Source organism: Pyrus communis, chromosome 3 (genome assembly GCF_041283825.1).
Source record: "Pyrus communis isolate YQ-2024b chromosome 3, ASM4128382v1, whole genome shotgun sequence".
Lineage (NCBI taxonomy): Eukaryota > Viridiplantae > Streptophyta > Magnoliopsida > Rosales > Rosaceae > Pyrus > Pyrus communis.
This window is the reverse complement of record NC_142567.1, coordinates 23673334-23743321: the sequence shown is the minus strand read 5'-3', so window position 1 is coordinate 23743321 and position 69988 is coordinate 23673334. Positions and strand designations below refer to the sequence as shown.

Below are 69988 nucleotides of genomic sequence, written 5' to 3'. Positions count from 1 at the left end.
AGGTCAACGAAATGAGTTAGTGAGGATCATCGGGTTCAATTTGAATGGTTCGGTTGTTGATCCTTGGCTCGGAACAATGATATCCGGAGAGGGCCGCAACTCCCCAAAGTCGTACCAACAAAATAACTCCACATGCTTGTGGGATCTTTCGTTTTCATATTTATTTTAAACCCCCACGTCCCAAACTTCCATTTACATCGCCTCCATAATTACTGCATCCATCGCAATCTATAACTACAAGTTGAGACTCCTTTTGCATGAACTTAAACTATTGGCCTTCGACGTTTAGGGTTTGGTTGAGGCGGAAGCCCTTTTCACTTGCACAGTTACTTTTTCCTCCAAACACAACGTTCAATAAATTAAGAAAAACACTTAGTTCCGTATGTATAAAATAGTTTATCCTTTTTGCTGACAATCAGTGCAAAGTAACGTTTTTTTTAATGTCAGAAGTCAAACAATATTTATTATTTCACAGATTGGTTACAAACAAGAATAACATAAAGAAAGGTATCCAAGTGATCTATTACTATTAGTATTCTCACAACCACCATAAAAATTATAGCTTGCAAAAAAACCACCAACAATGTTTCTTCATTTCAAGCTTAAAACAACATGAAGGAAAAGAAACCAAAACCTTGTGCTACTACAAAAACCATGCTTTGCCAAAGAGTCCTTAGTTGCCCAAACATGTTCCAACTTTTACCGGCCACGATTCACGAACTCCTCCTCGCTGTTGTCCTCCTCCTCACCACCACCATCGTTGCTCTACCCGCCACACGTCCTCGTTGCCATGGCGGCCTAGAGCAGCAGTGGACGTACACCTAGATGGACGCCATGGATGGCCTTCCAAGGGGGAATGAGTGAGGGAGGTTTTGTGAGCGTTAAAGGGAGGTTTGGTTTTGTGGTAAGAGTATCTTCCAAGCATATGCTTTCAGCATTAACTTGTTCATGGCCCATTCCTTTCCACCTTTAGTTACTTTTATGGGAGCATGGATGCAACTAAGGTGTAGGATCTTGCAATTTGCACTTGTCCCATTTTTCTATTGTATTTTGCCTTGTCACTTTGTTTTCCCTCCGATGACAGTGTGCAACAAAATGTGATGGCATATTAACAAGAACAGTCACCAAATAAGACAAATTATATCATAGTTTAACATTAATTTTTTTATTGATATTATAAAATATTGTGTAAAAAAAAAAGAAATGAAAGAGAGTTTATGGAGAGTCTCTCATTTTGAAAGAATCTTCTTAGTATTCTCTTTTTTTTTATTTTTTTTATTTTTTATGAGTACATCGGTATTTTTACATTAAGGGAGAAGAAGTGCGGCTAAGCTACATAATGAGCAACCTAATTTAGTATCGAATTTGCCAACCTAATTTAGATTCGAACATAAAACTTCTTACTTTCAAGTGAAGAAGAATATTACAGCATTATAGTATTGAGTGACTAGTATTCTTTTTTTATTTACCAGAGAAAATTACTGCAGTCAGGGATTGATCTTAAATTGGTGTGGGTGCTTTGCCCACCAACCCACCAACCCACCGTGATTAAACTGATGTACTTTTTCCCCCTCGTACACTCATAACTACCAAAATTTGTTAAGGAAAAGAAATAAAGAACGAGGTAACATGCCCAAAATCTCGTCGAAAAGATACAACGAAGGTCGTAACAACCTATATAAAATGATAGTTAGGCACGCCTAACCAATCTCATGACAAAAAAGAAAAGAAAAAAGAAGTAAGAGTTGGAGGTGAATCCCACCAAGAAAAACTAGAGCTCACCATACTTTGCGGAAGCGTCTGCTGCTTGAGTATCGTCACGGAAAATATGAGCTTAAAAGTCCTAGGTCTAATTGGATTATTAATCTTCGTGAGTGACAGAGTAATTGGAATATAGTTTTTGTGAAGAAAAAAAATTTAGGATTTAAGCTCATGTGATGAAGTCTATTAGGATTTAGGCTTCCGTTATATTCGTTAGTTATTAGCATGTGAGCCACATATATGAGGCTAAAACGGAACTATCCATTAATTGTTAGCACCGACTAACTTAAAAAACTTTATCTTTTTAGTCTCAGTGAGCCTCATGTGCTAACAATTAACGAAGAGTTCAATTTTGGGCTTAAATCCTAACATACTTTACGACATGAGCTTAAATTTTAATATATATATTTTTTTACCACATGAGCTATCTTCTTACTATTTTATCACACAATGACTAATAATCCAATTAACCCAAAGTCGTAACTACTAATGATACTCATTGGATTAAACTAAACTAATCATAGATTTGATTAATTTTGTTAGGTTCTTGTCTACGGCCAGGCAGATAAATATTAGGTATGGCTTATCTTTCTTTTTGTTATTAAGTTTGATGCAGATTTACCAGGGAAGATTCGAACTTGAATGCAAAAAATAAACACACTGTTTTGACCAACTGGATCAGCCTAAAAATCCAATTTTTATCTTCTAATTTTTTGTCCTGGTATCTGAAGATTGCTGACAAAAACTAGTGCTGCTTTTGCCCTTAGGAAAATATTAACATTCATGTAATGGACCTACTAGTAATGGAAGACAATTAAAGATGAAAAACATGAATCCTGAAGATTTCTAAAGGCCCACAACATTCCTAGGAGAAATTTTATGGAAAATTTTTAGCTGAACCCCTATAATCTCACCTACACTCGACTTACCTTTTATACTTATTTTATTTTTTATTGAACAATTAATATCTCTTTAAATCTTAATTTACTACTTAAACTATCCTCACAAATCCATTTTTCGTAAATTTATCTTTACACACATTTAAAAATAAAACTCAAGATCAAAACATTTGTTCTTTTCTCTCCTTCCAACAAGTCCATCATCTTTTCTTTCAATTCTTCATGATTTAATAAAAATCAAAATCGAAATCAATAAGAATTGATGAGGATTAATTTATCCTTTAGGTTTACAAGAGGATGACATAAAGCCATCATTTATGCGATTACCACGTTCAAAAAACTTGATCTTCTAAGGCTAAGTTCCATGAAGCCCAACTAACAAAAACAGAATTAATTCCTTTGACCAACCTTCTTGTTCTGGTTAGCATCCAACTAGTGTGTTTATTACGATATGCAAATTGCATCAACCAACCATTCAAGTGGCATGGAATCATATATCAATATTGTAAAGTTTTAATAATACGTTGTGATTATTTTTCTTATCAATCTCAGTCTAAAACGCACTTTTTATCAAAATTATTCCCATATGGGTGGGTTAGAAAATCTTTCGAAGCCATTCAAACGAAGTTAAGATCATACATGGCTGTAGATATATGTGTGTCTCATATATTACGTTCTATTCATTTTGTGTTTTCGTCATCATTATGAGACTCACATGTATCAGTTGAACTATTTTGTACCCTGAGATGACATTCACGTTATAGGTTGGCTTCTTTTATTTTATAAGAGCTTGCGATTCATGATTCAGTTGAACTATTTTGTGTTAGGGCATTGGCCAAGGGTGTTTTGTAGATTAGGTTTTGTTTGTTTGGCTTATGTTGGCTTAGGGTATTCTGTAGAGTAATTTTTGTCGAACGGCAGCACTGATGCCTTCAGTTCCTATAATACTTTGGAGGATCGTTGCTTGAGCATTGTTTTTTAGACTAAGCTAGCGTTGGGAGACATCCTCTTAAACTATACTTTTACATTTGGTATTGTTTTGGAGTCTAGCAAAGGAAATGAAGTATGCCATTGTAGGTTCTCGTGCTATTTCAAAGAGGTCTTAAGCCTTGAGAACTGCCAAGGGAGATGCATACGACCCTGGAGTAGGCACGGGCAACGGATACCCATGAGGTTTTGGGATGTGGTGCTGGTGCTGGTGCTGGTGGGTACCCAATGAGCCCGTTCGTGGATAAATGTTTGTTCGTGAACTTTATAAGGCTTCTTATACCGAGGCCCTTAAGCATTTGGTTTTGAAGCTCCATTTTAACTTGTCATGTACAATCAGGTCTTTAGGATTTGATTCTCTTTTTATGCCTTTACTTTGTCTTCTTTTATGTAGTGCTTTACAAAATGTCATCTCCGGAGTCCAGGTATATGGTATCCCACTCGACTTGTGAGTCATTTTACCTATTCGACTAGATAGTCTCTTACAAGTTTTAACTCCTACCGCAATAGGACTAATGAATATCTGTAGAAGTCATGGAAATGCAACCGAAATTAGTGGTTTGAATCTGGTGTTGCTACGACAAGGCAACTAGATTGATTCATCCATAATGAAACCCTCTATTTGCATCACATTTTTGGCTGTCCAACTCTTAGTTGAAATGAGTTCATTCAATTATTAATGGAACGAACAACAACTATGACAAGCAAATTTACAGTAACCTTGTAAGCAGTATAAAAACAGTGCCACATAATGATGGTACAAGAAGTTAGACAATGAACCTTTGGCACTAAGGGAGAGGCCAATGCTGACTGAGTGTGATCTTAACCTGCCCAAACTTGAGTTGGGATCATCTTCAGACCTTACTGTTCGGAGCCTAAAGATTAGCAAATTTGGACCGTTCAAGAGAGAGAGATTCGGACCCCTGATTTGTGTGAGATAGGCCAATGAAATGAGTCAGTGTGGATCATCGGGTTCAATTTGAATGGTTCGGTTGTTGATCCTCGGCTTCGAACAATGAGATCTGGAGAGGACCACAACTCCCCAAAGTCCTACCAACAAAAGAACTCCACATGCTTGTGGGATCTTTCGTTTTCATATTTATTTTAAACCCTCGCGTCCCAAACTTCCATTTACATCGCCTCCATAATTACTGCATCCATCGCAATCTGTAACTACAAGTTGAGACTCCTTTTGCATGAACTTAAACTATTTGCCTTTGACGTTTAGGGTTTGGTTGAGGCCGAAGCCCTTTTCACTTGCACATTTACTTTTTCCTCCATACACAGCATTCAATAAATTAAGAAAAACACTTGGTTCGGTATATATAAATAGTTTATCCTTTTTGCTAACAATCAGTGCAAAGTAACATTTTTTTTAAATGTAAAAAGTCAAACAATGTTTATTATTTCACAAATTGGTTACAAACAAGAACAACAAAAAGAAAGATATCCAAGTGATCTATTACTATTAGTATTCTCACAACCACCATAAAAGTTATAGCTTGCAAAAAAACCACTAACAATTTTTCTTCATTTCAAGCTTAAAACAATATGAAGGAAAAGAAACCAAAACCTTGTGTTGCCACAAAAACCATGCTCTGCCAAAGAGTCCTTAGTTGCCCAAACATGTTCCAACTGTTACCGGCCACGATTCATGAACTCCTCCTCACCACCACCACCGTTGATCTCCCCGCCGCACGTCCTCGTTGCCATGGCGGCCTGGAGCAGCAGTTGACGTACACCTAGATGGATGCCATGGATGGCCTTCCATGGGGGAATGAGTGAGGGAGGTTTTGTGAGCTTTAAAGGCAGGTTTGGTTTCGTGGAAAGAGTATCTTCCAAGCATATGCTTTCAGCATTAACTTGTTGATGGCCCATTCCCTTCCACCTTTAGTTATTTTTATGGGAGCATGGATGGAACTAAGGAGTATGATTTTCTCCTCTCTTATTTTTATCCCTTTACTCATATATTGTTTTTTATCTTATTGTCTCTATAAAAAATAAAAAAAAATCAATATAAGTGTTAACGTAGCTAAACTGTAATCATTCAAATAGGAGGGAGGGAATAGGAAAGAAATTAAGAGGGGAAAGAATTCTACTCCCATGTACATGTAGGATCTTGCAATTTGCACTTGTCCCATTTTTCTATTGTATTTTGCCTTTGTTTCCCCTCCCAAGACACGTGTGCAACAAAATGTGATGGCTTATTAACAAGAACAGTCACCAAATAAGATAAATTTTGTCACAGTTTAAATTTAATTTTTATGTCGATATTATAAAATATTGTGAAAAAAAATAAAATGAAAGAGAATTCATGGAGAGTCATACTTTTAAAAGAATCTCCTTAGTATTCTCTTTTTAATTATCAAAGAAAATTACTGCGGTCATGAATTGTCTTAGGTTGGTGTGGGTGTCTTGCCCCCTCCCTTCTACCCAGATGCTACGTTGAGGGGGAGTGAAAGATACGGTCGCACAAAACCCCAAATTTGAAGGGGCCCCCAAAAAATTTTGTCATCTAATATTTACATGTAATAATATTCTATATTTAAAAATTGCTTTTGTTATGTAATAATGTTCTATATTTAAAAATTATTTTTGTTAGCATTTTAAAATTTCATTGTGCACTCCTTATAATCGTAATTTTTTTTTCTTTTTAAGTATAAAAATTTGGAGTACAATGATATATTTTGAGTGCCAATAATAATACCTTAAAAATGGCATTTTTTTTTCAATTTTATTATATAATAATGTTATATATTCAAGTGAAACTTTAAATTAGAGTTTTTCAAGTTTTTTTTTCTTGTTCGGTTGTTTAAGATTGAAATTTTTATTATTATTTAATGAACGTTGTGTTTGTAACTTTTTTTACTTATTATTAATGACAGTTTTAAACTTGCAATTAGTGAGTACTAAACCTTATTTTGATTTAAGTGATTGTTTTCTAGTGTCAATACATTGTCTTACCTTTTTTAAAAACTATCTTAAGAAATGACCATTTTATAAATTTCACACAGAACTCCTAAAATTTCAAAGACGACCTTATTCCCATCAACCCACCGTGGTTAAACAAATTCAATGATGGTACTTTTTTCCCCTCGTACACTCATGACTACCAAAAGTTGTCAAGAAAAAGAAATAAAGAACGAGGTAACATGGCCAAAATCTCGTCGAAAGGATGCAATGAAGGTCGTAACAACCTCTATAAAATGATAGTTAGGCATGCCTAACCAATCTCATGACAAAAAATAAAAAATAAAAAAAAGAAAAAGAAAAAAAGGAAAACTGGAGCTCACTGTACTTTGCGAAAGCGTCTGCTGCTTGAGATACTACGGAAAATATGAGCCTAAAAGTGGTAGGCCTAATTGGATTATTAATTATTTTGGATGATAAAGTAATCGGCAGATAGTTTTTATGGTAAAAAAAAATTAGAATTTAAGCTCATGTGATGAAATCTATTAGAATTTAGGCTAACAATTTAAAATTTCATCATCTTCATTAATTATTAGCATGTGAATCACACATATGAGGCTAAAACGAAACTATTCATTAATGGTTAGCACGTGAGACTTATATTTGAGGCTAACTTTTTCTTTTTAGTCACAGTGAGCCTCATGTACTAACAATTAACGGAGAGTTGATTAAAATATCAACTTTGAGCCTAAATCTTAATAGACTTTATCACATGAGCTTAAATTATTATTTTTTTTGTTTTTTACTACATGAGCTATCTTCCTTATCACACAGAGACTAATAATCCAAGTAAGCCAAAGTCGTAACTACTAATGATACTCATTGGATTAAACTGAACTAATCATGGATTTGATTAATTTTATTCGGTTTGTCTCTTGTCTACGGCCAGGCAGATAAATATTAGGTATGGCTTATCATGTTGCTGCTTCACAAAGCATGTGAGGCATATCATTTTGTATTAAAATGACACCAAAACCCAATCATATTTCATTTGGGGGGCACCTTGATTTAGTACAGCACAAATGGGATATCCATATGAACTTCCACTAACTCACTCCTTTGTTTGTCTTTTGCAGGTGTAAAGAGTTTTTCAAAAAGCTAAGTCCTTGTTTTGTTATTAAGTTTGATGCAGATTTGCAGAGGAATATTCGAACTTGAACGTAAAAAATAAACACACTATTTTGACCAATTGGCACATTTGTATCAGCCTAAAAACCCAATTTTTATCTTCTAATTTTTTGTCCTGGTATATTGAAGATTGCTGACAAAAGCTAGTGCAGCTCTTACCTTTAGGAAAATATTAACATTCATGTAATGGATCTACTGGTAATGGTAGACAATTAAAGATGAAAAACATGAATGTTAAAGATTTCTAAAGGCCCACAATATTCCTAGGAGAAATTTTATGGAAAATTTTTATCAGAACCCCTATAATCTCACTTACATTCGACTTACTTTTTCTTTTTATTTTATTTTTTATTGAACAATTAATATCTCATTAAATCTTAATTTACTACTTAAATTATCCTTACAAATCCATTTTACGTAAATTTATCTTTACACGCATTTAAAAATAAAACTCAAAATCAAAACATTTATTCTCTTCTCTCCTTCCAACAAGTCCGTTGTCTTTCCTTTCAATTCTTTATGATTTAATAAACATCAAAATCGAAATTAATAAGAATTGGTGAGAATTAATTTATGTTTACAAGAGGATGGCATAAAGCCATCATTTATGCGATTACCATGTTCAAAAAGCTTTGATCTTCTAAGGCTAAGTTCCATAAAACCCAGCTAACAAAAACAGAATTAATTCCTATGACCAATCTTCTTGTTCTGGTTAGCATCCAACTGGTGTGTTTATTACGATATGCAAATTGCACCAACCAACCATTCAAGTGGCATGAAATCATATATCTGTTGAAAATACTGGTGGGTCAATGAATGCCCACAGTGATATTGAAAATCTTGGTAGATTTTTCAATATCCACATAAAGTGATATTGACTTGGGAAATAAAGGAGGATCGTATTGTCAAATTTCAATGTATAGTTAATACGTTTGTTTTAGTTGCTCTATAAATAGAGCGCTCCGTATGTTTTCAAGATACATAGAGAACAAGGAAAGATCAATAACATCATTATCTATCATTCCATCTTTTATTTGTCATTCCCTTGTGTTACAGTTACAGTGTAATTTTACACCTGCTTCGCTCCTGTCACTAGTAAAGGTTATCTCTCTAACTTTTACCTATTTATAACACGTTATCAGCACGACTCTCTAGCCATTTATCATTTCTCTTCTTCGAAAGAAAAAAAAAGGTTTCATTTAAGGATTTTACTATTTTTCTTCTTCCTCTGCCTCAACTGCTAGACATACCCTCGCGAAGAACTGTTTGCACCATGCTTGCTTTTAGTTCTTAATCTAACAATTACATATATATATATATATATATATATGATTTCTTGTTTGGTATAGCTCTTGATTACTAACCCAGTGTTTATTTATATTAATTCACTGCAATCCAAGACGGCAATGTACAATCACCTATCTTGAACTGCAAATTTAATCTTACTGCAATCCTAGATGGTGCAGTATCATCACCTATCCTGGACTGTAGATCTAATTTTACTACAAATTTTAGGTGGAGCGGTATAATCGCCCACCTTACCCTGCATATTTAATTTACCTGTTGTTTAATTTCATTGTAATTTTAGGTGGTGCGGTATAATCGCTCACCCAACTTTGCATATTTAAATATTCTTGCTACTTGAGTGGTGCGGAATAATCGTCCATCCTATATTATGTTATTTCAATGAGAATGGTGTGGTACAATTGCCATCCTCATTCATCATGTAAATATCGAGCCAAAAGTTTCGAGTGTTTATCATTTTGGCCTGAAAATCAAAATGAAAAATTTTTAAGAACCAGAAACTCTAACACTACATACCTCTATAATGCATATTATTGCAAGTTCTTACACATCTCAGTTTTTCTTCCAGAAAAGAAAATGGCGAACTTGGTAAAGCTTGATTTTGTTGGTCTGGACATTACTGGAAAGAACTACCTTACCTAGGTAGGGGATACCAAGATCCATTTGGAGGCAGGGAATCTTAAAGAAACAATCAAGGAGGAGAATAGTGCATCTTCTCAAGATCGGGCAAAGACCATGATTTTTATCCGTCACCACCTTGATGAAGGACTAAAGAGCGAGTACCTAACAGTTAAAGATCTGTTATCTCTCTGGAAAACATTGAGAAACAGATACAATCACCAAAAAACGGTGATTCTTCAAAGAGCTCGTTATGAGTGGACTCACTTAAAGATCCAAGATTTCAAGTCAGTGGCTGAGTACAATTTTGCGATGTTCAGAATTAGCTCCCAAATGAAACTCTGTGGGGAAACCATCACTGAGGAAAATATGCTGGAAAAGACCTTCAGCATTTTTCATGCTGGAAAAGACCTTCAGCATTTTTCATGCCTCAAATGTGCTCCTACAATAGCAGTCTAGAGAGCTAAGTTTTACTGAATACAACTAGCTGATATCTGTGCTTTTGGTAGCTGAACAAAACAATGAGCTTCTGGTGAAAAATCATTAGTCCTGACCTACTGGATATGCACCATTCCCAGAAGTGAATGCTACTTCCCTCGAAGTGAACGCCACATCCTCTAGTGGCAATAATCATAAACAAGGACGTGGCCACAAGCGAGGACGGTGGAACGGAAAAGGCAAGAATCATGGTATCCAGTTTCACAACCAGGTTCCAAGACATAATTCAAGCCCGAGCTTTAAAAATGTAAATCGCCACAAAGGCAAAGATCATATAAATAATGCTCCCAAAATTTTTGAAGGAGCCTGCCATATGTATGGTAGCAATGGGCACTGGGCGCATACTTGTCGTACCCCAAAATATCTGGTAGATCCACATCAAGCCTCCATTAAGGAGAAGGGTGTTGAGACCAACTTTCTCGACCAGACTAAACCAATGGATATACTCGATCTAGTGTGTGACTTATCAGGGCAGTTGAACACCACCTACCTAGATGTCTTAGAATTTATTGTGGAAAAGGGGAATGAAGTGTACCGGTCCGACTGAATCGTTTATGTTTGATGCACTGAACTTGTAGTTTAAAACTAGCATTTCAAATTCAATAAAAGTGGCATTTAAATTTCTTGTTATAAATTGCTTTTAACTGTAATCCCCTTACTCAAAAAGCATGGATAAGCACTATGATCATTATCAAAACAAGAATAATGGCGGATATATTTGTCTTACAAACAGCTCAACCATGCATACAATACTTCGAGATTGAAAGTATTTCTCATGATTTACAAAAGTAAGGGTAACAACAATATCAGGTCAATCAGATGTAATTGAAGGCTCAATGAAAGCCCATATTATGTTACCAAATGGAACAATATTGTCTATACAGAATGTGTTGTACGCTACTTGATCTACTGGAAATTTGTTGAGTTTCAAATACATACGTTCAAATGGATACCACATTGAAACGAAAAGTACAGAAAATGTAGAGTATATATGCATTACCTCTAATGATACCCAGAAACGTATATTGGAGAAGTTGCGTGGTTTGATGAGTGGATTATATTATACATACATAAAGACAGTTGAATCATATACTGTCATGAACTAGAAGTTCATTGATTTAAAAATTTACATGCTTTGACATGACCGTCTGGGTCACCCAGGATCTATCATGATGCGTAGGATCATTACCAACTCTAAGGAACATCCATTATTGAGCAGACACATTGTTATCTCAAATGATAACCCTTGTAAGGCTTGTTCTCAAGGGAAGTTGGTAATTAGACCATCACAACTAAAGGTTGATGCTGAATCCCCAACATTTCTGCAAAGAATTCAAGGGGATATTTGTGGGCCTATTCAACCATCCTGTGGACCATTCCGATATTTTATGGTTTTGGTTGATGCATCTACCCGATAGTCACATATTTGTCTCTTATCTACTCAGAATGTTGCTTTTGGGGACTTCTTGCTCAGATAATTAAGTTACAAGCACAAACTTTTGATAACTCCATTAAGTCAATCCGACTCGATAACGCTGGTGAATTTACATCTCAAAATTTTGATGATTACTGCATGACATTATGCATTGATGTTGAACACCCTGTTCCTCATGTCCATACTCAAAATGGTCTAGCAAAAACATTTATTAAGCGACTTCAATTAATAGCTCACACTCTACTCATGAAAACAAAATTGCCAGTTTCTGCATATGGATATACCATCGTACATGTTGCATCATTGGTTCAATTGAGACCTATAACCAACCACCAATACTCCTCAGTACAACTCGTGTTTGGGCATTAGTCAAACATTTCACATTTACGAGTTTTTGGTTGTGCTGTTTATGTGCCTATTGCACCACTACAACGCACTAAGATGAGACCTCAGCATGGACTAGGAATTTATGTGGCTTTTGATTCACCATTTATCGTTAGATGTTTGCAACCCTTGATAGGTGATATGTTTACAGCTTGTTTTGCTGATTGTCACTTTGGTGAGACAGTCTTCCCATCGTTAAGGGGATAAAAAACCGTTCCAGAAGAACGACACTAGCTAACATAGGTTGTTCCCACCTTATCTCATTTTGATCCACGTAGCACTCAATGTGAAAATGAAGTGAAAAGGATTGTTCATCTTCAAAGTATTGCCAATCAAATGCCATGTGCATGTAATGATGCTATGAAGGTGACAAAATCACATATACCAGCTGCAAATGCACCTGCAAGAATTGATGTCCCTGTTGGACAAAATAAAATGGCAGCAAATGGTTCATTTGGTGCACGCCTGAAACGTGATAGACCTCCAGGTTCAAAAAATTCAGCCTCTCGAAAGAGAAAGACTAGGGCATAACTAAATCCAAATGAAATCATTTAAGAAGAAAAAATGAATGACAAATCCATAATTCATGAATTCTGTACTTTTAGAAAAAGGAAATGTCATTGGTGAGACACATGTATGCCTGAAACGTGATAGACCTCCAGGTTCAAAAAATTCAGCCTCTCGAAAGAGAAAGACTAGGGCATAACTAAATCCAAATGAAATCATTTAAGAAGAAAAAATGAATGACAAATCCATAATTCATGAATTCTGTACTTTTAGAAAAAGGAAATGTCATTGGTGAGACACATGTACCTAAAGAAACAAAGGTACATAAAAGCAAAGAATCCTCCATAAATTATGCTTGTACTAATGAATTGTGGGATCAGAATTAAATAATCCTCGATAACATGTTCGCATTCGTAGTAGCCACCGAAATCATATTAAGTGATAATATTGAGCACCGTTCTGTCAATGAATGCAAACAGAGATGAGATTGGCCTAAGTAGAAAAATGCAATCCAGACAAAATAAAATTCATTAGAAAGGCGAAATGTTTTTGGACTAGTAGTCCAAACCCAACCTGGTATAAATCCCGTGAGTTACAAATGGGTATTCATAAGAAAGCGAAATGAGAAAAACGAGATTGCAAGATATAAATCACGACTCGTTGCACAAGGTTTTTTGCAAAGACTTGGAATTGATTATGAGGAGATATAGTCTCCTGTAATGGACACAATTACGTTTAGTTACTTAATGAGTTTAGTGGTTTTAGAAAAATTTGACATGCGACTTATGGATGTCATCACCACGTATCTATATGGAGAATTAGATACTGACACATATATAAAAGTCCCAGAAGGACTTAAGTTGCCTGAAACAACTAACAAATCACTAGGTATGTTGTCTATCAAATTAAGGCGATCATTGCATGGTAACTGAAACAATCTGGACGAATGTGGTATAATCGTCTCAGTGAGTATTTGATCAAAGAAGGGTATATCAACAATGTCATTTGCCCTTGTGTGTTCATTAAGAAATCCAACTCTGGATTTGCTATAGTGGCAGTATATGTTGATGATATGAACCTAGTTGGAATTCGTGAAGAGCTCAATAAAACTGATGAATATTTGAAAAGTGAATTTGAAATGAAAGACCTTGAAAAAACAAAATATTGTCTTGGCCTGTAGATCAAGCATTGTGCTAGTGGAAATTTGGTCCACCAATCATCTTACATTAAAAAAATACTGAAGCGATTTGGCATGGACAAGGCTTATCCACTCAGCACGCCAATGATCATCTGTTTTCTGGACATTAAGAAAGATCCATTTCGTTCAAAAGAAGATGATGAAATGGTCCTTGGTCCAGAAGTACCATATCTGAGTGCAATAGGTGCTTTATTATATTTAGCACAATGTATTATAGCAGATGTAGCTTTTTTAGTCAACTTGTTAGCAAGGTATATCTTTGCTCTAACAATTCGTCATTGGAAGGGAATCAAAGATGTATTGCGATACCTTCGTGGGACAATAGACATGGGTTTTTTCTACTCAGAAATCCACAAATGACCATGTCCTTTTTAGCTATGCAGATGCTGGTTTTCTCTCTGATTCGCATAAAGCCCGCTCACAAACTGGATATGTGTTCAAGAATGGAGATACAACAATCTTATGACGCTCAACAAAGCAAACATTAGTTGCTACATCTTCAAATTACTCAGAAATATTTGTTTTACATGAAGCAAGTCGTGAATGTTCTTGGTTAAGATCAACGATCCATCATATCTGTAATTCATGTGGTCTAACTTCGAAAATAGACAATCCAACTATCATCCATGAAGATAATGCAGCCTGTATTGCCCAAATAAAGGAAGGATTAATCAAGGGCAATAAGACTAAACACATATCTCCAAAGATTTTCAGTGCACATGAGTTTCAGAAGGCTAAAGTTATTGAAGTCAGACAAATTCATTCCAATGAAAATCTGATAGACATGTTCACTAAGTCTTTACCAAAGTGCACATTTTAGAAGTTAGTGTAAAGTATTTGATTACGTCGACTTACCAATCAGCTAAATTTGGAAAATGCGGAATCAGGAGGAGATACATATCAGGGGGAGCACCCATGATAAATTCATGTTGTACTCTTTTTCTTTCGATTGAGATTTTTCTCACTGGGTTTTTCCTATCAAGGTTTTAACGAGGCAATATAAATATATTTAACACTATATCAACAATCTAGGTAAAGTTGTACTCTTTTTCCTTCGCTATGGTTTTTTCCCACTGGGTTTTTCCGAGCAAGGTTTTAATGAGGCAACTGGTGTTGATATTTGAGCATCCAAGGAGGAGTGTTGAAAATATTGGTGGGTTAATGAATGCCCATAGTGATATTGAAAACATTGGTAGATTTTTCAATGCCCACACAAATTGATATTGACTTGGGAAATGAAGGAGGATCGTATTGTCAAAGGGTGTGTGCTGTAAATTTCAATGTATAGTTAATACGTTGTTTGAGTTGCTCTATAAATATAGTGTTCCGTATGCTTTCAAAATACATAGAGAACAAGGAAAGATCAATAACATCACTATCTATCCCTCTATCTTTTATTTGTCATCCCCTTGTGTTATAGTTACAGTGTAATATTTTACACATTCTTCGCTCCTGTCATTAGTAAAGGTTATCTTTCTAACTTTTACCTATTTATAACAACATCAATATTGTAAAGTTTTAATAATACGTTGTGATTATTTTTCTTATCAATCTCAGCCTAAAACACACTTTTTATCAAAATTATTCCCAAATGGATGGGTTAGAAAATCTTTCGAAGCCATTCAAATGAAGTTAAGATCATACTTGACTGTAGATATATGTGAGTCTCATAATATTACGTTTTATTCATGTTGTGCATTCGTCATCATTATGAGACTCACATGCATCTGCAATTAAAACACATCAATCATGCACAATAGAAAGAAAAGAGTGCAAGACTGTATGAGATAACAATCAAGAAAGAAACATCCTATATTCATGACCCTAGATGCACTCAAGTTCCGCAGTATGATAGGGTTATTCTCGACCATGTGATGCATGTGCGCTTCGTTACGCGGCTCTCACTTATGCACGTATGACCTAGCGATTCTTTAACTGTGATTTTATTATCTTCCCCCATTCTATATTACTATGAAGTTGAATACATATCACATGTACCAATTAAGCAAAGAGTGCAAGACTATATGAGAGAAGAAGAGTGGGCAAAGAAACATTCTTCCTTGTGGCATTCATCAATCGAAAGAAGGAAAAAAAAAAAAAAAAAAAGATAAGCAAAAATGACTTGGCCTATATTTAACTCTTTGGATTTGGCTAAGACAATATCTTTGGCTTTTGGCCTGTCAAAGTCACCAACCATGGGGGAGATTTTTCAAAGTAACCAGAACATGAGGTGATATACCACATGTTATTGTATAAATGATGAAATATGTGTGTTAAAAGTTAATAACTTAAAAAATAAAATTCTCCACTACTTATATAAAAACACTTGGTGTACCATCCGTATTCCGGTCACAATAAAAAATTTCTCTAACCATGGAGGCATTGTCACAAACTCACCACTTAGTTGCCACATTGTGGGCCGGCCGCCCGTCCACATAACACCAATCTTTAAGTTGGTTATATTGCCTAATAAATAAATTAATAATTTGGTTATATTGTGTTTACTTTACGTGGTTGTGCTACTTCCATGGAACCAGCATCATTTGACATTTTTCTTGCATTTATAAACAACCAGTTGCTACATGACTAGATGAACATAAGATTCAGATTCTCTTATCTTCCATTTTTCCTCACTTTCAATCTTCTTCTATTTAAACACTTGTGATTAAACCACGTCAATATCTTGTATTGACTTCTTCATAGAGAGAGAAAGTCAAAATAAAGTGAGAGACGAGAGAAGGGGAGGGGAGGAGAGAGAATCTTACTATGAAAATAACTCTAAGATACCTTTTTTACATAATTTTTGATACTTTGGTTTAGTGGGATAAACTTACATGTAATGTTACAAATTCAATTGATGAAAATGATCAAAATCAAATATTAAAGACACATCGATCAAATATTAATAAGAAATCGATTAAATATCAATAACATGTAATCAAATCTAGACGATATATTATCAAATATTAAAAAATGATTATTTCGGTGATTGATCAATATTAAAGTGATTATTTAAGGCCACTTAGTACTACGGTTTAATGGTATTTTTCTTCATTTGTAAGTGAGAGGTCTTAGGTTCGATTCTCGCCAAAGACGAATTTGAACCACATTATTGTTAGCCCATTGTGAGGCTTAACCACTCCCCCACCCCTTATTGTAGATAATATTGTTTATTTAAAAAAAAGAAGTAATTATTTGAGTGATTACAATTTTTTTTTTTTGCTAAATGACTGATTATAATTTTTGAATTTGATATTTTGAGCAAATTTCTAAGAATAAACTTAGTTTAGGGTTTAGGCTAATCTGGCAACCGGACAAAAACCTAATCCAACCCAAATGTAAAGGATTGGTTTGGGTTAGGTATGTTGATTGCGCACCCCGCCTTAGTTGCACCCCTAGACATTATCCTTCGTTGGAGAATAAGAGAGTGGGCAAGAGGCGCGGCAATGTTAGTGATAGTCGCTGGAGAGATGAACTTTAAATTTCCATAGTACCTTGGCTATGTTTGTTATGAATGCACTATAAAAGTTGCTTAGACCATCCCCAACCTTTGGGTTAAAACCTAAAATTTTTAACTCATAAATTGTTTTTCTCCTCCAACCCTTATGGGTTAAATTTTTAGCCCGATATTATTAAATAATGAATTTAGGATAATTTTTTTTAAAGTAACTTTAAAAAAAAAATGATATAGACTATCATATTAATTTTATGAACATTTTAACCTAAAAATATTTAGATTCCGAAAAATATAGAAAAATCACTAAACCGGCACCATAAAACTCGTGGAACACTACGAAAGAATATGAAACACATAAAATACTTTTTTAATTACTTTAGCCATTGGATTTAAATTTGGACCATTATATATATTTTTTTACCGTTGAATTCAATGAATTTATAAATATAAAACTAAAAAAATACACATATATGGTGGGTCAGCCCCACTAATTTAGGTGGGAGTCCTGGGCTAAATTTGCCCCAGAGATGAGTTTTGAGTTTTGACTCATATTTGCCCCAAGGGTTGGAGCAAGTTGGGGTAAATTTAGAACCTAAAATTTGAGTTTTACTGCAAGAGTTGGAATATGTCTTAGAGGGATTTGAAATTGATTAGATGCAATTCATGTTAAGGTGTCATTTTGATAGTCCCTTCTTTAGCGTATTTGGAGTGCATTTGTAGTGTTGTAGTAGTAGCTTTGTAATGTCTGAGTAGTCCATTAGTGGTGTCCATATAGGATTCGCTTGGTTTAGACAATCGGGTGGAAATGAATAAGTGACTATACTCACGCTAGAAGATAGATAACTCATCAAACAAAATTTGTCTAATCCCTTTGTAATCCTTTCAACATGAAAATTCATTCTCTTCTGCCTTTTATACACCTTTAATTTAAAGATTTGTCCATTTCGATACAATCCCCTAATAAATTTTCTAAATCATGTAGGTAGTGTTGTTTTATTGAAACAAAAAGGATGCGAATAAGGATCATCTTCGAATCCTCAAATCATGTCCGTTTATCGTACATCGAAGCGTCAGTTTTAGTCAGGTACTATTTATGTTTAATTTTAAATAAAAATATTTAAAATAATTTCTGACTATACAATATAAGATGAATGGACATAATTTAAGGATTTGAAGATGAACGAACATAATTTGAGGATCTTCAGAATCCTAACAAATACAATCCAAAAAAAGAGTCTCACCTCATTCCAAATAGTCTTTTTAACTCTTTATCTTTAAACAAATGGAAGATACTTTCCCCCACATTTCAACATTTGCTAGACCACATCTCATGAACTTACCACCACCCACTAAACCCATTCCACGTGGCACCCAAACCAGCTTTACAAGCTGTCAAATCCTCATTGGCTTTAACTTTTCCCTAATTCATAAACAAGAAACAAATCCATCTTCCCCTGTACATGTACAAGGGGGGCTGCTACCGTGCGCTCGGTGCGCAGTGGACGAAAGAGAGAAAAGAAGGGTAAAGGAGAAGGAGAGAGTGCGCATTATTATTAGCCAACCCACCATAGTCGGACCAGGAGCTTTGTTAGGTATGTGTGAACCGCTCAAGGTCTCCCCCTCACTAATTTTGGCACCCAAACCCTGAAAATCCCCTTCTCTCTCCTCCTCTTTCTCTCTCTTTTTGTTGATCTGGTATTTTGCTGCTGTTAATTTCTTTGTTTTAATGGATTTATGAGTTTTTCTGGAGGAATGATTTTTGGGGTTTTGAATTTATTTCTCTTTGGTTATGTATGCAGAGAGAGATAGTGTTTGGATTTGATTGTATTGGAGTTCTCATTGATTAGATAAAAAAGAAAATGGCTGCTCCACCGGCAAGGGCTAGAGCCGATTACGATTACCTCATAAAACTTCTGCTCATCGGCGACAGCGGTGGGTATTTTTTTCCTGAATTTAGATCGATTTTATGTTTAATGTATCAATTTTGTAGCAAATGGTATGATGTATTGAAAAGTTATAGCATTTTAACATTGAGATCAAAAGAGGGTTTCTTTAGGTTTTAAGATTTGTTGGACTTGGGGTTTCAATCAAAAGTATATGGAAAAAGGGGTTTTCCTTTCTGGGTAGTTTAGATCTGATTTGATTAAGATTGAAATTGTTTTTTTTTTTCTTCTGATTTATGAGCTTCTGGTGTCAAAGAATGTGGAGCATTTGATTATTACCGTAGTCTGATTTATGAACGGTTTGAGCTACTGAATCAGATTTTTTATCAAATTAAGTCATGCGTTTTTTTAAAGTTTGTGTTGAATGCAATGTCTAGCAATATGTTTAGATTAGCAAATACCTAAAAGCGGTATCTGTCAATAAATTGAAGACTCTAGTTCTTACTTGACGCAATCAGTAGAATGTTGACTGCGTCAATTGGTATAAGAATTTTCGATATTACAAATAATGTACTTGGCAGAATGCCAATGCTAATTTTGATATATGCCTATTTATTTTTGCAGGTGTTGGTAAGAGTTGCCTTCTTTTGCGTTTCTCAGATGGTTCCTTCACCACTAGTTTCATAACTACCATTGGGTTTGTATTCTCTAACTTTAAAGTTAAATGCATCTGATAATTTTTTTCTACTTAGAAGCTTCCTAAACCTCATGGGTTTATCCTTGTGAAGCATTGATTTCAAGATAAGGACCATTGAGCTTGATGGAAAACGAATTAAGCTCCAAATTTGGGATACAGCTGGTCAGGAGAGGTTCCGTACAATCACTACTGGTAAAAAATTATTATCGTAGGTACTTGCATTTTGATTTTACAGAACATTGGCGGTAGTAAATTGATTACCCATGTTGCTCTTGATGGAAGATGGATTTCCATGAGATTTTAGTCACCTTTTATTTTCCACCTTTAGAGTTTTTCAAGAGACAAGGTTGTTAAATTCTACAACCTGAGTTCCTTACTATAAAATTGGTCAGAAAAGACATAGTTCTTTGGTACAAGTGATTTATTGAAGAAAATGGTGATTGAATACAAATAATGTGCCTTTTAGGAGAAAAGGGTAGAGTGAGGGTCCCTTTAAGAGGTGGATTATAAACAGGCTGTTATCAGAAGGGCGCTTGGGGAACATGGGAACCCAGTAGTAAAGGAGGAAATGCACCATTTTAAAATGGCAATGCTTAAGGGCATATATTCTAGACTAAAAACAGGGTATAGGTTAGTCGACTTTTAGTACCAAGCAGGCATGGTGGACAAGTTGGTCCCAAAGTAAATCATGAAACAGGTACATTCAGATGCAGAGCATCTTTGACTAGTATGGTGCATCTTTTACTATATGTTATGTCATATATGTGATGAATTCTTCAATTGGTTCCATGGGGTTTTTATATTGGAACTATATTGGTTAACTAGCTGCTGCCGAGTCTGTTACTTGCGGCAGGGTGTGGAGTACACTATGCTCTTTTAACCTAGAGCTAGAATCTTATAATAATAGATGGCTCCTTTGTATGCAAACCTATACAATAGGACTGATGGGAATGTTTGGAAAATGGGCATCTGGTTTCCAGTAGCATGGCATTCTAGCATCTGTATCTCAGGGGTTCCCGATAACTGATAAGTGGGCCCTATTTGATGAAGTTGGTTAGACAAGTCTGACACTAGAATGATTAGGTTCGATGCTAAATCTTTGTATGCCCTGCTGGTGTGTTATGTGTATGCTATTATTTGTTGATAACCAGTTTTCTTCTCTATTAACTGTTCCTTCTGTCCCAGCTTACTATCGTGGAGCCATGGGAATTTTGCTGGTCTACGATGTAACCGATGAATCATCTTTCAATAGTAAATTTCTCTCCCATGCTCTTGGTTTACTTGAACAAATGATTCTTGTGCTCTGCTTTATTCAAAAGTTTCTCACCTGGCTTGTTGCTATTTTCAGACATAAGGAATTGGATTCGCAACATTGAACAGCATGCATCAGATAACGTTAACAAAATACTTGTAGGGAACAAGGCTGACATGGATGAAAGCAAACGGGTGAGCGTGTGCTTGAAATCTATCATCAAAAGACACCTTTTATTTCTCACCTTTAACTCTTATTGGAAGTTGGTCTGAGTAAATGGAGCAATTCTTATTGGGTTCCTACTTTTGCTTGGATCTTGTTTAGTTATGGAAATGTACGTTTGCAGCCGTCCTAATCTTATCTCCACTGTATTTTAGGCTGTGCCTACCTCCAAGGGCCAAGCACTTGCTGATGAATATGGGATCAAGTTCTTTGAAACGGTAAGTGATGCCTATAAATTGCGGGAACTAATTGATTAGCTGTTGCCGTGTACTCAAACATCTTGTGTAATGCAGAGTGCAAAGACTAATCTTAATGTGGAGCAAGTTTTCTTTTCAATAGCAAGAGACATAAAGCAACGGCTTGCAGACACCGACACAAGGGCTGAGGTATTTCAATTGCTTTCCTGGTTTTGTAAAGGGATATAATCTACATTTCATTTTTTAGAAGTTCTCTGATTTAAGGATTTAAATGACTTCGGTTCCGGCGTTGCAGCCTACCACAATCAAGATCAACCCTGACCAGGGAGCCGGGGCCGGTCAAGCTGCACAAAGATCAGCTTGCTGCGGTTCTTAAGTTGATTACATTGTGATCGGAGGGGGGGGGCATATTGGTGACTTACAAATGTTTGGAAAGACAAAAAACTAATTGTATGACAATACGATATGATGCTGCTTGTAATCTTCTTTTTTTTTTTTCGTGTCATTCTTTCGAAACTTAGTGTGTGAAAGGTAGTTTCTTAAGGTTTCAGAAATTTTTTTTTTTTTGGTTGTTTTTACTTTCCTTTTTGTGGTAAAGAATTGACGTGTAACCTGTGGCAGGCACATTTTTTTTACTGCCCATTCTCCTTCCTATGCTTGTGACTTCCCTTAGTGTGTGAAAGATAGATGGTTGCTTATTATCTGAGACTTTCATAATTTGACATCTAAGTTCTGGGGAAAAATATTAATTGTAAGATATAACGTTCTTGTGAACATTATCGCCGCCGGAAATCTTTCCGGCATAAGGTTCTGTATATGAAGACCGGAAGATTGGAAGTTCGGCAGACATCATAACTCTTCCAACTTCAAGGACAATTATTCATAAACTAAAAGGAAACTGAAACCATAGCCGCCACTAGCCAAATGACCTTTCCAGTGCCGTAGCCGCACAGAGCAGCAGCATCCATAACCTTAGCTCCGACATCACCACCGCCGGTAACATACCTACTGCTGACAGTCGAGGGGGAGGATAAGGGGCGGGAGACAGAATATTTGTTTTCTAAAATTTCCAAGGGACGTGCCGGAATCCGAAAAAACTTAAAAAGTACGATGGGTTTAAACGAGATCAAGATCAACCCATAAACTCTGCCATAGAATAACTTACATTTGCATAAACTACTGTACCCAATTTAACAAAAAAGCATAAATTCCTCCATCCATATGCCATACAAAATACATTAACAAAAGTGATTATTTTCACGCGCGTAAAAAAACTTTCTCCAATCTTCTATACACACACTCCTAAAAGTTCAGTTCCTCCTTTCCATAAATACGCTGAAGTTCACGAGTTGCCGCTTGAAATGATTCTGAGGAACAAACGTTGTAAATAAGCGAAAGGAAGAGAGAAGCTATGTCGGATACAAATTTAAAGCCGATGAACCTTTAAAGTCACAGAAAGAAGAAAAATGTAATTAGAATTCCTAACCTTTCCAACTGTTAAAAGCTTTCTGATTGATCGGAGCACCAAACACAGTTAGAAGTGTATCAAACAACAGGCTCTCAGGCGTGCTCCTTAATTCTTGCACTATCTGATAGATGGTCTTGCCATTCTCAAAGAATATGTGATTGTTTGGATGCTTTGTTTTGCAACCAGCATGGCGCTCAAACTCGTAAGCATTAAGCACCTTCCATAAACCAAATTATCCACATCGTGTCAACGTAACATGTAAATAAGAAGAGAAACGATTAAATGATTTAACTCAGAATAGTTTATCGAGAGGGAGACTTACCTTAGTATAATTACATGATTGACACCCACACAGATAGCCGACACCTTTTATAATCCCGCGAAGCTCCTTGTTACACAAGGGATATAACAAGTCATTAGAAAGAAATCCTAGATTCCTAATTGAACAAAATGGACAAGAAGATCTGAAGCTTACCTCATGTGCCAAGGAAACATACTTTACAGGAACCCCATCAAGCATGCCTGTAGAAATCAAGCTCCTAACATTTGACGGGAAGCTGTTTGGAGCTTGTTTCTTTGATGTTTTGACCTCGGGTTTATTCTTCGAAACTGACTCAGGTCTTGTTTTGGGTACAGAAGCAGTATTATCAACTGCACTGGCATTTGATACGTCCAATTCCTTCTCGAACACAGTTTCTGATGTTTGAACTGTAGACGGATGGTATAGTTGATCATAGTTACCAACAGGCCTGCCCATGGCTACAATATCTTGATCACCAGGAAACCCACCAAAGGATATCAAATTTGCATTCCCTTTATTGTAACTGTCAGCCATTGCTACCACACTTTCATCCCCCTTGCCATAGCTGGGACCTATTGGTCTGCCATGGGCATCCCTCTGGTTGTAGGCATGACCCATTAGTGTGACACTACTGTGCTCCTTATCATAGGCATGCCCTACTGATAAAAAACCAGTTTCATTTATCCTATCAAATGCCTGATTTGTGGACAGGTTACTATTATTGTCCCTATTAGAACCATGTTCCCTCGAAACATGCATAGCATTGTTACCATCCCTGACCTGATTGACTTTGACTTTTTTAATTCCAGCATAGCTAAGAGTTTCAGGATCTTCCATCGCATGAGATACTGACAAACTAACAGATCCATCTTCTCCAAACTGGTCGTCGATACCCTTCCTTGGATTCCAATTATCTGATCCGACAGGAGACACATTCCTTTCAGCAAAGTTCACAGAGCTTGTTGTATCAGATCCAAATAACCGGTCAATGAATTGGTGGGGAACTGACTGGAAACTGGAAGCATTCTCCCAAGAAGAGACATTTTCATTTGACATTCCTGAGCTCAATTTGCTGTTTGGAATATGCAGTGCCTGCTTCTTGTTTGGGAACAGCTCTGCTTCACCAGCATCTACAAACCATTGTTGAGACCGCTTTGGCTCCATTCTTGAATGGTTGCCAAAATTTCCATCTCCCTCATTTACAAGCCCACCGGTCTTTCGCATCCATAAACCCTTGTTCTGGAAAGACTGCGAGTAACAAACTCTCAGAAAATGCTTGAAACTTTATCCATCACATGCTCAAACATGATCAGATGCCAAATGTTCAAGATAATAACAATCAAGGAAACTTTTCAAAGCATTTTACTTAAATCAAAGAGCGATAAGTTCGTCAACTAAGCATAGGCTTAATTCTTTCAACTTTGGACCATCTAAACACTTCAGAATTTTGACAATCCTAAAAGAACGTCACTAAACACCTTACAGCTAGTAGGAAAAAAAAATTATACAACTTACCATTTTCCTCCTCCTAATCACAGTAAAAAAATCCCCCCCTTTACTCTTCCGATTCCTGCTGTAGGAGTGTCAGCAGCACGTACGGACTGCGATGAATTCCATCCGCATACATACACACACATACACAGAGATGTTCAAAAATTAAAAATTGAAAAGCGCATGAACTTTCTGTCAATTCAAACCCTAAAATTCAACAATATCCCTAAAAAAAAATCCCCAATTTCTTCATAAAACTGCATGAGATAACAAATGTGGTGACCGAGAAATAAAGGAGGAAATAATGTTACATGAATCCGTACCTTTAGCAGCAGTAGGCCGATCGTTGATCGATGACTGATCAATTTTCCGGCGAAGGAACTCCGGCGACGAAATTAAAAATTGAAAATCTGAGAGAGCGAGAGAGAGGGGAAGTTAAGGTAGCTGAGGAGCACTCGATCTTTTCTCCAGAATAGAAAATAATTGGGTGAGGCGGCATGGGAGGAAAGTCGTGGTTACTTTTATCATTACCGTCCACGTGTCAGATTATAAATGAATCACAGCCGTCCATTACGTAGACGGTCTTGACTCGAGTGTATTTTCGTCTTTACACTTTCATCCGGTTATGAGAATTGGAAACCGGTTGTGGTCACGTGGAGCAAGTCAACCAATCTTCTGTCGACACGTTGCAAGATCTAACAAGCCGTGTCGTTCACATGTAAAAACTCGAAAATCCAAAACATGTAACACTTTCATTTATTTGCTACACTACCATTTTGATAGTATTTAGCTTCATTTTTTAATTTGTAAGACAAATTAAATATTACATTTATTAAAAATAAGTTTTTTTATCTGTTTTTTGATAGGACGTATAAAAATTTCTTGACTGTTACGAAATATTTCTGAATCAAAAAGCCTTCCCAGTGAGGATTGAAATTCCTTTGGAAATCCTGTACCACTTTTGATTAGGAGTTAACTTCACGTATATAAATAGGGTAAAACATTCATTCACCAAGACCACCAAATCAAAAGTTCTAAGAAAAAAATTAGAAGCCTCGTTCGCTTCTCACCAAGCAAACAAGACCCAACGCAACATGTCTTGCATCAGTTTCTCGACGCTTGAATCACCTGCTCGAATGGAACAACAAGATTCAGAGTCTAAGTCTGTGGAAGCCGATCAAGTAATGGCGGATCATAAACCAACCATCCTGTCTTGCATCAGTTTCACGACGCTTGAATCATGTGCTCGAATGGAACAACAAGAACCAGAGTCTAAGTCTGTGGAAGCTGATCAAGTAATGGCGGATCATCAACCAACCATCAACTACAAGCGACTGACATCTTTCTTGGAGTTCGATAACTCGTTCTTGACGCCGTGGAACTGCAACCCTAGTGCCCCTGCAACAAGTGATAGTAAATCAAGTTTGGAGACAAGAAACCAAGAGTACATCATGTTCCAACCTGGTTCATTCTTTACCGACGGATACGAGAGCGAACTCGTTGTTGGAGGAGACGATGATCATGATCAGGATACGTACTACGATGAATTTACTGCAATGATTTTAAGGGGTTGCGGTCTTGAATGAATAATGAACAAGAACAATGGCAAGGATACTGGCAGACGTAGTAGGGAGGAGGAACCAACAAGGAAAGAAATCGAGAAGCAAAGTGTAGTTTACAAAGTGTGATATCTTTTAACGAATTGTATTTTGTTGTTGTTACAATGTAAGATAATTGAGTTTTTCTTTATATTAGCGATATTTTATTTTAAACTAATATAAATTTCATAAAGGAAGATTTCAATTTGGAAGCATATATAGGGAGAACACATAACTCTAGCTAATATACGCCCACATATGTGCGAAGAAAATTAAACTTTTTAATGAGTTAGATTAATCTAATGAATTATCACTAATTTCTACTCTACGATAGAATGATAAACTCGTTGTTCTAGTAACTATTACATGTAGACTTTCGTGTTGTAAAAAAGGCCACATTAATATTTATAATTTACGTATATAGTTATAGAATAATATATTAATTGGAGTTAAAAAAGAAATTAAAAAAAATCAGTAATAGTAAAATAAGTTTCACTATATGGTAACTAGCTAGTATACACACCAAGTGGTGAGTGTCTCGATCGAGAGCCAATTAGGTATGAGAAGTTTAATACTAGAGAAAAACTCGGGTTCCTTTTCATTCTTTATGTACCAAATTTCGAATGTTTCTTCCTCTCCCAATTCGGATTGAATTCCCTCGAATCCTATACCCTTGCGAAGTAGAAATTACTCCACAAATGTATCCATAAATAGGGTAAAAAATAATTAACTCCATCACCAAAACCGCCAGAGATCTGAGAGAAGATTAGAAGGTTCATAAGATTTTGTCAAACAAACAAAACCATATATGCATAGCTGTATAGCCGCATGACTAATTGCATCATTTTTACGACACTTGAATCATCGGCTTCAGGTCCAATGGAACAACAAGAACCAGAGTTAAGTTAAAGGAAGTGGTAAAAAACTTGATGATCATAAACCCAGCCGTAGGGGGCGTTGGGGTGGGCAAAAGGTGCAGTGGCACAGGAACTCGAATTTCTGAAGGGTTCCAAAGTTTTGAGCCTCTTATATATTACATATGAGTATAAATTTTCTAAGAAAAGATTTTTTAACTAAAACGAAAAACCATCATCTTATGATTTTATCTATATATTACAATTGATTAAGTGGAGCTTACACTTAATATATTAATTTTCACTTTTCTCTAGCAATAAAAAAACTTGTGTATTACTTTCTTTCACTTTTCTTTAGCAATAAAAAATTAACTTGTGTGTATTACTTTTTTCCACAAACACAAACATGTTTTTGTATCTCTCTTTCAGTTGTGCTCCATTTTTTCATGGATGAACCTTAAAGCATGATTTCATGGCAATTGAAGATTATTCAATTGGTAAGAGTGAGATACTGATTTCGACTAAGTTTGAATATATTGATTGTTGAATTCCGTATGAATATATTGGCCAAAAAATTATTTATTTTTAAAATAAGGAGGGTTTTTTTATTAAAATTGCACAAAGGCCCCAAAATGTCAGAGACGACCCTGCATAAACCAACGATCGACACAAGCAGTTGGCATCCTTCTTGGAGTTCGAAACTCGTTCTTGAAGCCATGGAATTGGAACCCTAGTGCTCCTGCATGTTTGTTAAGCCAAGCTTTGGAGAAAAACCAAGAACACATCAAGATCGAACCTGGTTCATTCTTTAGCATTGATCAGTACGGCAATCAAGATTACGTCTGCAAGGATACTGAGGAAAGAGAAGTCAATAGGAGATCATGAGCAGCTTAATTCGTGAAGTAGTTTACAAATTGTCTCTCTTATTCATGTCTATTGGATGTTGGAATTCCCTTTTTCATGTGTAATATGGATATTGGGAGTTCCCTTTTAGACCATGTCTATTGGACTTCCCTACTTCGAACCAAACTTGTATAACTGAAGTCATCAAATTTTAATTAAGAAGCATGATGGAATACAACCCTACTTAAAATTTGAAGTCACTTGAGACTTGTAGTTCACTTGTATTTCGATTACTTCTCCTCCAAGGAATTTTATTCTGGCCTAGTGCCGATTGATATATGTATAAAAGGATTATTCTCTTCCTCGTACAGACCTCAAAGGCCAGTGAAACCATATAATTAAGACACGACTACATGTTACGGGGCATAACCTCACATAAAATACCTGACAATAATAGTCAAAAATTCAAACCCTTCCCCCATACTTTTGCCTATCGATCGAGTGGCCATCTTTGTCGACAATCCCTACGACCAGTAAAGTTAAGAGCTGACCTACTAGTACAATACTTATTCATTTTCTATTTTAACTCTTTTTATTTGTTATTTTCCCTTTTTTAGGGAAAATTAGGTTCACATCCTTATTTTTGTTACTCCATTGATTAAAATCCTATTCATTTTGAATTTTTGATCAAGTCCTTATGTATTAATAACATCATTAATTATTTGAATAATAAAATATTTTGATTTTTAAATGTATTCCTTTAGTGTTAAAAATGTTACAATTAGTATATTTATATTTATGGCTAAATTTTTTATCATATATTTTTATTTTTAGTTTGTACGTATTTTTAATTTGTACCGATTTTCTTTTCATTTTTAATTTGTACCCATCTATTAGTTTCTTTTTGTGCCCATATTTTTTAAAGTTTTATTTGTGTTTGTACTCATGTGTATACCGTCACGTGACATTGTATATTTAATCAATGATAGAAAAATTACATATGGCATATTTATGTTTTATGCCTAAATTTTGTATCATATATTTATATTTTTAGTTTGTACCCACTTTTAATTTGCAACATTTTTTTTAATTTGTAGTATTTTTAATCTGTTATTTGTACCCTAATTTATTTATAATGTACCCATTCTTCTTTATTAATGTACCACTTTGTTATATGTAAAATGTACCAATTTTTTTAACACTATGGATACATTCTTTTGCCATTTATTATTTCTTATTTTTACATAGTCTTTTTCCATTTATTCAATCAAAATGTTTGAATTTTTTTATTGTAACCATTTCTAATAGTGTTATAATGAGGTATTTTAAATTTATAGGATTATAAATCTCATAAAATATCAAACAATTAATGTCAAAACTATAAAAATATAAATATTAATAGTAATATAATAAGGTGTCCAAATTCAAGTGACCTTCATCAAACTTTGAATACTATTAAGGTTTTAATTAAAGAATGTTAAAGATTAGGAACTGCATCCAAGGTATCCCTTCTTTTTAATATTACTCGAACTCTTTTCCGATATTATCATCAAGTATAAGGATTTATCATCGTAATTATAAATATACATATTTAAAAAAAAAATACAAATATGGCGTAAGTAATACAAAATATCGAATACAAAATCTCATAAAGTTAAGAATATGTTCCCAAATATGCTCCCAAATGATCCCCAAAAAAATCCAATAAATTCATCTCCACTATGTTTCAATATAAACATCGAATTAAAAAATAAAAGATAAAAAGACTATAATCTATAGGAATAAATATACATCAAAACTAAAACTATCTGTTGACGCCAGTCGAAGTAGATAAATATAAATTAAACATGTAACAAATCAAGAAATCATCTGCAGCTTCGTCAAATCGTATTGGTGATGACCCGGTGGTGCCAAATGCAGATCCAAATTCAACTCCAAATTCAAACACGACACCCTTTTGCTGCTATTCGACTTCTTCAAAACAGGCATCGGCGGCGACGGCTGAGATCGAGCAGCCGCAGCTTGGATGACGTCCCTATGTCTCCTCATGTGTCCCCCAAGCGCCTGTCCGACCGTGAACTCAAGCCCGCAGATCGGGCACTCATGCTTCTTGGGCTTCACCGGCGACCCCGGGAACTCCGCCAAATGTAAAAGGTCAACAGCCCCACCGGGCATTAGCTTCGGCTTCTTGTGACTCGCTCTGTGGCCTCCGAGGGCTTGGAACGACGGGAACTCCCGATCACACGTCTTGCACACGAAAACTCGGTCCTTTTTCGAGTTTTCGTATTTGATGGGGGAGGAATCGGGTTCCCCTACCTTGGATAAAAGCATTAGACAATTGACCATGTCTAAGGTCTCGTCTTGCCCGCTTCTCTTCATGGCTGACGGTCGATTAGGGTTTAAGATTTCGGGTTTAGGGTTCAGCTCGCAGGAGTAAAGCGAAAAAGTAAGCTGGAAAGGAAAGATTTGGAAGTGGATGAGATTTGTGTGTGTCTTTTCGAGAGTTTTAAGGTTGTTCTTGAAGATGCTCGAAGTGCATGGAATGAGAGTTAAGAAGCTAGAGGTGATGTACTTATAGGAGGGAGATATCAGATGTGTTCTGCTGACTTGTCGTGTACGGAATAATCGAAGTGATGTAAGTCTTGCTGGGTAAGTAACGGAGCAGTTTGGAATAGCGCCGTCAGTGTTAGGGTCCGATTGCGTCACCGCGTTGCTGGAGTAAAGCTTCCTGAAGGGGTCGTTTTAGGCGACCAGTGGGCGTGGGTTGAGTAATCCGACCGTTTCTAGATTTTGATTTACTCGGTATCCATGGCCACACGTATCCAACGCGCGTGTCAAACTAAAAGTAGTCTTCTTTTTCGTAATTTCCATTGGGTTTGTGCATTTATTTTCGCGTAAATTATGCTTATGATGATTGCCATCAATTAGAAGAAGGAAAATGTTATAATGGAGAATAACTTTCATGCGTTCTATGCGAATGAAATAAAGACATACAACAAACTTTTTTACGCATGTCTCTTTAACAAAGAACATCATCATGTTGTACACTCTTGCTATATAAGTTATTCTCGTTAAATATCCCATTTTATTAGACTACATCGTATTCTTAATAATAATGAGACCTACTTGTATCGGCAACTTTATCTTCTATTAGAGAGGTAGTATAATATGATTTTCGTAACATCACTTGTAAAAAAAAAAAAAAAGTCAAACTATAAAAAAGAGAAATTTTTATAAAGACACAGAAAAACCAAATTATATGGACGATAAAATTAATACATCTCAATCTAAAATGTATTAACCAAGAATAATAAGATTATGTGCATATTTTTTGGCTTCATGAGACCAAGCTAGCTTCTTGTCCTTTGAACGTGGAATCTCTATCCAACATAATTTTGTTTACTTTTTACATTTTCTAATCCAGTTAGTCCTTTTCACATATGTGATAAAAAAAATCTAGATCACAGCGCGTTGTGTTGAGTAGAGGGGAGGTTCGTGTGAAAGCAACTAAAATTCTTAAAGAACAAGCGAGTCAACGCAAGAAAAGGAGCCATCTGTGGAAGAATACACAAAACTAACCGATATCGACGGAGAAAAGTGCATGCCAAGCAGTATTTAGTCCTACTAATGTTGGTAAGTTAACGCCAATTGGCTTACTGGAAACTACGCGGTCCAGTAACATCCACACTTGTACTTTCGATGTGCCTTCAGTGTGGGCTTCCTACTTTCACACCATTATTTCATGTCATGACATCATTTATGCCGTTGCTAATAAGTTTTCTTAATTTGCTTAATCACTTACCTCACGATTCACTCACATTTGAGTATTTTCCTTCCTGCTTCAGGGCTCTTCTTCGGTTCTTCCTTTTTCACAATTTATTTTCATATTTCATATACCATAGTTTAAGTGGTCATTACTATTCATATACATCATATCATATTATATTATATTATATTATATTATATCATATACGTATGATTAGGAAGAAACACATTTTTGACACACATTTTGTCATTCATTTTGTATGACCCACGTTGTAGTGAATTTCAACAATCCGAGCCTTCTATATTTTAGTACATTTTCTTAGGTCAGCCTTGCAAAATATTAAACAAACTCAAAACCATTAAAACATTTATATGTAGTGAAGAAAATTGACAAATACAATTTAAAAAAAAATACTACTAAATTTAATTCAACAATTATGTGGTTTTAGATTTGGATGATTTTTGATAGACATGATCTTTCAGGTAATATATAAAAGATTGACAGTTGTATCGTTGAAATACATTACGAGATGAGTCTCTCGAAAATGTATCAAAATGTATGTTCTAGAATCCTAAACCGTATGACGTGCATGTTAGTTGTTTTACTCCCTTAATTAATCGATCATCACCATAAGTCATACCTTATTTTGTTGGTTAACCAAATCAGTCACTCAAAAACATTTGAAGAGAATAGTTGGAGGACATGTGTTGGGTGTGCTGTGCTCACCTTAAATTCGGTCAAAGATAAGAAAAGTAGTAAGCTTATGTGGCTGTGGAATGAACTTTCCTTTTCCAAAAAGGTTTGCTTCACGAGTACGGATGGCACTCCTTGTTCTTTTCATTCAAAGTCCGTACGATTTGTTGATTTTTGAATTAGTTTTAGACCTTCTATTCCTTCGAATTTCTACATTTTTCATGTGTCATCTTCATGTATGTTTTTCTTTTCTATGCAAGCACTGTGGATAGATGAGAAAACCGAGCACATTTGTTCGTACAAGGATGACTATTTTTAAATACTTGAACTATAAACTTAGCGTGTAATGTATTCATCTACTAGAAACAATATCTAGAAACTCCACACTCAAGGGCGGAGCCAAGCTAGGGTCCGCTCCAAGTTAATTAAGATTTTAGTGCTAGTTCTTAAGAAGTTCATTCCATCAAACTAAAAATTGGCCCATCCTGCCTTAACAACTCTCTTGAGGCAAAGTGAGTTGCTAAATCACGCATAATAGATGGAAAAAAGAAAAATTATAATCAACGCCATAAAAATTTCTAACCCCGCTCTTGTCTAGACCATTCTTTTGATGGTTTGCTTTATTAAATGTGGTTTTGATAAAACGTGCTTAGAGATTTTTCAGTGTAACCAGTACAAAGAGTTGTACACCATATAATATTTACATTGGCAAAGACACAGGATTATTTTGATCCTGTCGCGGGTCATGTGCTGCGTCTTTTAAAGCCAGCGGCCATATAGATTTTGGTGTTCAAACCTTCTAGATTTTTCAATGCTTATATAGTTGGCTATCCGTTTCAGTGTTTCACCCTCTTTCACAAGGGAATCAGTTCCAAGCTTAAAAACTCAATCTGTGGGATCAAGGTTTTTCTAATATATAAAAAATCATTCCCGGGCTTATACGCATCTTATTTATGATATCATTATATTTTAATGTCATTGCGTTTATCTCGAGATATAGACGTGCCAATTTTTAATAATTTTCTTTTGTTTTCCAAGACAAAAGTTATCTTATTATAAAATATTTTATTATAATTTTCTCCTCATCTCTATATAGTTGTATATGATTAAGAGCATCTTCAAAGGAGATGTCAAAATTATCACATAAGTATATAACAGTAAAAATTAACAGCAAACTTTTTCCAACTGAGCCTTCAATTTCCTACGTGACGCTGAGTCAATTGAAGGCAAAGCCTTCTCCTGTCAAATCCATTTAATATTTTTTAATAGATTTAATGGAAATATAATAAACGTGGTTGTGTATTTTAAGATTTTGATTGGTTGCCTACATTAATGGATCTCACAAAGTGATTAAAAAATTTTAGAATGGCGTTATTATTTGACATATCTGTTGGATCAAAAAATTGTACAAAATACCAAATTGCCACATAAGCCATCAAATATTAATTTAATGTTTTAAATTTGACGGCTCATTTGAAGATGCTCTAAGCTGTGCTCCTATGTATATGTGGTGGGGAAATGATAAGCAGATTTTTCAAAGTGAGACTTTCTATGAACTTTACGTCACATTATGTTTTTGGCAAAACGTTTTATAATGCTTGCATGAAAATTATGTCAAAAATATAAGACGGCAAAGAATCTCATTTTGAAAAAAAAGTCTTCTTACCATTTCTCACATGTGGAATGCTTGAGCACTTGTACTTGGCTGGAAACCTGAGGCACATCCACATCACAGAGCGTGGACGGTTATAAATGTCGTCGTTGAGCGACGGAGAAAACGTGCATCGCAAGTACCCACGTATGCTGCTACGTATGTCGCGATGGTAATAACGTTAGGGTTAGTGTGTCCTACCCATGAAATCTATGCGATCCTGGTCCACCTCCGTCGGCATAACTGTGAGCTTCCTATTTATTTCCTAATAAGTTTCCTGTGCTTAGCTTAACAAATCACAAATTCACGATTGAGTCTTTCCTTCTTGTTTCATGAATCTTCTGCTAATTCAAGTGGATCCCATTTATATCAGTTTCTACCACCTTTGCTTGACATATAGTTAAAGAAATGCTAACGAGACTCTCTTAAAAGTGGGACACGTTATGAATTCTCTATTATTTTATGTTTTTGGTCAAATGTTTATAATGTTGGCACGTTAATTGACGTTAAACTGAAAGGTGACAAAGAGTCCATAAAAAGTCTCATTTTGATAGAGTTCCCCTAGTATTTCTCCCATAGGTAATCGTATATAAGCAAATATCGATTATGTTTCCTTTACTTATGTTCTTTTTTTATCAGTTTATTCAAAATTTATTAATTTCATTAGCTATATGGTTGGATAGGAAACTTTCAAAATCTAAATATAAACTCAATTGTTTTAGAGAAATTTTGAAATATGTCCAATTTTATAGGCCATCTTTTAAAATAGATTCAATTTTTAGTGATTTTTTACTTTTAAAATAAGTCGAATTTTTAGTTACTTTGAACCCATATAAAAAAACACTATTGTTTTAGTAATAGTTTCATAGTGCTTGAGTAGTTTTAGGTTTAAAAAAAAAAATTCATTAGGCTATGTGACATAACTTAAACTTTAGGGTTAATCTCATTTTACTACCTGAAGTTTCTTGGTTTTCAACATTTGGTACATGAAATTTTTTTTCATCCCAGAGTCATACCTAAAGTGTTAATTTTGAGGCAGTCTCATACATCTGTTAGTCTGACTGTTACATCTCCTATTAACTGATGACGTGGTGTCTATGTGGACAATGATTGGGCACCACGTATCATTAAGGAGTCCATGTGAAAATTAAAAATTCAAAAACAAAAATTTCAAATTTCAAAATTTAGAATGGGGTTAAATCTCTATCCCGCCCCTCCCACCCCACCTTCCCTGATACCCACCCATCACCATCCCTTTTCCCCAAAGTAATATTATTCTTACCACAATTTTATACCACATTTCTTTACCATCTTAGATGGCAGATGAGTTGAACAAGTTACACCATTTAATTTCAATATTTTTATTAATTAAAATACTTAAATAATCTTAGATAAAAAAATGAAACTTCTCGTATATCACAATCATCAGTTAATTAACAATTCTTTTATTAATTATTGATTAATATTTTGATTAAATGCTAATTAATTTAGATGATGTGACTGTCCAACTCATTTGACATCTAAGATGGTAAATAAATATGGTATAAAATTATGATAAAAATAGCATTATTGTTTTCCACGTCCCCTTCTCCAAGGGCCCCCTTAAGCAAAGGGCAGCTCCAGAAGTGAAGCTCTCTTGAGAATCCAAGAGGGAATCCGAGAGAGGAGTGCAAAGTGAATGAATAATGTGCCTCTTCTTGTCTTCAGGGGTGGTTGGGTCAATCCTATATAGAGCAATAGCTGGGACAACCTTTGAGCATACCTGTTGAAGAGGGAAAGACGCTGCACTCGAAAGCCAAGGTCTTCATTATGGTGGTCATGATGCTATTTATCAGAGGGACTATTTTAACACTCTGAACATGAGCAAGAACTTCGTACAGCGAAGTAGTGCATTCTCCAGACAAAGAACCAGTTTCTTTAGTCTGAGAAACTTGAGCAAGAAACATGGGAATTGCCGTGGAATCCAAATCTTTTGCATAAGATTTCAGCGCTTTCATTGCTGATCTACGACTGTTAGCATCTTTATTCAGATTTTCCCACTCACGCTGTAGTATCGGGCATAAACTTCTAACCATTGTTGGCTTGCATCCAATTCACGAAAGGTTTATAGAAATGATTAGTGCCTAATAAATATGGTTTCATGAGATGGGTTTTTCAAGTTTTGCAAGAGAAACATAGAATGAAACACACAATCCATGAAAGTCCTAGACTTTGGAAATGTTTGGAACTTTCCCAAATCGCAAGAATTGAAAAAATATGAGTTTTTAAGCATTTTGGACGGCTATAATAACCATAAATGTCAAAACTTTTCTGCATCTCTTAGTCCTCAATGTTGAAATTCAAAATTGAGGACAAAAGTTGGGTTCTTTCCCCACATTTGCATAGAAATCAAACAGACAAATATTCATTTGCTGCAGGAAATAATAAAATTCCTAGGGCAAAGCAGCACTAGAACTCAACATAGAAAATGGGTTTTCAGATTTAACACCAACAAACATTAAAAATCAAAACAAGAAGTGAAATGAAGAATAAAGTATTGCCTTTAATGTCGAGAACTGAGAAATACCTTCAAAGCTGCTTTCACCTGATGCTTGGGTTTTGACGCTGAGCTGAAATAGAGACTTTTGAGAGAGAGAGAGAGAGAGAGAGAGAGCACGCGGAAGAATAGGGATCAAATGGCCTCTCGATTCCGTCGATCCTCGGCTGCATTATGAAATCAAACTTCTCTGGCGGCGGGTCGGCCTGTGCGTGCGCCTAGCTGTCATCCAGATCGAGAAACTCCGTCATCTTATCCAGAGAGACAACGGCGTAAGCGGTCGCTCGAACAAGAGCTTACGGCAGACGGGCTTTCCTGATCCGGGTTCGCATTTTGGGCGTCAGCCGTGGAGAGAGAAGGGAGGGAGGGTTGTTTGGGGGGTTTTGGGGAAGGGGAAAATGGATGGTGGCGGGTGGGTATCAGGGAAGGGAAAGGTGGGGTGGGTGAGGGGAGGGATAGAGATTTAACCCCATTCTAAATTTTGAATTTTGAAATTTTGGTTTTTTCTTTTAATTTTTAATTTTTACGTGGACCTCTTAATGATACGTGGCGTCTAGTAATTGTTCATATGGATGTCACGTTATCAGTTAATGGAAGACTTAACGGTCAGACTAAAGAATGTATGAGACTGTCCCAAAATTAACACTTTAGGTATGACTCTGGGACGAAAAAAACTTCATGTACTAAATGTTAAAAATCACGAAACTTGAAGATAGTAAACTGAGATTTATCCTAAACTTTAATCACTAGATTGTAGTAAATGTAATGGCAGCATCTTTGCTCACCATGGTGAGCGTACCATCATTTTCATTCTCACTCGATAAGTTTAAATTTTGAAATTTATTTTGTTGATTGATGAAATACACTTATCGTATCCCATTTTCCTTTAAGAAAACGCATCTAAATGCACCATTTGTATATGCAGAGGTTTACAATACAGCGTAGGATAGTACTACTAGTTTCCACACTGCTATAGTTTAGTACTTCTCTTTTCCTCTGATTTTTCATTTCTTTGTTTCTATTCAACCATCAAACATTAAAATAAGAGGATGTGGACAAGTGCATATAAAATGCAACCAATCGATACTCAACATTGTCTTGTATACACCAAAAACATGTTACCCACATGTTGTATACCATATTTATTGCAACAATAACGTTAAGGTGCTAACCGTTTATTAGGTTCATACGTTGCTAACCACTTACTTTGATATGGTACATAATTTAATCTCTTGAGATTTGAAATAGACTAACACTCTTACAAAAATTCATCAAAATAAATTATCTTGAAACATGCTAACAAATACTACGATATGGAGGTGATTCATAAGATTACACCAATATATTATTTTATTTTACTTAGAGCTACCTATCTCATGAGACCAACCCGGATTTGCCCTTATGAGTCTCTTTTGCATATCTTCACTTGTAAGTGAAAAATATCAAGTTTGATTCACATACATAACGAGAACATAATATATTTGTGTTGAGTTTGATACTTTAATATCTGTAGGTGGACCGTTGAGTAGCCTAATATCTGTAGGTGAAATGTTAAGGGCTTATAGCAAGAAAATGACGGTATTACACTCTAAAGTATGTCAAGTGAATTAAGTTGTCGAAAAACTGGATAAAATAGCTTGAATATAATAGTAGGGATGAAATTAGCAATTTTTAATAAAATTAAGGACTTATTCTATCAAAAAATTAATTAAGTAATCTAATTTTCACTAAGGTGATAGTTCAAGAACTAAATCCGCGCTTCATCCTAAAAAAATTGGAACAGTGGGGAACTGGAATTGGAATAGTGGGAACATCGGTCAAACTGCAGAGTGGCTTTTACCAAAAGAGGAGGGTTCTACTGAGCGACAGTCTTTAACGCTACCCCAAGCAAACACTGTCCATGAAGAAGGGAAAATCGTCAGAGTCGCAGACAGTTCCTCTTCTGACAATGAGGCGGACGGAAGAACACGAAAAACCCTTCAATTGCAAAAGGCAATTGCAATTGGTCACCACATCACCCTTCAGACTCCCCGATGATTGGTTCGTTGAGGAAAAGCGTCGTCCCCTCAGCAACATTTGCAACCCCGGCAAAATCGACAGGGTCTCTCTAAACTTGTTCAAATGTGGACTCCTATGAATGTATATTATCCGCATGCATGGATTTTGATTGCATGCATGGATTTTTGATGTGTGGATGTTTACATTTTGCTATGTGTTTGTGTTAATGCCTGGGGTTTTTTTTGTTGTTGGGATTTTTGCAGGGTTTTTTTTTTACTGATCTTGAAATTCATATGCATGTTATGGTTTTGTGGGAATTTCTCGTTGGAGAGCGACAAATTGGAGAGATTGAGGGTGGTAATTGTTTGGGGTTAATAAAGTTTCATGATTGGCATTTGGACTAGATTTACTCTTACCGGACTCCATTTGAATATCTGAAAAAAAAGAAGGAAAATGATTGAAACCAGTCAAGATTTCTTCTTTTATGCATAAGAAAATCTAGGTCTTTGTTAAAAGTTAAAACCCAGTAAATGTTTAGGGGAATCTATTATTTCCAATATTTTAAAGGATTTTTATCCTAAATGGTCTTGATGTTTGGGGAATTCATCACTTTAGTTTCTCGTGTTTCAAAGTGATTAATGTCGTCCATAATTTATGCCCCATCACTCCAATGTGGGAACTTCAATTTCGTCAAATGTCAGGACCATTGCGATAAGAATCCTATTTTTAAATCGTTGTTGCGCATGCTCTTTGATCAGTAAACAATAAATAATGCTTTTGAACTTCTTATGATTTTTATTCTTTAATGTTGCACATGCATCTGGTTTTGTTGCTGGCATTGTAGCTTTCACTTGGTTCATCGTTATGGTCTTCTCCGAAAACAATAACTTAATCCGAATATCTTGATCTTATTTTCTACAATTACTATGATAAGCAAGAATATACATGCAGATTCAAAATTCCGACTCTCCGACAAGTACATTGTACAAATCTGCTCCTGCCGCGTATTTACATTCACGATTTCTTCTTTGTGAAAATTCATTATTATGTATTGAAGTAGTTCTAGTTCAGGTCTGAGAACTTTCTTGTAATTTTGCAGTATTACATTGAGGCTGATACGGGACTGAGGTTTCGTTCACTGCCTGCTGTACAGAGATACCTAACTGAAGGGCAAACCGAAACATTTACCAAGAGATTAAAACCAGGCAGTGAATGCCTTGTGAGTTCTAGGATCCAAAAAGTGGTCAATCCAAAACATGTAATCTGAATCATATGATTCCCGAATTTACTTTGATTATGCAAAGCTTATTGAATTTTGTCCATTGATACAATTCGTGTGCGTAGATTTGATTTAGAAGTACCTCTATTATTCCTCATTGACAATGTCAATCTGCAGAAGCAAATTACACCGTGCACCACCAGGAAAACTTCTTCATCCTTTAAACTACCTGATGGTTGGGAAATTGAGGAAAAGCCACGAAGGAAGTCTCGTGTCATAGACAAGGTACCGATCTTATGTTTTAAATATTGGCGGTTTCTCTCTTCTTTGTTGTAGAAAGGGTATATCTAGCTTGTAGTTGCTGAAAATATGTGCATTCTGCGACATGGGGTGAAATTGCAAAGATGCATATTTCGTGGCATGCATACGTAAGGACTTTGCATGTTCATGTACAGATGGTATCTTTATATAAATCTGATCCCTCTTTCGGGTCAGCGACTTAACCAAAACGTATTGCCTTAACATCTGTAAATTACGTTCACTGAACAAATTGGTTGTTATTGTATATTAAAAATGTCAAAATAAGAGAGATTGGCGAGAATGCATTGAAAGAAGTTGGCAAAAGGATTCGAGGGTAAGAGAAGGTTGGGAAAATTATGGTCCGAGTCTCTGAGATGTGCTATGCTCAAGATTTCTTTACTCTTTTTACAGAATGAGCATGGCCATAGTGACATTGTGAAATGTATGTTAGACGATTCATTTCTCTAAAAGAGAACATTTACGAACAGCGTTCACATATTCATAAATTAGCACACTGCACTTCGAAAACATGATAATTTTTTTGTGTTTTGCAGACTTATATCGAGCCAGTTACTGGAAGGCAGTTCCGTTCTCTAGTAGCGGTTGAGAGATACCTAACAGAAGCAAATGAAGAAGTTCCACTCAAGGCATTGATGCCTGCTTCCAAGTCTAGTGTATGTTTTTTTTTTCTTTTTCCAATTACTGATCAAACGAAAGTTTATCAATCTTCTCCTCTGCGGTCCTTGACCTTGTCCAGTATTTTGTTTCAGATATCGAGTGGCTCTTGCCATCAGAAGACAAAAAGTTCGGCTGAAAGCGAGCCCCAGAATGTTGGTTCTAGTTCTCTGAAAAGAAATATTTCCAGTGAGAATGATAGACCCTCCGAGCTCAATTTTGGCAGGCCACCGGCAAAAGTTAAATGGGTCCTCCGTCGTCCTGGAGGGAATATGTGGAATCCCGTCATTGACGATTCTAAGGTCCCAGATTCTGTAAAGCAGAGTTGGTCCGAGAGTTTCAAATCATCCCTCTCCGGTGGAAATATTAGTGCACCAATTCTATAAGTTATAATTGTTCTGCTAAGTGGAACTTCTGTATCATTTTGTTTGTTCATTTACTTCAGATGCTAGTCCCCAAAGTTTTGAGGGATCCTTTTTTCTTGGAGGTTTATCAATAGTGATCATCTCGCAAGTCTTTTGACGTAAACCTTGCAGTGCCGATGAGCATAGGCCTCAGAAATCTCTCAGTGAAGAGCAAACCAAGATTTGGAGGCCCTTTTCCAAACACTAACCCAAAAATCAAACAAGTAGTAGCCAAATGATAATGTAAACACGAACATAAAATTTCAAAGTACCGTTGAATTTGACGATTGAATGTGTGCTAAAAAACTCATGTGAATTTAACAGGAAGATCTAAGCTACTTAAAATGTATCGTGCAGGAGACAATGATTCATAATACGGTTGAATGTAATCAGGTTACAATGTGAAGGTTTAACTAATGAGCGTGGCTCAAATTCACATCAAATTTGAGTCAAGTGGCTATATTTTTTTACGTACCAGCGATAATGCTACTATAAACTATACTGAGGCTTTGAATCAGAACACAATGAGTTTAAAAGGAAGACTCTATCTACTAATGCAGTTCAACACTTGCAAGTCAAGTGACTTATTTGAGGGAACTAGGGAAACGTCACCCCAAGGTTGAAGGGATCCCAAATTTAAAAGCTTCACTATTGAGTTTAATGTAAGAAAAACTTTTACCTGTGGTATGCACGGACTATTTTTTTCTGTCTCTCATCAATCAATGAGACGAAGAAATACATACGCTAGAACCAAACTTTTGTTGAATCACCTAAATAACAAAACGAAGCGATAAACACACACCCCTTTTTTATCTTTCGTACATTCATATTTAATTTTGCTCGTTATTTCAAAAATTCATGCTATCCGAAAACAATAAAGAAAATGACATACGAGAAACTAAAAAGACGTATGAAAATGAGAATCACCTCCCTTATTAAATAAATCAATCAAGTATAATCATTTGCCAATAAAATAGGAAAATTGTCCAAATAATTCTTATGAAACTGGAATCATACTGCATTACACACTTTGTAGACCCGATCCCACATTTCTTCGTTTCTTGGGTTATGCTGGTCCAAGGCGGAGTAAGCTTTTCTACCAGACCCTCAAACAACAAAGACATGGCTGATCAGCTAAGGTGACTGCTCGGTGACAATGATGAAGGGGGAATCGTCACAGTCGGAGCCGATTCCGCTGCTAACAATGAGGCCAGGGGAAGAAGGAGAAGAACCCAGAAGCAGTGGCAGCAAAGGGCAATTGCAATTGGTCACGCCCTCACGGTCATTCAAACTTCCCGATGGTTGGCTGATCGAGGAAAAGCCCCGTCCTCCAAGCTCTTCCCGCCCGGGCCATACCCAAATCGACAAGGTTCGATCTTTCTCTCTCTTCACTCTCTATTTCTCTCTCTCAACTTGTTCGAATTGCAAATGAATTTACAATGTATATCCTTTGCATCCATGGATCATGGCTGGATGGATGTATGAATGTAGGAATTTTTGTGGTTTTTTGTAATTTGGGGTTTTTGCAGGGTTTTGACTGGCCTTAAAATTCATATGCTTTCCAGCATTTATGAGATTCTTGTATGTTTTTAGTTATGGGTTTTTAGGCAATTTGCATTGCAGAGTGAAAATTTGGAAAAATTAGTGAATTGATCTTGTCAAACTTTTATATTTTTGTACAAGTAATTGTTTTCCCCCCTTTTTCTGTTGTACATGTTTACTATTTCACCGCTGCCTGCTGGCAGTTGACATTTCAATTGGTACATTTTGATAATCTTATAGGATAACGCCGACAATTTGTTATGAATCGAATTTTGAATTTTGAAAGTCTAACCAGTGTGTTCTTGTAAAGAAGCTGCCAATCTCGTCCAGAAAGCATAATGCTTGAGCGATAATAATGGTTTATGCTACACCTCCGACATTGGGTTTTTAGGCCACCCAGAACAATGTCGTATCGCCATTTTGCACTTCTATGATGGATTGTATAAGTTTTTTTGAAATTAAATTTTATGTTACGGTTATTATGATAATGGAGAATGTCCGTGCAGTTTTAGAATTTCAGTTCTCCAATAAATGAATCGTATAAATCGGCTCCTACCACGCTACTTAACTGTACTAAGTCGTTTTGTGAAAATTCACTAGCAAGTCTTTTCCTTTCAGAAGTTCTTCTAAATCTTGTGCGCCAGGTCTCAGACCTTTTATTTAGTTTTGCAGTATTACTATGAGCCTGGCACAGGACTGAAGTTTCGTTCACTGGCAGCTGTTCAGAGATACCTAACAGAAGGGCAAATTGAACAACATACCAGAAGATCAAAACCAGGCAATGAGTGTACTGTGAGTTCCAGTATTTACAGTTATTGATAATATTTGAACTTTCTCATCCCACTCTAAGAGTTAGGGTGGACGAGAAATTTAGAAACAAAGGAAACATATGTTATGCTTAGTTCTTTACCCACTTAAGTCCTCTGCACTAATTATACAAAATCTCTATACCTTTGGATTCTCGTCACATGGTTTAGTTGAGGGTCCACTAGGTTGAGGTACCATAATTGTCAAAGTGATTTTTTAAAATTTTTCTTTGTTCGGTTGCTATTCATTATTATTCCAGAACTTATGCAGTTGTTTTTATATTTTTGAAGATGTAATAAAATTACAATCTAGTGGAACCGTTTGAAAAAGATAACCATGATGAAGGAGTTAAAGTAAATGATTGTTACAAGTATCTCTGGTCACCGTTACAGGAGTTCGAATTGAATGAGAAAAGCTTGTGATGCCTAAAATATAAGGTCAAAATCCTTATTGATAGTGTCAGTCTGCAGGTGCTGATTACACCACGCACCAGGAGGACCAGTTCATCCTTTGTACTACCTGATGGTTGGGAAGTTGAGGAGAAGCCACGAAGCAATATTAATTATTCTGGTTACGTAGACAGGGTACTTGTTCTTTTTCATTAAAGTTTTGGTTGTTTTTTCTCTTCTATGTTGTAGAAACTAGAAGGGGTTTATCTAGCCTGTACATGCTTAAAGTGCTTGCATTCTGCAACATCAGCTGAAATTGCAGGGATGCGTGTTTCTGGGTCATCCGTGCATATGCACTTTGCATATTTACATGTATATATGTTATGTTTACTATTTCAAAGCTGTTCGCTCTTTTGGGTCACCGACTTCACCGAAACATGTGCATTCTGCAAAATAGCCACTTACATTAACTATGCAGACTGGTTGTTATTGTATATTAATGGAAAATGTCAAAAGAACACACATTGACATGTGGGAAAGTTACATGTTAGGTTTGGGACAACGCCATTTTGGCGTCCCCGTTTCCTCTAAGGCTCTATAACGGATATGCTGTTTTCTTTGTTGAGTTGGCATAACATTTGGCATTTGATAAACTTGTCTTGGCAGACATTTTATATGCTTAGATATGGCTTTCTTTTTATGATCCATCTGTTCTGAAAGAAAGTACACTGCACTCCAGAAATGTAAATAAATTTTTCGGGTGTTGCAGTATTATATTGAGCCAGGGACTAGAAAGCGGTTCCGTTCTTTATTATCTGTTGAGAGGTACCTAACAGAAGCAAATGAAGATGCTCCACTCAAGGCATTGATGCCTGCCAACAAGTCGAGTGTAAGTTCTTCTCCAATTACTGATCAAACAGAAGTTCATCTCCTCCATTAAACTTGACCTTGTCAAGTTTTGCTTGTGTTTCAGCTTTCGCCTGGCTCTGGCTTTCAAATGATGAACAATTTGGGCGAGATCCTGTCCAAGAAAGTTATTTCTGGTTCTGTGAAGAGAAATCTTTCGGGCGATTATGATACACCCTCCAATCCCAGCCCACCAGCAAAAGTTAATTGGGTCCTCGGCGGTCCTGGGGGGAATATGTGGAACGCCTTCATGGACGACTCTAAGGTCCCGGATTCTGTAAAGCAGAAGTGGTCCGAGACTTTTGTATCATCCGTCTCTGGTGAAAACGTGAGCGTACCAAGGTTTTAAGTTATGATTGTTCATCCAAACTCATGTAACATGATGTTTTCCCAGATCCTAACTTCTTAGAGATCTGTAGATGTATGATATAGAGATGTTTTGTAGAATAAAGGAGCAGTTTGTACATTTAGAAGATTAAGAGAAAGACAATGGCACATTATTCTACTGAGTATTACGACATTGAAACGACAATGCCTAAACAATAAAACAATTTGGATCATATCCTCAGAAACTTACTCCGGAAAACCCGGCTTCAGCTCTATAATTTTCAGTATGAAACCATGTCGCGAAACAACTTTAAAACTGAAGGCTACAACAGTCTTTGACACCTAACACACTCATCGGAAAACGGAAGAGAAACAAAGTCAAGGCGGCATTGGCATCCTTCCAGACAAGTAGAGAGACAGCTTGTCTCTCAGATGAACGCCGTTTATGTCAACAGTTCCACAAATCTGTTGGCGGTATTCTGAGTCGTGTTTGTGAGGCTGAGGCATTTCGTCTTGAACCCCGTCTTCCATATCTATAACAATGTTGTGAAGCAAGCAGCAAACAAGAATGATCCTTGGCAATCTATGTTTGTCAGGTCTCCACATCACTCCTTGAATGATCCTCCACCTATCCTTCAACCTCGCCAATGCTCTCTGCGCTACCTTCTGCGTAGCATAATGCCGCTTATTGAACTGAGCTTTCGGCTCTGGGAGTTCTTTCCCTTCATAGGGGATTACGAGATAGGGCAGTAAAGGAAATCCCAAGTCCCCGATTATGTATTCCCGGATATCCAATCCTGTGGAGAGCTCTAACCTTTTCCCATTCAACCTCTCACCTCTCTCACAGAGTTGATAAAAGTTTGAACTCTGAAACACCGACCAGTCCTTCATTTTTCCTGGCCATCCGGTGACTATGTCCCGAAACCTCATGTCAGGATCAACAATGGCCTGCAAGACCATGCTGTGATTCTTCTCTTGGTCGAGCCAGGCATTACTCGTGGGGTCTGAAGCAGGCAAACACATCATGATGTGAGTGGTATCAACAACACCGCAACAATTAGGAAAGCCTCGTATTTTCTGAAACTTGGATTTAACTTCTGTCATTTCTGCTTCAGTGGAAGGCCATTGCAGGTGGTGAAGTCCTCTTTCTTCCATGGCTTCAACAAAACGCCAGGTAACTTGAGACACAGTTGAGTGGTTCACCCCAAACGAATCACCAATTGTCACCAATGACTCACCAGAGCTCAATCTTCTTAAGGCTACAGCTACTTGATCGTGCAAAGACAAGGGTTTACCGCTTGTAAACACAAAATGTGCTGACTTAGCCATCATATCTTCACTCACCAGCGAACAGATGTAGTCAAAGGTTTTCCTGGAAAGCTTAAAAACTGATTCAAACTTGTCTAATACCTTGGACGGAAACTGCACACCTGCAAATAGGATGGGAAAGAAAAAAGGAATTTTACTATTCTGAACATGAAGTATTTAAATGCCACTTTAAATGCTTTTATGGGAGTTTTAGAACATCAGAAGTAACCATGATCTCAAACATCAAGATCAAACTATTCAAGCATAAATTTTGATCCATCCTGTATGGCACAAGCACAAAATTGAATGGGAACTACGGAGCCAGTACAATCAAAACATGAAATTAATTTGAATCGGTGAATTTGCTCAAAAGTAGTCAACATGACTGTGTATTACATGATATGATTGTTCAACTGTATCAAAACATGAAATTATTTTGTCCACATTTCACAGCAACAATTTTGTCATTCAGAATAACAATCCAATTGATCATGTTCTCAGAAGAAGACTCATAAGTTCGATCACTACTCGACCATAATTTCTTGGGGAACTGGTGAAGTCAATGCAGATACAACCCAGCTCTCTACCTACCACAAGCCACAAGGGCAATTATGTAGTACAAACCACACTTCTGATGAATTACGTTCAATCTCAAATATGAGAAAAGGTAAGGATAGTGTCTTTGAGATCGGAATGAGGTTAGTGACATATGAGATTTATCAAGTTGAAGGATGTACGCTATGGAAACTACAGATACATACATACATACATACATACATATATATATATATATTGGCTAATTCATATCATATCGAGGATAATTGCTTCAAGTTTTGGTATTCCTGCCGCTATGCAATTGCAAAATCAATCTGCAGCCCCTCCAAATTAACCAACAGTTTCTGAGGCGATGTCAGAAGGAACACATTAACAAAACATTTGTTTCACAGTACCCAACTTCGAATAATTCTCTTGTGAATTTCACTAAAATTCCTGCCCCGGAACTGCATATCAAATCAAACCAGACCTAAAAGTACTAATTTTTTTTCTTTTAAGTTCCTTATACCACTAGGGCTGTAATCATTTTGTACCCAAGTCTCTTTACTACCAGCTCAATGCTTATCCACTTAAAATATTTTGGATTACATGCGTGTTTTTCTTTGAGCAATGCTATATCACCGTTCAATCATTATCAGTAAAGAACAAAAGTAAAAAATATAGCTAGAATTCACAGAAACAAACTTCATCGTAAAATTCAACTGCTATATCAAAGGTGTTGAATACTTTTTGAGTTCTTGATTGTAGAAGGACCTAGATAACCTTATCCTAGACTTGAAAAAATTAATATTATCCTTCTCAATATTCAACAAGGCAATGAAACCAGAATGTTAGGTCAAAGTCAGATTAGGGATCTTTCTTCATAGTAAATAAACGCATTCGCAATATATCGACGCAGAAGTTGAACAAACACAAACCCAGTTAGAATCAGACACAATTCAATTAACCAGAAGTCAATTAAACATCAAAAGCACATACATAATCAACATAAGATAACTGTTAAAAAAAGCTGAGTATAAGACAGCATACCAGAAGTCCATTAAACATTAAAAGCACATAAATAAAGCAAAAAAAGCTATCAAAATATCAAAGAAAATAATACCATTGATTCTCCTGGAGAATTCATCCCACCAATCCACAGGACCTTCCTTCTCTGATGACCCGGAACCAGAAGCATTCTCCTCACCCTTGTTGTCAGCCTTCTTTCTCTTCCTAATCCCCCTCACAGGACCCATCAGCGCACAGCCCACAACAACTAAATCGAATCAAAACCCAGAAACCCTCCAGCTCCGAACGACAAGACCAACACAAACCCTGATACAGTTAATAAAAGAATCAAAAACCCATTTGCAATGATACAATATATGTGCCGAATAACAAGCAGAGAGCGCAAGAGAGATCAACAGACAATGAGCAAAAGCAGCAACATGCAAAAGTGCTTTTGAATAGCTGTTGCTACTCGCAGTGTGTGTTTTCAACGGATGTCATGAAACGTGCAGGAAAAATAGAGAGCTTTGATGAAATAAACAGAGGAAGCTACAGGTGATAGAAAAATCCAAACTTTGACATGTGGGGTTTGTGTTTGTTCAAGACAATGTGGCAAGACAAGTGAGAAACATGGACATTGCTGCTTTGGCTACAGATTATATATCTATACATATATATATATATATTCACAGTATAAATACAGACTTTAGATGGGGAGAGAGAGAGAGAGAAGGTGTACTTTACAGAGGTTTTGTGCTTAAATTGCTTGGACACTGCCTTCAAATTTTGACAAAACGATAGGAAACCAGAAAGCAAATTTTCTCATGGGTTCCGATTTATAGTGTCGGATGAACAAATTGAGGGTCAAGTTACAACGTGGAATGACAAATATGCCATGAACTCCTAGTCCTGGCCAAATTCCTAGATTTGGTAAAAGGAGTGTAAATTCTGTTAACATGGAAAGGTGGATATTTTATACCCTCCACCACTACCCTTTTCATAACAAGACGCATAAATGCCTACGGTGAGATCAGAAGTTCTTAGTTTCGATTTTTGTGGATGATAAGTTTGTAATCAAATTATTATAGATAACTCGTTATGTGGTATAGTTTAAATCCTCGTTCCATGTGTATTAAAATTTTTTTTTTTTAAAAAAAAAACTACGCAACGAAATTATTTTCATTTAGTGAAAATATTTTTTTCGACGGCGAGCCTTGGCACAATAGAAAGATTGTTCTTTTGTGATTGAAAGGTCCGAGTTCGAGTCGTGAAAACAACTTCTTTGCAAAGCAAGAGTAAGACTGCGTGCAATAAACGTTCTCTCCCTACAACCCTGGCAAAACAGAAAGTCTTGTTGGTTTGGTGTCATCCTTTTTAGTAAAAATATTTTTTCAACATGCATGAAAGAATGGAAAGTTGGTTTAGGTCAATAAATATTTTTATACAAGCACAATACAATGAAAATAATTCTCCTCTTCAACTAAAGTGCAATTTTCTTCTCCAACTAAGGTCAATAATACTTGTTAGAATTTCCGTAGATTGCTTCTCCTTAAAACCACAAAGTGTTGATTGACCCAATCTTAATATTGAAAATATTTTGACCTCGAACAAATTACCAGTCTTTTTTAAATTTTGCAAGTACCAGCAGTATGGTCTAGTCGACTCCATTAATGATAAGTTTTATAATAAATTTTTGTTGACCCATTATATAGTTTAGCCCAAATCTAAATCTCACCTCTTTATATAGGTATCATAGAATATCTATTTAGTTTTCGTATTATTTGTTTACTATATTTTTTTTCTTCTATCCGTCACTCGGGCAATACTTCGTCCCTTGAACTCTACAATTTACATCGAAGGGACTGAAATTTCTAAAATACATACACGTATTGCATGCTAGCACCAATGGGAACCAATGTAGCTGTTAAGATATGTCTAATGTTTGAAATTTCTTCGAGACGGTTGATATTTCAGTTGAAATATTGGAACAACTAGAGAAAGATATGGAAGGAACTTCACTCCTACTAGAGAAACTCTTGAATTTCAGCTAAACTCGACATATTTGGTTAATATTTTTGACATATCTATTCAATATTAACAAACTACCATATGACACTACATAAAGTTTCATTTAATTTTTTCACATTTTTGAGCAAATTTTCATCATTCTCATCGAAGGCAACTACTATCGATATCGGTATATCCATCGATATTTCTACAAATTTACATATCGGTATTTCCGCTGATATTGATAACATTAGGGGCATCCAACTGCTAAAGAATAATGAGAGGAGAAATCAGCTAAAAACCGTAAACAAGTCTAACTCTTTCTTTCTCCTCTCTCTCACCTTCTCTCTCCTTCTCTGCTTTGCCATTTCCCAGCAAGCGTGTACTCATCTGCGAGCACGGTGTTAGTAGATGTGGTTGTTGTGATTGTGGTGGTGGCAGTGTGGCGGTTGTGATTGTGGTGGCGGTGGCGACGGTAATGATGACAATTATGATGATGCTATAGACAACAATAGTGATGGTAATGGTGTTCAGGAAACTTATAGGGAGTTTAACGAAACACTTCAGGTACTGTTTACTTTTAACGAAAAACCATATTTTTACATTTCTCTGATACTATTCACTACACCTTTATTTGTCATTTTTCATTAAAACTATTTTTTTTTTAACTTTTCATTAGTTTTTCTAAGCTTCTTTTTATATGAAGGGATGTTTCTCTAATTCGTTACTTTTTTAAGCCAAAATTTTTTTTTGTCATTTTGCAGTCCTAAGTATTTTTTTTTTTCATGGATTTCTACATGGGAGGAGCATAAAATAATATTTTAGAGGTATTAATAATAACATCCTTAGTTCATCTCTTAATGGAGATGCAAAATGCCTTGAAATGGGCGTTTTATATTTTTTGCTGGCTAGAAAACCATCTAGTGTAAAACATTCATTTTGGCTGAAAGATGTGAATAAAAATGTAAATTTATGTTTTTTTTTTATTTACATTTTTTGGACGTGGATTTGTATTAAAAAAGAGCAAATAAATAAGATTCCAAATTTAAATATCTCGCATTAATGTAGCATTGAAATATGCATTTATTGAAAATGTAAAATGAGATGTAAATATAACTTTTACATCCCAAATTTTCGTCTTCCATTGAAAATCCATTTTGAAAATAACAATCACAAGAAGTAAATAACAAGTAGCTTACCAATGCACTAGGGGCAACTTATCAAAAAAGCAAATATATAAATTCATCGTGCAATAGCATTCCTCTTCACTCTTTTTCGACTTTTTTTCACAACGAACTTGCAATTAATTTATTTTTCGACCCCGTTTGTGTAAATATAGAAGTTCTTTTGTTTGTTGGTTTTTGTTTTGTTTTTTTTCGAAACTGATGCAATTGTCTTTGTTCTTAAGGACGGAAGGAAGAAGCAGCTTGTAAGCCTAACCTCGTCATTCAATTCCATCCTCCAAGAATAATATTTCGATAACACAGTCAATGGGTAATTGGTCATATTCTTACTGACCGCGTGTAAAAAAATTTTTTTTTAATCACGGCGTGTTACGTGCAACTTACACATTTTAGATGTATTTATATGCGAGGATTGGTTCAACACATAAAAACATAAAATAAAGGCAATTATCATCTCTAATAATACAAGTAGGAATTTAAAGTATTTTGTCTAGAATATGTTAAAAAAGAAAAAGTAATAAATAACAAAGAATATCCTTATAATTTAGTTGCAACTAAAAGCTAAATAAAAAGTATAAAAACAATCCAAAAACTTCAATTTACTTTGACACACTTGACAGCAAAACATATAATGAACTCATATCGTTTCGTCCTGTTGAAAATTTAATGTGTTTAGTTAAAATCAAATATTAGCATTATTTGTAATTGAATTACATTACAAGTTGAAAAAGGGAATTAAACATTAAAAGAAAGAATGTAACCTTATGTTGAATTCGAGGGAAGCAAAATATCTTTGTACACAACATTTCTTGTGAAGACGCCTTCGTGACCGTGTAATTCTCCTTTCTTTACCAAGACTTTTGTTGTAGACGCTGAAACTCCTTTTGATAAAGCCACGTACAAATGTTTAATTTTTCTACCTATTTACTCTTTGGCAAGAAAATATATAACATGAAATGAAGAGTATTCACAATAAAGAAGTAAGGATGCGTGTCGTATTTGAAGAACATATGAGTACCAAATAGAAAACAGAACAACAAAGACACAAACAATATGTTTTTTACTCATTTGATTTTTATGGGGGTGAATGAATTAACAAAAAGGGGGTTATTTCATTTATGGGTGACATAAAAATGCATGGACAAAACAGACAGTGTCATTTGGTGAGGCAGATTAGATAATCATGTCATAGTGTTGTGCTATAATCGTGTCATCGTGTCATAGTGTTCTACCTATCCTATCGCTAGCACTTGAACTTGGACGCAAGCTACAGCTACCTTGAATCAATCAATCAATGAATGAATGAAAAAAAAAATCGCTTACGATTCGGGGACTACATTCATTCCACATCAACCTTGTGTATACCATATTTGTCTGTTGATTTCAAATCCGAAGGCGCCGATACTTCCTTTTGCACTGTTAACCTTATCCTATCTTTCTCTGCGGCTTGGTTTTAAGAAATGGGGTCGAGACTACTCAAGTACGCAAAATGTAAAGTCTTATCTCATGTGAAGCCTCCCAAAACGTCAATTTTATGTTTCATCTGTCAAAAATAATATTTTCTCATCAACGTGTTTGTACTTTTATTAATTAGAGTTTTGTTCTAAAGTAGGCATAAAAAGGTGATCCCTTTGACGGCATTCAAAGTAAATATTAAACATGTTGTGCGATTGTCTACCATCTAACAAATTAAGAATGAAATGAGGGAAATACCTTAGTAATGCAGTAATTCTGTTTGTATCTCTGTTTGAATGCTCCACTAATTCACTGCACCAAAGCCTATTTAACCAAAAAGAAATGAGCAGAATGTAGACAGGGAATTGATATTAGTAATGCAAACCACTAAATGAAACGCATATATACACACTACCGATTCATAGTCCATGTTTGTAATCCCTATGTAAGCTTGACAGGACCAAAACGAATGAGGTTGAGAAATGAGTATAAAAGATTAAGATTGAGAGTTGAAATGTTGTACCGAGCAAGACTCTTTCTCGACCTGACATCATGCTGTTATAACAATTATGCCAGTAGCATGCAAACAGCAAGAGAAGGAGATACCTACCACTGGAGATACTTTTATTTGAAAACACCTCTTGGAAGTATTTAACCCCGCTCTCACCCGAATGTATTTTTGGCATATCGAAAACAACAGAAAAGAACATTCCTATTAATTTCACCACCTGTGATAATAAAAAATGAAAAAAGATAACAAATTTTATAATGTTGGTCTGCAGAAGCACCACATAGCAGATACCTTTCAAGTCATCCGCAAGTATTTTCTTCCAACGCTTCGATTTCCATCTCCTGCTCTTGTATATAGTCTATAAACATAGTAGTAAAACACACGGTTATGGAATTAGTAGTAAAACACAGAGTTAAGTAAATTCCATAGCTTGAAGCATAATTTAGTAAAATTTCATATCTTTACGATAAAAATCACACATTTCGATCAAATCCCATATCCTGAAAACCTCAAAAAATAAAAAATAAAAAAAGATTATATCAACAAATTATGTGAATTGAAAAAGACCAAAGCATATTTAAGATTATATCCACAAATTATGCAATTGGAGTTTCTGGGTAACTTTAAATTCCCCAAAAAGCAATCTAAAATACCAAAATCAGTGACAAACTACAAAGCCAACATAAAAAAAATCGAAAACTTACGGAAGAGATTCGACTTTGTAGTCTCAATCCTTTTCACGAATCTGCAAGGAAAAAAGAAAATGAAAAGATGCCCAATCTCTTTTAACACACACAATCTCACCCATTGAGTAAGGTAGTCACCGTTCCCAAATTAACTGACAGAAAAAAAAAAACCCTAGTTTTTTAAATTGGAAAGTTGGGTACCTCCGGATGGCACTGAAGGCGACGGGGATATTGCTAATATCACTTCTTGTCTTGGGTAGCAATATCACAAAAACATCAAATTTTGCATCCAAAATATAATCTCCGGGAAGAAAACTGATTCTTTTCCTCCGGGTGTGGTTCTTGTGTGGGACGACGACGGTTTCTTTTGCTTCCATCACGCGGATTCTTCTCGCAAGATAGTGGGAAGAAAACTGCTTCTAATGTTTTGTTAATCTAATTTTTTTTATGACAAAATTATCCCCGCTATTTTGTTTCTATTATTTTCAGTTAGTTTTGGATGTTTTTTTGGATGCTTTGGAGGCTGCTGGCGAGTGGCGACGACAATAGCTTCTTCTTCTTTGAAGGTTGGTTATGGCGTCGCCAGCAGACTGAGAGTGAGAGGTATTCGGCCTGTGTCTTGTCTTCTTCTTCAGTACTCTACTCTTTTTCTGTTCCCCAACAGTTACTTGGCTCCGTTTCACTCTCGACCTTGTTATCCAACCAAACCTACAAACACCCATTTGCATCGGCCTGTCAAAGTCACTAATCTTGAGGATGCACTCCATGTGTTGGACGAATTGCTTCAAATGCGTCCTCTGTCGTCCGTTATCCGATTCAATCAAGTCTTGACTCAAGTCGCCAAATTGAAACATTATTCGGCACTAGTCTCCTTCAATAACCGAATGGGTCTGTCGGGAATTCGTCCTGATGTTTATACTCTAAACATTATCATTAATTGCTTTTCTCATTTGAACCAAATGGGGTTTGGTTTGTCTGTCTTGGGAAAATTCTTCAAACTTGGTTTTGAACCTGATGTCACGATCTTCGCCACTCTAATCAACGGATTCCTTCTTCAGAATAGAGAGGCTGATGCTGTCGGGATTCTGAATAAAATGACGGAGAGTGGTACTTGTAAGCCCAATGTGGTTACTTTCGGGTTGCAAGCCTATGATAGTTGTCTATAGCACGATCATCGACAGTCTTTGTAAGGACGCTATGGTTGTTGATGCGATGAACCTTTTCTCTGAAATGATGAGTAAAGGTATTGACCCCAACGTCATTACCTATACTTCTTTGATTCATGGAGTATGCAAATTATGGGGGTCAAAAGAAGCTACGAGATTGTTTAATGAAATGGTGAGCAAAGGTATATTTCCAAATCTGCACACCTTCAATGTCCTGGTAGACACCCTTTGTAAGGAGGGCTTGGTCAGGAAAGCAAGAAGCATTGTCGAAATGATGACTCAAAGAGGTATTGAGCCTGACACAGTTACTTATAATTCGCTCATGGATGGTTATTGCTTGCGAGGGAAAATGGACAAGGCAAAAAAGGTTTTGGAACTGATGCTTAGCAAGGGATCCATTGTTGATGCTTATAGTTACAACATAATGATACATGGCTATTGTAAGCATAGAAGGATTGATGACGCACTGATGCTTTTTGAGGAAATGTCTAGTAGCAGACTTGTTCTGAATGTCCTTACTTATAGCACTCTCATGGACGGTTTTTGCAAAGTAGGGAGAATACAGGATGCACAAAAGTTGTTCACTCAGATGCAAGCTTGTGGGCATCTTCCAGATGTTCCCACTTGTAACATTTTACTGGATGGCCTTTGTAAAAACCAAGAACTCCCAATGGCATTGAAACTTTTTCGAGAGATGGTATATAAAAAGTTGGATCCAAATATTTGGACTTACAATATTCTCATCCAAGGTTTGTGCATAGCTGGAAAAGTTGAATATGCAAGGGATCTCTTCCGCAGTTTATCGTCAAGAGGTCTTCAACCTGATACCAGGACGTATAACATAATGATTGGTGGCTTTTGTAACAGAGGGCTAACAAGCGAAGTAAAAAGTTACTTAAAGAAATGGAAGAGAAAGGCTGTTCTCCAAATGATTTGTACCTATAACTTAATCATCCGAGGTTTTTTCAATAACAATGAGCCATCAGAAGCGATGGGACTTATTCAACAAATGGTGGGAAAGGGTTCTGCTGCAGACGCTTCAACTGCGGAATTGATATATGATTTGCTGTCTAAAGATAAAATAGATCCTGCTTTGTTGCCATTGATAGAAAGATCGTAATGAAATTAATTTCTATCTTGGAAAGTTGAAACAGATCCTTCTATGTTGGTGTGTGACCTTCTCTTGGATAAGTTTTTTCAGGTTATTCCATGATCTCAGCTACATCGTCTATAGTCTCTCTTCTAATTATATGCATACGTTGTAGCTGAAGAAAATGACCGACCCCCTGTTTCCCTTATTACACTCACGTTAGTGCAGGTGCATAGCGAGAATAAGACTGGTTTTACATTCAAACATGTTCTGAATTGTTTGTTTCTCATCTTGACAGAAGAGAGTAAGGGTATCGCTAGTTTTCTCAATACCAACTGCTTTGCCGGGGATGAAATTCAGCAAACAATGTTGCCAGAAGATGTCTTGTCTTGGACGCTTATGTGAAGGTACATGTTTTGTGTGTTTAATAATATTGTTAACATAGTATGTTATGATCCCTTGAGTAGCTTTGGGCTCATGAGACACATAACATATATAGTTGATGCCAGTATGATATTTTGCAGAGCATCCATTTCCAAGTTCACGTGGAAATAGAGACTCAGAAAGTTATAATGATTATCAAACAAGATTTTTGTTTTCAGATATTTAAAATAGTGAAAATTAAAATTAAAAACTATAAAAACAAAATGTTTATCAAACAAGTCTTTAAATAGCCATATATTTCACGTGAGCGACTAAGTAGATATACTCATTTTGTTTATGAAGAAATGTTCTCCTAGTGAACTATCCAATAACTACAATGTCACTCATCCTAAGATTTAATATCAAGAATTGAAACTAGACCATTAGGAACACAGTTATCTATTCTCCACCCTTGATATCAAATCAAAAGTTGGCGACCAAGAATAATTGGTCACTTGGTCACCAACTGACCATCAAAAAAGACTGATTGTGAATTTGTGATACTGTATTAACGAGGTTACAAAATTTGGACAGAGAGATGGTCTCATTGATTTGATTATATGCAATCATATATTTGTTTCTCTTTTCACGTAATAAACACATAACTGTACACAACCGTTGATATCCATCAATTGGAAATTGTAATGTTATCTCTAATAATGCCATACATAGAAGCACCTCTATTTTTCTGCATCATTCCTACACCCAAACCCTCATTTGTCTACTAAATAAAGTACCACAAGCAAATGCCCCATCTCTAACTTTCTTGGAGGAGGAACCATAAACCATTTACCTCTTCAATCTCCAAAACAGAGCTCACGTGGGTGCTCAAAAACGATGCGTTTTTAATACCTAGGACATAATTCTTTCTATTTCCCATGTCCCAACGTCAAAAACTCAAAATAATGGCATAGACTTTAGCAAACATTGATCGAAACTTATGAACAAAACTCATTCCCCCACAAACACCAAGACGCAGCTTCAACTCTTCTAGCTTTTGTAAGATTCCCACGCCCCATGCTTTGTTTCCTCGTCGAAGCTTGCGCCCATAGTGCCGTGAAATGCAATGTGCTACCTAAAACGCCAACTGCCGCGTATTTTGCCTATGCTTCTCGTTATCATTCATTCCGCTATTTTTCGAATTTTAGGGTCTCAATGTTGTCCCATGTACTTTACAACTCCCGGTTGTATTAAGTTCAGTTGTTGATGTGCGCATAATTGATTTTTTATTGTTAATGAGACGTGAGCCTAACATGCGTGAGTGGCTGACTATAGCACAATTCCACAGCTTATTGACGAACTTCAAGTCGTTTGCTCCCTCCTACATGGCTATTTCTACTATTACTACCACCACCATCACTACTAGAGGCGATATGGTTGATCTCTTTCTTGGTGGGTATTCCTCTGGGTTTCCTGGGAATGCATTTTGCTGTCACTCTATCTTTCTCTGTTTGCTCCAACTGCAACTGCGCACTCCTGCAAATCCATGCATGTTTTAAATCAATTAATCAATAAATTTGCCAAGAAACATTTTCTAATCAGTAAGATTAAGGAAAGAAGTCAACTGTGCACCCTCACATTAAACAAATTATAATTCGACTCTCTAGTAGGTATGAAAGGAGAAGGTCTTGGGTGCGGCCATCGTTGGTGGGTCTCTTTATTTTGTTGTGTGCGGTCCTATGGCCACCTGGTCCAGTCTCGGGACCAAAGAATTTCTCATATAAAAGAGATGTTCACGTGCAAAGCACTGAAGTTCTGAAAGAAGTGTGGTTTCATACCCTATAAAAATACTTGAAGAATTCACGGATTCAAAATCCACTTTTGTCTGCTTTGAACATTTACTGAATTATATACTAAAACTGCAATTGTAATGTGCTAAGATCAACTGCGCGGGCCCACAATTTTCTAGACAAGCTTAAATAAGGACAAAAAAATGAGAATAACTTGTATAGCACATGTTCATTGTCACGAGGATATCCTGTCAATAACGTAAAAACATGTGAAAAAAATAATATATTCTTATATTATTGAGACGGAACGTCATATACCGACTTACCTGGACCATACAAGTCTTCCTCCCCAAAAAACCTACTATACTTTGAGCATATCCCGTGAACCGGAGTTGAATGTTCGGCCAAGAGTTCATTAACCAAGTATCTAACAGCTAAAAATTCAGCATATACTGTGCTTTGTTGCAAAACTACAAAAACCCTAAAAATTAAAGATAGCATTCTACAGAAAAGTAGTAAGGCAGGAAGCTGGCCATGTTTCAAATTAGCCGTACGAATATTTCATTCGAAAAACGAAAGCAAACCAAACGGGCTATCAGAGAATCAAAAAGTTTCTAACTAGAATCCCGAGAAAGGCAGGGAAAGAGGATAATCCTACATTTTCAAGGTGAAACTTCAAATCAACATTTGTACTACATTACCTATTACTGCAGATGCTTCTAAGTTAAAATGCGTGCCTGCTTTTACCAAAACCTACATACGTAACTAAAATGAAATTAAAGGAACGAATTAGGACTTAATTAAAATCTTCATATTCGGCTCAAATCCTATGTTAATCGGATTTGAATCGACAAGTTAGATCTGAATAAGATTTGAATCCGTTAATCTGATTATAAGTAGATTCGAATCCAGACTGATTTGATTCGATACGACCCTTTTACCGGTCTAGTTTCAGTATAATAACAAGCATACAAGTCTACTGACTATATAGTTTGCATTTAGGAAGAAAGTTGTCCATGCAATAATTTAGAAGTGACGATTATTAGTGTGTCAACAATAATTAACTAGATGCCATTCATATAGATTATAAGTAGGTGAATCTAATTAATTACACACATAACAAACCGAAAGTTTGAAATGCAAAAAAAGTTACTGTACCACCCTAAACACTAAAAATGCTTCCATAATGTTGACATAGTGTTCCAAAAATACGGCACTAAGTAATTACGATTATTTAGAGTGCTAATAACGATTCCACTATCTTAAATAGGCTGATTTTTCAGTGTTCCAAACATACGGCCTCTACATCAATGTCATCGTATATGTGATTTGAAATTTTTTTCGAGCATCCAACTACTATAATGACACTTGTTTACGAAATTGTGTTTTCAGCACATTGAAAAATTTATCTACAAATAGAATCGGAATAAACCAAGCACACAAAATTAAATGAACAAAGCATACGTACCGATCTGCATTGTAAGAAGACGACCTCTTCAAAGACGGAACCGCCTCTTTGTTGGTCTCAATTAAGCTCCCGCTAAAATACTCCTTATCTTCCATCTTTACCCCCGCTAGTTTCGAAATTATCGTCTCGGTCCCAGCATGATTTTCGGCTACGCCACGACGCAGCCTAGGCTTGTAATGCCCAACCAGCGAGAGCCCCTGCTCCCTCACCGCCGTGGACCCGCAGTCTCTGAACGAGGTCGAGCCGCACGATATCAACTGCATCAGGACCGTCGACGCTTTTAACTTGCCAGTTGGACAGACCTCAGCCGTCCGGTTCACAGCCTCCTCGCTCACCCCGTCCGCGCAGAGCACCAGCCGTCCATCCGCCTTCATCAGTGACTCGAGAGTTTCGGGGCTCGAATACGACGGCGGAGGCGAAATCTCGTCCCGGCTCAGCTCCGTACCGTGGCTCAGAATCTGAGTCACCTCCGGTTTGCTTTGACCTTGACCTTGACCTTTCTCGTCGTGCTCCTCTCGAACGCGTCGTCGGTGCCGTTTGTCATCGGTCTGAGTCGACGCGTCGGCGGCGGCTTTACCGGTGGACTCGCCGACCGACTCGGTCTTGTACACTTTGTACTCGTTCAAGTCGATCGAGCTCCACGATTGGTTTCGCCGGCGCGAAATCACAGGAGAGTCGAAATCGTCGCCGGATTTCAGCGCCTCCGGCGGCGGTCTCAGGGACCTCGACGACGCAGTCTCGAGAGCCAGATGGTTCAGCGGTGGGTCAAGAAGCTCCGACCCCTTCAGCACGTACTCGTGGCCGTGCGACGGGTATATCAAGTCGTTCTCCGTCAAATCGTGCCACACGAAGCCTGTTCTGTAGCTCCTGCAATTTCAATTCCAATGAAGTCAGAAGATCAGACGGTTGAAGAAATCAGCAACTAGATCAGACGGTTTGAGAAGCTAGCTCGCACCGTTTGGAAGACCAGGAGTACATCAAGGCCATGCCTTTGCCACGTAGCAAGTTTAACCGGTTGATAACATCTGAGGAAAGAAACGCACAAACTAAATTCATCTGATTTGGGCCTGTTTGGTTGCCGAGAAAGTGGAGAGAAAATAAATTCTTACCACTGAGAAAGAGGCCACGGGGAGAGGAGAGAGGGACTTCCATGAAGTGAGGGTGCTCGAGCTGGCCGTTCATGGAGAGATAGTAAACGACAGGGACTTTTCTGGGAGTGAAAGGGAGACTGGGACCGGTCTGGGCAGGACTAATCCGGTCCGGGCTGGTTTCCGAGTCCCGCCATTTACTGGGGATTTGGAGGTGGGAGGGTCTGCCGCTGGAAGTGACAGCCATGGCTGATGGCTCAGTAGAAACAAAGAGTTTGGAGTCAGAGAAGAGCTGTTTGGTTACCGAGAAAATTGTGTGGGGTGGGGGGAGAAAAAGTGCGGGAAATGGCAGGTGGGAGAAAATTTAGGAGAGGAAGGGAAAGGGAGGGAAGAATTTTTATATACCGAGGAATTGGGAGAGGTGTAAATAAGGAAATTGGAGATTTTGGAGGTACATATTATTCAAAATGGGGATGCGGCAGACAAACGCTACCAAACAAATGAGGGCCGTTTCAGGCTTCCGAACCTTTGCAACGCGAATCTGGATACTCGTCGGATCCTTATTAAAAGCATCGGGAGAGGATTTTGTTAGTGGCAACACCTACACTTTCACTGTAAATTCTTATTTTTCAGTTCTTCACAAACAAATCATATTATAACTAACCTAATGCAGGATTTAGCTCACCTTTTCTCTCTTTTCTTAATGTGGATAATATCGTTTTTTTTTTAAAAAAAAATTATTCACAAACAAAAAAAATTTCCTTTTAAATTTTTCGATCAAGGGGTAATGATATTAAATTATTAATCACCTCAAGCCTTAATTTGTGCTTAGATATCTTGAATGATCAATCATATAATTACTTTTTATATAATTAGATCAATTATTAGATTTTCTTGTGGCTATGAGATATTTTTAGGGAGTTTTAACGAAACATTTCCGATACTGTTTACTTTTAATGAAAATGAAATTTTTACTATAAAAAGTCATTCTTAATACTATTCACTTACAACACTTTTCTGTCTTTTTTATTAAAACTCAAAGTTTTCAAGTATTTTTCATTAGTTTTCCTATATTTTTACTGCTTTTTTTAATGTGTATTTGGTGGTAACCGGCAATTGAAATCATAATTCAAATCTAACTAGTTTTAAACTACAAACTCAGAGTAGGACACTTAATTTAGGTACTTCGACGTTAATTTTTTTTAACAAGCGATATTATTTACATTAAAGGAAATGAGGTGGGCATATCCTCACAATGGGCTAGTAATAATTTGGTTCAAATTCATCTTTGACGAGAATCGAACCTAAGACATCTTACTTATAAGTAAAGAGGAATACCACTATACCGTAGTATTAAATGACATACTTTGATGTTATTTGCATAAAATGATAACTACTTCCTCAATTTGCTTTGCTGAATGTAGGCGTATATGATTTGTTTGAGGTACTTCCTAATTCATCCATGACGCTCTTAAAAAGAATGTTATCGGTTGAGAGTTAGGTTTTATAACCATACTATTCATCTAATCATATTGATTAGTAAAAAATTTTATTTTCATCACATTGTCAAAGTTGGAGGACTAAATTTAGTACCTCATATCACGTTGCATTGCAAACTATTTACTCACTGAGTGTATCATCAAATCATCATAAAATTGACGAATCCTAAGAGCACTTCCAGCGTGGGAGCCCTCCCCCTGGCTATTCACTATTTAATCCACCTCATAAACAGTAATCACCTTTTGTATCTCCACCGTTGCATTTGAATAGCCCCGGTAATTGGTAATAAAATATTGGTATTTTATTTATTTATAAAATAATTTTATTTGCAATCCAATCCCAATTGGCAGCTCCTCTCTCGTCCCTCCCTCCCTCTATCTCATTCACTTTCCCAAATCCAATCCCAATTTGTTTTCTCAAGAATACAAAGAGGAGATTTTCTCTGCAAATTTGTGTGAGCTTTGAGAGGATGAAGGCTATGGAGGAAGTTGTGGAGGAAAAAGAAGTTAAGCCTTTGACCGCCGAGCAATTGGAGCTGTATGAGTCGTAGTTCGAGTCCGAGTTCAAATTCGACGACAACGTAGACGAAGAAGAGGAAGACGCCGAGGAGGACGATGACGCGGATGAGGGCGAAGAGGACGACGATGACGAAGAAGAGGACGACGACAACGATGTTCAGGAGGTCGTACAGTCGTCTGGTGGCCCTCTGATTCACTCGGTAGGCGTATGACGTCAGCCCACGTCAGACAGCCCTCGGGCGCTCGGGCTGGCAGGAATCCACCGGCCTGGAGCTCGGGCCTGCTTGGGCTCGCTCACCAGCCAACGCTGGACTTCCTCCCTCTGGCAATCAGGCCCTGTTCCGCAGCCTGTCCCTCGAGCAGTTGCTCCCGCTGGAGCTGCTCTAATAAATTCAAGGATCAATGATTGGACCAACTTTATGCAACTGATGTAATCCCCCAAGAAATTTTTCTTGAGTAAAAATCTACTGCACTTAGATATTTAGTTATTTTTTTTAAATGGATTAGATAATGACTTCGTCGAAATAGTCTACTCTTTTGGAAATTAGGAGAACTTATAGAGACATTTCAACCACTGTTTGACCATCATCGTGTGATCACCAACCTCAAAAATCAAATCTAAGACATATTGTATAAAATACAGGCCTAAATTTTGTTCTCAACCACTGAACCATCCGTTACTAAACAAAAAACTTTCTCACAAAATTCAAACCCACTAGATAGATTGACTTGTTTGTTTAATTGTCGTTTGTTACTTTGATTTTGTACCACCGAACTTTGACTACAAACCATAACTGCGTTTTCAACGCCCTTTCCGCAAGTTTGAAAACTATCTAGAAAACAAGTGGATGCTGACGTGGCCTCATCTCCTTAACCCAATTCGTTGACTAATATTTCCCATTTCAAAATAATTTCTTAAATCCCATCAGATAAGGTGGCACATACCCATAAATCATGGGAGCGTTGATAGATTGGACAGCTGTGATTTGAGTTTTCAGGGCACGTGGACGTACCAGATCAAAAAAGACTACATCAGAAATCGTACAGACGATATGGGAGATATGCAGTGAAATCTTTTAGATGGGCTGTTCTGTCCTCCTCCTTCCCTTGGTCTTCTCAGGTAGGTAGACGTCGTGACAGTGGTGTACGTTTGAATAGGGTTGGGCACGGGTCGGGCTCAAATTTGGAGGAATCGGCTCCAATCCGTTTTAAAATGTAACAGGTCAGGCTGGGTCGGGTAGAGAGCTTTAGAGTTTTAGAATCAAACCTAACTTGATCCATTTCAAACAGACCGGTTTGGGGCAGGTCCACGATTCCTATTACATTTTTTTTTTCATCAACACAGAAGGGGATGACATCATTCAAGTCGTCTTCCTCAGTTGTCGAGCAACTGTTTCCCTGTTTCTTCCATAACAATCCAGATGCAGCTTGGACCATTCAAGCCGTTAGGAAGAGAGGAGAAGACGAAAAAATCAGAACCATAAAAAAAAACCCAGCCAACACAAAATTAGAACCATAAAAAAAAAAAATAAATAAATAAATAAATAATCCAAAAAAGACGAGTCAAGGAAAGAGAAGAAAAAGATTCAAGGAGAGGGAGAGTGGCTTGCTCCATAAGAAACCCATCAACATAACGCTGACGAACTAGTCGGGGGCCATGAAAGTCTATTCTAGTCCTGGATCGTGACGATAAGGTAGTTGATCGAGTCAAGAATGCCACATAATCAGTCTAGTTAGACCAGATTGGGTGGTCAACAGCCGAGATCTGATGGTTTAGGGAACTTTAGCGAAAGCTCCAGGGCGGCGCAATCGTGGTGGTCGGGACGGCAGTGATGGTTTGGGTGAATTCTGTGACTGTGATGTCGTTGAGGAGGAGAATAGTGGTGATTGTTGATGGTGGTTGCAATTTGCCAGAAAGAAGGTGATGGATGGCTGCTGTCGAGAACTCAACGCAAGCTCGAGTGTGAATGAATGGGAAAAGGGAGATTGATGAAAGTCTCTGAGATAAGGGGAAAAAAATCTACAGAGTTTTGGATTTAATTAAATCATATTAACCCAATCCATTATCCCATGCTACAAACGGGTTGAGTTGGGGGACCGTTCTTTCTTATTTTTGGACCCGCCCTGACTCGCGGTTCCAGGACCCATTTGCCCACCCTTACATTTGAAAGTAGGGAAATCGTGTGCGCTCTAGCCTCTCCAAAGACAAATTAAACTTGAGATCCGTTTTATTTTGTGGGTCAAAATTGTGGGTTTGGATAGTGATTAAAACAGGTAGTTTAAGTCCAAGTTATCAGCGAAGTCTATTTGATAATAATTTTGTTTTTAATGTTTAGTTTAATTTTTATTTTTTATAATTGAAAGCCGAAATCTTCTTTTGTAAAGATGAGAATGCAAACTCCACTGATGTGATTCTTAAATCCCTTATTATAAAATCATGAGAAGATTTAATCTTTTCAAACTCGTTCTGCAACTCAGTATAGGCTAGAGAACCAAAGAAATGTGTAACAAATCCTGAACATTAGCCATCTCAGATGTGTTGATATCAATGGTGACTCATTACTTTGATGAATCATTTATTTGGAGATTAGATGCAAAACATGCTCTGGTCACTCAAGTTCCGAGTTTGGCCCTGCAAAATATTTATTGAAAGATTAGTTGGAATCTCTTAGATGATGTGTTCCATTGCGATGCTTCATATGGCAAGCGTATTAGAAGATGAAAAACTGCAGACTGGGAGAAGAAGCAGCAGCTTTAGGATAGGAGAAAATCGAAATAGTCCATATAAAAGAGCCCCTCACTAAGGAAGAAAACAATTCTTGGGGCCATACAAAGCTTCCCCATTTTCTCCTCAATTAAAGGCCCAGGTCCAAATGTATGTTGGACCGAAGCCCAATCCATCTAAAATATCATTTTCCCACCTCCCAGTCTATCACACGGTCAGAGACTCAGACAGGGACACCATCTTTGAGAAGTGCATGCAGTTGCAAAGGCCTTTTACATGCTCTCGTGGAAACAGCAGCTTTGTACCAACCTAATGATGTTCACACCACAATCATCTAAAAACAAATTAAAAGATGCCTTCCTTTTCTTTTAGACTTTAATTAAAAGATGCCTTGTAGATCAGACCCTTTAAGAGAAAGGATTCTCTTCTCTTCTTTCTTTTTTTCAAAAAATTGGGATTAGTTGTGGGATCCATTTGATATCGAATTTCAACGATTCGAACCGTCTATAATGACAGTCTCGGTTCATAGATAACCTTGCAGAAATTCAATTTAATCCAGAATCATTTGCCCATATAATTGTCACGATAAAATTTTGATGTTTCTTAGAACATAGTGTTCGTCAATTTCTTGAACTTAATTAGATGCCTCAAATACATATGATTTGGCTAATATTTTGCAATGATGAACTATAGGGTGTAACTTACAAAATAAACAGTTCGGTTCGTTGAAATTAAACGTGGTGTGAGCCACACAACTAATTCCTATATTAATATATAAGGGCTAATATGAGATATGTTAGGGAATAGAGCGTGAGCCTAGTTGATAATAATGTGGAAGTGGTTGGGCCTCCTTACCGAGCCTAGGGAAGTGGGGCTATTCTACGAGAAATTGGTGCTGAGCCCAGTAACCCTATGAGGTGCTCCACTTCTGAGCAACTACTAAAGAACTTATTCGAAGAGTTGGGCGTAAAGAAAATGAGTGGGAAGAAGGTGATCTCTGGACCTTAATCCCCGGCTAAAAAAATAAAAAGGGGAGTAGTAGTGTAGGAAGTAATGGAGGGAAGAGAAGCCAATTTGCTGATTCGTCTCTGAAGAAGTTGTGATCTGATGGGGAGATGAGGCTATTGGTAGAGGGCAATCTCCAAGAGGTCCTGATCATAGGGCGACAATCTATGGGCGTATATGGATGGTATAACAAGAGTGGATAATGAGGAATTTTTAGAGTGAAGCGCGGGAAATAAGTACCAGGGCAGTGGCAACTAGCCTAAAATAGCCGCAAAGTCGCCATGAGCTACCTCATCTGGAACTGCCGTGGTCTAGGGTCGGACACAGTGGTTCGAGCTCTACATGGGCTCATTAAAAAGTATAGACCCTCTGTGATTTTTCTGTCGGAAACTAAGATGAAAAGTCATAGATTAGTTAGGGTTAGAAGAAGAATGAGGTACAATTATGGGGCTAAGGTTCCTCTTATTGGGGTGGCGAGAAGATTATGCCTCTAGTGGAATGATCCAATGGAAGTCTAAATGTTATTCTCCTAAAAAAATATAATGCATACGAGGATTAGAGAGAGATGTAATAGTGTGTGGTGCCTAGCTACGTGAGTGTACGGAAATCCTTATCAAGCGGAAAATCGAGAGTTCTGAATTTGGCTCTCTCAGGTTCTTGGCCCTTGCAGTGACCTGTGGTTTTGTGATGGGGATTTCAATGAGTTTTTGTGGGATCATGAAAAGTTGGGAGGAAGAGAGAATCCTTATTCTTGTCCATGCTATCTTAAGAAGTTCTTGATGAAGATGGAACTCTTTGACTTGGAGTTCAGTGGGTCGAGATTCACTTGGCGTGGGACCCGAAATAACTGTTTCATTCAGGAACGGTTGGATAGAGGTCTCGTGAATGGGAGCTGGCAAGAGAGGTGGCCAAATACCACAGTTATCCATGGATCGGTGCGAGTCTCTAATCATTGCTCTGTGATTATTAATTACGACCCGAGACCTACGAAGGGAAAAAAGAATTTTTTTATTTGAAGCAGAGAAATTATAGAAAAATGCTGGAGTATCCAATGTGGGGATGGTTCATTAATGAAATGGCAGCGGAAGATAGATGCATGCAAAGGTAACTTAGTGAATTGGATTAGGAAAAGATTCAAGGAAGGTAGGATAAAGATAGAAGGCATGATAAATAAGTTAGGCTGTTTACATGAGAACTGGGAGGAACACCATGAGCTGATTTCAGAACTAACGAGGCTGATTGATAAGCTGGAGGAGAGGGAGGAAAAATAATGGAAACATAGGGCGAGGATAAAGTGGCTGCAGAGTGAGGATTTGAATACCAAATTCTTTCACCAAATGGTTATTCAACGTTGTAGGTTTAATTAGATTGGTAAGCTGCGTGACAGTCAAGAGGAATGAACGGAGAGCCCGGATAACATTCGGTATGTAGTTCATAACCATTTCTCTTCGCTGTTTACCTTGTGTGAGCATCGAGATTGGGGCTCATTACTTGACTATCTTGTCCCAATCATTATGGAGGAAATGAATTCCCATTTGTCAAAATCCATTGAGATGAAGGAGATTCGTGAGGCAGTTTTTCAGATAGGGGGTTCCAATGCCCCTGGACTCGACATATTTCATGGTGTATTTTTCCACTCCTATTGGGAGATCATTGCGAAGGATATAAAAGGTTTTGTCCAGGAATTTGAAAGTGGCATTGTGAGTTATCAAAACCTCAATTCCACCCATATCGTCCTCATTCCGAATATCCCAAGCTCGGAGTCAATGGGCAATTTTGTCCTATCAGCCTATGCAACTTCTTATACAAAGTCTTTTCGAAGATTCTGGTGAATCGACTGAAACCTTGGCTGCCAAATATTATTTCCCCGACACAAAATGCTTTTGTGGGTGGTAGACAAATCCAAGATAACATCGTCATAGGTCACGAGGCTTTCCGCTTCCTAAAGCTAAGAAAAGTGAAAAAGAAATGTGAATTTTCCATGAAGATTGATATGAATAAAGCCTACAATCGCATTGAGTGGGATTTTTTGGAGGCAGTAATGGTTCGAATGAGATTTAGTCCATGGTGGATAAATATGGTGATGTGATGTGTTACTACAGTTGAATTTTCAGTCCTAAGCATGGTTAGCTAGGGAGGAAGTTCAAACCATCATGGGGCTTAAGACAAGAGGACCTTTTATCGCCTTATTTATTCATTCTGGTTAGTCAGGTGCTTGCTAGACTATTGAGTGAGGCAACTGATCGGGGGTTTTTTTAGGGGATTACACTCAGTGTTACTGAGCCTCATCTCTCTCATCTTTTATTCGCTGATGATACGTTGATCTTCCTCCAAGCCACGGCTCAAAACTGGCATACTATTGTCTAGCTTTTCCATGCTTATTGCAGTGCGTTAGGGCAAGATTAGCACTAAAAAATCCTCAGTTTTCTTCGATGCAAATACCCCACATTTTGTTCGCCACGAGCTGTGCATAATCCTCGATATGTCGTAGGTCAAAGATCCGGGGCTATATTTGGGTATACCTACTGTTTAGGGAAGATCTAAAAATGCTGCTTTTGCTGTCATCAAAGAACGGGTCTTGGCTAAAATACAGGGGTGGAAACAATCATTTCTATCTTAAGCTGGTCGGGAAGTGCTGATTAAAGGGGTAATCCAAGCTATTCAAACCTATCCAATGAATTTGTTTGGATTCCCGGACACACTTTGTTGGGAAATTGATTCGGCTGTTGCTCAGTTCTGGTGAGGCCAAAAGGAAGGGGAACGGAAAATTCATTAGGTGAATTAGGAGACTCTGGGGACGGCAAAAAGTAAGGGTGGGATGGGGTTTCGAAATCTCAGTGAATTTAACTTGCTTTTAGGAAAGCAGTGTTGGCGTCCAATTAACGAACCCAACTCCTTTTGGGTTTAAGTCCTTAAAAGGCGGTATTTCCCTAACTGTTTGTTCATGGAAGCAAAGCGTGGGAGCAGGGCCTCTTGGGCTTGGTAGAGCCTTTTAGGGGGAAAAGAGATGATTGTTGCAGGCTCACATTGGCAAATTATGGGTGAAGGTCAGACTTTGTTGTGGAAGGATTGCTGGATTCCGTCCTTGAGTCGGGGACACCCAACCCTTCTCCACGGCGCAACCCTTGATTCTAACCAATTGGTTTCCTTCATAATTTGCCCGGTATCCCAATATTGGTAGATTAATGATATTAGAAAAGACATTTTGGTAGGTGACCAAGATGCAATCTTTGACACTGCTATTGGTGACGGGGAGAAGCATGATAGGCTTATTTGGCCGGCGGATCGAATGGGCAGGTATACGGTAAAATCGGGATACCACTAGGTTCATAATCATGCACGTCGTAGCCGGTCCAATCAGCCATATTCGTCAATGTCTATCAATACCTCTGTGTGGAAAGCTATCTAGAGGTTGG

The 69988-nt window shown here is 36.9% G+C and overlaps 7 protein-coding genes, 2 long non-coding RNA genes and 1 pseudogene across 17 annotated transcripts; 4 read left to right on the top strand and 6 right to left on the bottom strand.

Moving 5' to 3' along the window:
* Positions 1-18599: 18599 nt before the first annotated feature.
* LOC137715284 (ras-related protein RABE1c) lies at positions 18600-22099 on the top strand. 2 transcript variants are annotated; one of them, XM_068454554.2, is made up of 9 exons: positions 18600-18739; positions 18947-19079; positions 19655-19727; positions 19819-19919; positions 20913-20978; positions 21076-21173; positions 21357-21419; positions 21495-21587; positions 21694-22099. In XM_068454554.2, the coding sequence occupies exons 2-9, from the start codon at positions 19007-19009 to the stop codon at positions 21772-21774; spliced, it is 648 nt and encodes a 215-aa protein (XP_068310655.1). In that variant the 5' UTR covers positions 18600-18739; positions 18947-19006; the 3' UTR covers positions 21775-22099. The 2 variants fall into 2 exon arrangements, with proteins under 2 accessions (XP_068310655.1, XP_068310656.1); XM_068454555.2 differs by having other exon boundaries at positions 18703-18842.
* Positions 22100-22587: 488 nt separating this feature from the next.
* On the bottom strand, positions 22588-25152 carry LOC137715283 (uncharacterized). Of its 2 annotated transcripts, XM_088691413.1 has the most exons (6): positions 24982-25152; positions 24683-24768; positions 23342-24415; positions 23189-23254; positions 22885-23083; positions 22588-22765 (listed from the first exon to the last, which is right to left on the bottom strand). In XM_088691413.1, the coding sequence occupies exons 2-6, from the start codon at positions 24683-24685 to the stop codon at positions 22701-22703; spliced, it is 1407 nt and encodes a 468-aa protein (XP_088547539.1). In that variant the 5' UTR covers positions 24686-24768; positions 24982-25152; the 3' UTR covers positions 22588-22700. The 2 variants fall into 2 exon arrangements, with proteins under 2 accessions (XP_088547539.1, XP_088547540.1); XM_088691414.1 differs by lacking the exon at positions 24683-24768 and having other exon boundaries at positions 24982-25132.
* Positions 25153-29638: 4486 nt separating this feature from the next.
* LOC137716449 (zinc finger protein ZAT12-like) lies at positions 29639-30514 on the bottom strand. Its single transcript, XM_068455910.2, has one exon. It carries the CDS (start codon positions 30330-30332, stop codon positions 29811-29813), a length of 522 nt encoding a protein of 173 aa, XP_068312011.2. The 5' UTR covers positions 30333-30514; the 3' UTR covers positions 29639-29810.
* Positions 30515-35455: 4941 nt separating this feature from the next.
* On the bottom strand, positions 35456-37021 carry LOC148698163 (uncharacterized). The gene is made up of 2 exons (XR_015960918.1): positions 36630-37021; positions 35456-36186 (listed from the first exon to the last, which is right to left on the bottom strand). It is a non-coding gene; the product is annotated as an uncharacterized LOC148698163 (long non-coding RNA).
* A 1368-nt stretch (positions 37022-38389) lies between these two features.
* Positions 38390-41319, top strand: LOC137714827 (methyl-CpG-binding domain-containing protein 7). 3 transcript variants are annotated; one of them, XM_088691410.1, is made up of 5 exons: positions 38390-38700; positions 39697-39816; positions 39994-40101; positions 40671-40790; positions 40887-41319. In XM_088691410.1, the coding sequence occupies exons 1-5, from the start codon at positions 38500-38502 to the stop codon at positions 41175-41177; spliced, it is 840 nt and encodes a 279-aa protein (XP_088547536.1). In that variant the 5' UTR covers positions 38390-38499; the 3' UTR covers positions 41178-41319. The 3 variants fall into 3 exon arrangements, with proteins under 3 accessions (XP_088547536.1, XP_068310059.2, XP_088547537.1); XM_068453958.2 differs by having other exon boundaries at positions 39697-39855; XM_088691411.1 differs by lacking the exon at positions 39697-39816.
* A 750-nt stretch (positions 41320-42069) lies between these two features.
* LOC137716167 (methyl-CpG-binding domain-containing protein 7) lies at positions 42070-45344 on the top strand. The gene is made up of 5 exons (XM_088691412.1): positions 42070-42564; positions 43410-43529; positions 44015-44128; positions 44703-44822; positions 44907-45344. The coding sequence occupies exons 1-5, from the start codon at positions 42352-42354 to the stop codon at positions 45186-45188; spliced, it is 849 nt and encodes a 282-aa protein (XP_088547538.1). The 5' UTR covers positions 42070-42351; the 3' UTR covers positions 45189-45344.
* LOC137716166 (protein ALP1-like) lies at positions 45277-48959 on the bottom strand. Of its 2 annotated transcripts, none has more exons than XM_068455572.2 (3): positions 48756-48959; positions 48132-48343; positions 45277-46596 (listed from the first exon to the last, which is right to left on the bottom strand). In XM_068455572.2, exons 2-3 carry the CDS (start codon positions 48262-48264, stop codon positions 45545-45547), a joined length of 1185 nt encoding a protein of 394 aa, XP_068311673.2. In that variant the 5' UTR covers positions 48265-48343; positions 48756-48959; the 3' UTR covers positions 45277-45544. The 2 variants fall into 2 exon arrangements, with proteins under 2 accessions (XP_068311673.2, XP_088547534.1); XM_088691408.1 differs by lacking the exon at positions 48756-48959 and adding an exon at positions 48438-48691.
* A 2881-nt stretch (positions 48960-51840) lies between these two features.
* LOC148698162 (uncharacterized) lies at positions 51841-54295 on the bottom strand. 4 transcript variants are annotated; one of them, XR_015960916.1, is made up of 6 exons: positions 54061-54295; positions 53878-53918; positions 53465-53531; positions 53273-53341; positions 52921-52986; positions 51841-52136 (listed from the first exon to the last, which is right to left on the bottom strand). It is a non-coding gene; the product is annotated as an uncharacterized LOC148698162 (long non-coding RNA). The 4 variants fall into 4 exon arrangements; XR_015960917.1 differs by adding an exon at positions 53639-53673 and having other exon boundaries at positions 51841-53341; XR_015960915.1 differs by having other exon boundaries at positions 51841-52986.
* A 352-nt stretch (positions 54296-54647) lies between these two features.
* Positions 54648-56176, top strand: LOC137716538 (uncharacterized; annotated as a pseudogene).
* Positions 56177-57144: 968 nt separating this feature from the next.
* LOC137716512 (protein SOSEKI 5) lies at positions 57145-61328 on the bottom strand. The gene is made up of 4 exons (XM_068455969.2): positions 60846-61328; positions 60692-60761; positions 59737-60603; positions 57145-58014 (listed from the first exon to the last, which is right to left on the bottom strand). Exons 1-4 carry the CDS (start codon positions 61069-61071, stop codon positions 57828-57830), a joined length of 1350 nt encoding a protein of 449 aa, XP_068312070.2. The 5' UTR covers positions 61072-61328; the 3' UTR covers positions 57145-57827.
* Between the last annotated feature and the right edge of the window lie 8660 nt (positions 61329-69988).

Coding starts and splice junctions, on each gene's coding strand:
- LOC137716166 (XM_068455572.2), bottom strand. CDS start 48,264: ATGGGTCCTGTGAGGGGGATTAGGAAGAGAAAGAAGGCTGACAACAAG. Junction 46,597..48,131: donor ATTCTCCAGGAGAATCAATG/GTATTATTTTCT, acceptor TCCTATTTGCAG/GTGTGCAGTTTCCGTCCAAG.
- LOC137714827 (XM_068453958.2), top strand. CDS start 38,500: ATGAAGAAGGGAAAATCGTCAGAGTCGCAGACAGTTCCTCTTCTGACA. Junction 38,701..39,696: donor ACCCCGGCAAAATCGACAGG/GTCTCTCTAAAC, acceptor GTAATTTTGCAG/TATTACATTGAGGCTGATAC. Junction 40,791..40,886: donor TGCCTGCTTCCAAGTCTAGT/GTATGTTTTTTT, acceptor ATTTTGTTTCAG/ATATCGAGTGGCTCTTGCCA.
- LOC137716449 (XM_068455910.2), bottom strand. CDS start 30,332: ATGAAGAGAAGCGGGCAAGACGAGACCTTAGACATGGTCAATTGTCTA.
- LOC137716167 (XM_088691412.1), top strand. CDS start 42,352: ATGATGAAGGGGGAATCGTCACAGTCGGAGCCGATTCCGCTGCTAACA. Junction 42,565..43,409: donor GCCATACCCAAATCGACAAG/GTTCGATCTTTC, acceptor TTAGTTTTGCAG/TATTACTATGAGCCTGGCAC. Junction 44,823..44,906: donor TGCCTGCCAACAAGTCGAGT/GTAAGTTCTTCT, acceptor CTTGTGTTTCAG/CTTTCGCCTGGCTCTGGCTT.
- LOC137715283 (XM_088691413.1), bottom strand. Junction 23,084..23,188: donor AATCATGTAATTATACTAAG/GTAAGTCTCCCT, acceptor GGTTTATGGAAG/GTGCTTAATGCTTACGAGTT. Junction 22,766..22,884: donor AGCTTTTAACAGTTGGAAAG/GTTAGGAATTCT, acceptor TTTGTTCCTCAG/AATCATTTCAAGCGGCAACT.
- LOC137716512 (XM_068455969.2), bottom strand. CDS start 61,071: ATGGCTGTCACTTCCAGCGGCAGACCCTCCCACCTCCAAATCCCCAGT. Junction 60,762..60,845: donor CCGTGGCCTCTTTCTCAGTG/GTAAGAATTTAT, acceptor TTCTTTCCTCAG/ATGTTATCAACCGGTTAAAC. Junction 58,015..59,736: donor TCTTCTTACAATGCAGATCG/GTACGTATGCTT, acceptor ATGGATTTGCAG/GAGTGCGCAGTTGCAGTTGG.
- LOC137715284 (XM_068454554.2), top strand. CDS start 19,007: ATGGCTGCTCCACCGGCAAGGGCTAGAGCCGATTACGATTACCTCATA. Junction 19,080..19,654: donor TCTGCTCATCGGCGACAGCG/GTGGGTATTTTT, acceptor TTATTTTTGCAG/GTGTTGGTAAGAGTTGCCTT. Junction 20,979..21,075: donor CGATGAATCATCTTTCAATA/GTAAATTTCTCT, acceptor TGCTATTTTCAG/ACATAAGGAATTGGATTCGC.